Source organism: Oncorhynchus masou, chromosome 33, assembly GCF_036934945.1.
Source record: "Oncorhynchus masou masou isolate Uvic2021 chromosome 33, UVic_Omas_1.1, whole genome shotgun sequence".
Classification (NCBI taxonomy): domain Eukaryota; kingdom Metazoa; phylum Chordata; class Actinopteri; order Salmoniformes; family Salmonidae; genus Oncorhynchus; species Oncorhynchus masou.
Window position 1 is genome coordinate 7,555,739 of NC_088244.1, and position 52,500 is coordinate 7,608,238.

The 52,500-nt window shown below is 44.0% G+C and overlaps 3 protein-coding genes across 3 annotated transcripts in view; 1 reads left to right on the forward strand and 2 right to left on the reverse strand.

The window, feature by feature from the left end:
- LOC135527751 (zinc finger protein PLAGL2-like) overlaps positions 1–8,228 on the forward strand; it is a 54,152-nt gene extending 45,924 nt beyond the window's left edge. The window contains exon 3 of the mRNA XM_064956295.1: positions 1–8,228. This exon is cut by the window's left edge and continues 431 nt beyond it. Coding sequence (XP_064812367.1) covers positions 1–1,052 — 1,052 coding nt within the window. The 3' untranslated portion in view covers positions 1,053–8,228.
- Positions 8,229–16,798: 8,570 nt separating this feature from the next.
- LOC135527761 (transmembrane 9 superfamily member 4) lies at positions 16,799–30,470 on the reverse strand. The gene is made up of 17 exons (XM_064956307.1): positions 30,428–30,470; positions 28,227–28,340; positions 27,811–27,910; positions 27,441–27,597; positions 27,208–27,340; positions 25,283–25,406; positions 24,990–25,105; positions 24,374–24,556; positions 24,004–24,136; positions 23,614–23,695; positions 22,745–22,820; positions 22,546–22,629; positions 22,081–22,256; positions 21,845–21,908; positions 19,853–19,972; positions 19,574–19,663; positions 16,799–19,437 (listed from the first exon to the last, which is right to left on the reverse strand). Exons 1-17 carry the CDS (start codon positions 30,461–30,463, stop codon positions 19,288–19,290), a joined length of 1,938 nt encoding a protein of 645 aa, XP_064812379.1. The 5' UTR covers positions 30,464–30,470; the 3' UTR covers positions 16,799–19,287.
- A 1,367-nt stretch (positions 30,471–31,837) lies between these two features.
- On the reverse strand, positions 31,838–45,696 carry LOC135527762 (tyrosine-protein kinase HCK-like). Its single transcript, XM_064956308.1, has 13 exons — positions 45,443–45,696; positions 41,767–41,897; positions 40,764–40,803; positions 40,189–40,285; positions 39,912–40,007; positions 37,356–37,459; positions 37,120–37,269; positions 36,340–36,492; positions 35,754–35,936; positions 35,513–35,589; positions 33,655–33,808; positions 33,004–33,135; positions 31,838–32,857 (listed from the first exon to the last, which is right to left on the reverse strand). The coding sequence occupies exons 2-13, from the start codon at positions 41,884–41,886 to the stop codon at positions 32,655–32,657; spliced, it is 1,509 nt and encodes a 502-aa protein (XP_064812380.1). The 5' UTR covers positions 41,887–41,897; positions 45,443–45,696; the 3' UTR covers positions 31,838–32,654.
- Positions 45,697–52,500: the final 6,804 nt, after the last annotated feature.

Sequence of the window (52,500 nt, forward strand, 5' to 3'; positions counted from 1 at the left end):
AGGACCACCTGACGCGGCATGTGAAGAAGAGCCACTCTCAGGAGCTGCTGAAGATAAAGACTGAGCCTCTGGACATGCAAGGCATGCTGGGCTCTGGCTCCTCCCCCTGCACTGTCAAAGAGGAGCTCAGCCCCATGATGTGCAGCATGGGTTCCAACAAAGACCCCATGCTGGCCAAGCCGTTCCCCAGTGGCACCTCCTTCCCCATGAACATGTACAACCCCCACCACCTCCAAGCCATGTCCAACCCTGGGGTGGGCCACCACCACTCTCTGATGCCTGGCTCCTTGTCCACTGCCATGGGGATGGGCTGCCACGTGGAGCCACCCATCCATCACCCCCATCACCCGCACCACCATCACCACCACCACTACCATCACCACCACATCCAACACTCCCCCCCGCTGCCCCACTTGCAGCAGCCCCAACAGCACCAGCAGCAACAGCACGCCCAGCCTCCACCTAAGTACCAGCTGGGATCTACCTCATACCTGCTGGACAAGCCCCTCAAAGTGGAGATGGAGAGCTTTCTCATGGATCTGCAGAGTGGGCTGCCGGGCCACCACTCAGGCGATCATCATCATGCTGCTGCCTCGCCCCCCAAGGAGGGACTAGAGCACCCCTCAGGCCTGACAGACGAGCTGTGTGGTGACCCCCTCCTGTCCAAGAGCCCTGCTGTCATCGCTGAGGCTCTGTGCGCTGCTAACATGGACATCTCTCACCTACTGGGCTTCCTGCCCCTCAACCTGCCCCACAACCTGCCCCCCTACAACGCCTCCATGAGCACAGCAGGGCTTGTCATGAGCTACACCTCGTCTACCCCTGCGTCCTCCTCTTCCTCCTCTTCGTCATCCTCATCCTTGCATGCTGCCGAGCCCCACGCCGTTGCCACGGCTGCAGCAGCACCTCTTACCTCTTTGCAACCTCAACCTCAGGAGCAGCATGGCTCCAGCGAGGGCCTGGGTCTAGGGCCCCTGCACCCTCTCCCGCCAGTGTTTAGCTCCAGCCTCAGCACGACCACCCTGCCTCGCTTTCACCAGGCCTTCCAATGAGGGGTCACCAGGCCACCATGAGGGGCCACCAGGTCCCTACGCCTTCATCCTCAGCTCACTGCCTGGGCGCCCAAGGTCCATGGGGCCTGCTGGCCGCAAGGGCAGTGATAAAAACACATGAACACTTAGAAGCCTTAATCGAATCACACAAAAGCTTTTGATTGAGCCCTAGAGAAAACTGAACCCTTTATTGAAACAAAAGGGAAAAGATGAGACATTTTAAAACAATCTTTCTTTCTATCCTTTAGTTATAACATCTCCCTGATCCATGATCCCCTCTCCCACCAACCTATCTCCCTGATCCATGATCCCCTCTCCCACCAACCTATCTCCCTGATCCATGATCCCCTCTCCCACCAACCTATCTCCCTGATCCATGATCCCCTCCCCCTTTATTATGTAGGTAGTAGGCAGTAGGCCTTCAGTAGCCTTCAGTAGGCCTTCAGTAGACCTTCAGTAGGTCTTCAGTAGGTCTTCAATAGGCCTTCAGTAGGTCTTCAGTAGGTCTTCAATAGGCCTTCAGTAGGTCTTCAGTAGGTCTTCAATAGGCCTTCAGTAGGTCTTCAGTAGGCCTTCAGTAGACCTTCAGTAGGCCTTCAGTAGGTCTTCAGTAGGTCTTCAGTAGGTCGTCAGTAGGCCTTCAGTAGGTCGTCAGTAGGCCTTCAGTAGGTCTTCAGTAGGTCTTCAGTAGGCCTTCAGTAGCCTTCAGTAGGTCGTCAGTAGGTCTTCAGTAGGCCTGAAGGTACCGCTACTTTATAAAGTAATAATATAAGGAAAATAATCAAAGATTAATTTTAGAGAAGATGTTTTGAAGTGGATGAAATATAATTTTCTTGCTTTTCCAAATGTGACTGAACATGCTAGATTATCTCTCCTATGAGTGTAAAGGTCTGAACCACCTTCCCAGAAACACACCCTGCCTGTCATCATCACCGTCAGGGCGACAATACACCCTGTCTGTCATCATCACCGTCAGGGCGACAATACACCCTGTCTGTCATCATCACCGTCAGGGGGAAAACACACCCTGCCTGTCATCATCACCGTCAGGGGGAAAACACACCCTGCCTGTCATCATCACCGTCAGGACGACAATACACCCTGTCTGTCATCATCACCGTCAGGGGGAAAACACACCCTGTCTGTCATCATCACCTTCAGGGGGAAGATTAATGAAGGAATGAAGTGATAATGCCCCGCCAACATTGCCCTGCTCCAATAGGCCAACATTGCCCTGCTCCAATAGGCCAACATTGCCCTGCTCCAATAGGCCAACATTGCCCTGCTCCAATAGGCCAACATTGCCCTGCTCCAATAGGCCAACATTGCCCTGCTCCAATAGGCCGACATTGCCCTGCTCCAATAGGCCAACATTGCCCTCATCCAATAGGCCAACATTGCCCTACTCCAATAGGCCAACATTGCCCTGCTCCAATAGGCCAACATTGCCCTGCTCCAATAGGCCAACATTGCCCTGCTCCAATAGGCCAACATTGCCCTCATCCAATAGGCCAACATTGCCCTCATCCAATAGGTCAACATTGCCCTCCTCCAATAGGCCAACATTGCCCTCCTCTAATAGGCTACAACCACACTAAAAATATCTCAGAGAACGACTCGAACAACTGATTAATGTTATCCCTCATAGAGGCAGATCATTTGTCCAGAAAGTATGATAACCAACGCTGCCAAACACAGCAACCAGTGGCGCCCACATATTTAATGACAAAGATATGTGAAAACATCTGAGTTGGTAGAAAACATGCCAAGTCATGCCGGTTTTATCTTGTTTTTCTAGAGAAGCATTTATTTTATTTTTTGGGGGCAGAAGGCTCTTCCCCTTTAAGAATCCCTTTGGCTAGCTCTCAGTGATGATGGCCCTATATGGGGAAGGCTCTTCCCCTTTAAGAATCCCTTTGGCTAGCTCTCAGTGATGATGACCCTATATGGGGAAGGCTCTTCACCTTTAAGAATCCCTTTGGCTAGCTCTCAGTGATGATGAGCCTATATGGGGAAGGCTCTTCACCTTTAAGAATCCCTTTGGCTAGCTCTCAGTGATGATGGCCCTATATGGGGAAGGCTCTTCACCTTTAAGAATCCCTTTGGCTAGCTCTCAGTGATGATGACCCTATATGGGGAAGGCTCTTCACCTTTAAGAATCCCTTTGGCTAGCTCTCAGTGATGATGACCCTATATGGGGAAGGCTCTTCACCTTTAAGAATCCCTTTGGCTAGCTCTCAGTGATGATGACCCTATATGGGGAAGGCTCTTCACCTTTAAGAATCCCTTTGGCTAGCTCTCAGTGATGATGGCCCTATATGGGGAAGGCTCTTCACCTTTAAGAATCCCTTTGGCTAGCTCTCAGTGATGATGGCCCTATATGGGGAAGGCTCTTCACCTTTAAGAATCCCTTTGGCTAGCTCTCAGTGATGATGACCCTATATGGGGAAGGCTCTTCACCTTTAAGAATCCCTTTGGCTAGCTCTCAGTGATGATGGCCCTATATGGGGAAGGCTCTTCACCTTTAAGAATCCCTTTGGCTAGCTCTCAGTGATGATGACCCTATATGGGGAAGGCTCTTCACCTTTAAGAATCCCTTTGGCTAGCTCTCAGTGATGATGACCCTATATGGGGAAGGCTCTTCACCTTTAAGAATCCCTTTGGCTAGCTCTCAGTGATGATGACCCTATATGGGGAAGGCTCTTCACCTTTAAGAATCCCTTTGGCTAGCTCTCAGTGATGATGACCCTATATGGGGAAGGCTCTTCACCTTTAAGAATCCCTTTGGCTAGCTCTCAGTGATGATGACCCTATATGGGGAAGGCTCTTCACCTTTAAGAATCCCTTTGGCTAGCTCTCAGTGATGATGACCCTATATGGGGAAGGCTCTTCACCTTTAAGAATCCCTTTGGCTAGCTCTCAGTGATGATGACCCTATATGGGGAAGGCTCTTCACCTTTAAGAATCCCTTTGGCTAGCTCTCAGTGATGATGACCCTATATGGGGAAGGCTCTTCACCTTTAAGAATCCCTTTGGCTAGCTCTCAGTGATGATGACCCTATATGGGGGAAAAACCCAACTGTAAAAGCTGCTCTTGAAAACAGGTCATTACCAGTATTTGACTCATGATGATTTTCCTTCCTTCAACTGTCTTCCTTCCAGTATTTGTTTTAAGAAGTCTCCATGGTAACAATATGCCACACATTACTGATATGTATTTTTTTGTTGTTGTTGAAGAAAACCAATATATTTTCTCTCTGTTAGAGATGCATGGTAATAACCACCCTGACATATGTGAATAGCAAACAAAAATGACAACGACGACATTGAGGAAAACGTGTAAGAGAGTGTTATTGCAGTGTACAAAATATCTCATCAAAAATGAATATTATTATTGCTGTTATCCCAGTAAGGTGTACAAAGTGATGATGTTTAATGTCTGGCAGGTTTACATTTGTGTGTATCTGACATTTTATTGCTCAAAAAAGGATGAATTATTAGCTTTGCCCTGTAGCTTTTCTCCTCTGTATTCATTCTTGATCTTGATCTTTACCTTGATCTTTACCTACTTGAGTTAGTAGCAGAAACTTGGATTGTGGATTTTGACAAATGTTTTAGTAGGCTGTTAGTGGAATAATAATGAAATAGCAGTCAACATAGATAACATTGATAGACTCTCCAGTTTCAATTCATTCTCTAGTGTCTCAGTATGAAACCCAACCTGACCCTAAGTAAACGAAGCGATCCGATTTTACATGTCCTTTTCCCTTCATATTCACTAGCCTTTTGAAAACTTAAGCCCAAAGTTATAAAACTATAACAGGTTCTCTTATTTGTGTCTCGTGAGTTATGTTTGTAGGATGGACAACGTTAAAAAATAGATTCTGCCCGGAGATACAAGGACTAAACTTTACGGTATGAAGATCATCCTCTTGGTTTGCAACTTGTCTCAAAACCCCTTGACTTTTGTCTGTTTGAGTACTGAGCCCAGTCCACAGGCATCTATTAGTGTATACGTAGTTTCAAGTATAAGTCAAGTAGAAATTTAAAAAATACAGAAATAAAACATATGGCTGCTTTTAGCTACGGTTGCCCAGCAACTGTAGAGCACTAGAACATTTCAGTAGTAGCGATTTGAAGTGTTTCCCTTCCTCGCCTGTACTCCTCCTCACTCAGCTGCTTCCTAGATTCAAGACAAAAGGGTCTAACTAAAAATGACAATATCCAGAACAGACAAGTCACCAGCCTGCTCTTTGACATTCAAAGCATGGGACGCCTGACTGGGATATTTCTTTGTCGTTTTTTATTTTGATGTTGTCATATGCTATATATTCTTTCTGTTTGTTAAAACAGGACCTCGAAACAACACAACACATCACCTCATTTTTTTTTTCAATTTTTCTTACCAAAACCCAGAGAGAGGAAACTAAATCTTGCACAATTGCTCATTAAAATCCATGTTGTATCACTTGGATTTAAGTTCATGTTTGTTTGGTTGTTACAGATAGTGCCACTGCCAACCAATGCTTGTGAGGTAATAAGTGCAGGTGTGTTCGAGTTGACACTAAGCCGTCTATTCCTGGAAAATCATCCTCTAGACTGATACATTGTCTAAACTATGAACATGTAATGATTGATCATGATACATGCGATTCTTACATTTGAAAGAGTTTGACTGTTTCTTACAGAGGAAGTTGGATATAAATATTGGTATAAATGTAAAAAAAAAAAGAAAAACAAAAGAAGGTTATGTCTTAAACATAGCCTTTTTATATCAAGTATACATTTTAAAAGACTGTGGCTATGTTCAATTCCAGACACAAATGTAGCATTTATCTTTTTATTCATTTATTGATAAAACAAATGAAAAGTTATTAGTATTGAGTTTTGTCCTCTCTGGGTTTCTGTGAGCTAATCTGAATTCTAGCACTTTCAACCTTTTAAAAAAAGTTATTTTTTCTTTTAACATTTCAGCTTTATATGTTGATATGTTTTTTTCATTTGTATTTGATCCTGTATATGTATGTGCCATTAGTTTTATGTGTAGATTTGATCAACCTTTGTGTATTTTTCTCCAAAAGAATAACAGTATTTTTGCTAAGACTTTTCACTAATACCTTCTTTCATGTGCCCCCACTCCCCTCTCAGCCCGTTGGGTAACCAGCGTTCATGTGTCCCCCCTCCCCTCTCAGCCCGTTGGGTAACCAGCGTTCATGTGTCCCCACCCCCCTCTCAGTAACCAGCGTTGCCTTCTCTATTGAAATTGTATCTAACCCAACAACAAATATATTCTACAACCAAGTATCTGTAACAGAGAGCATGGTGAACATTATACGTCGTCGTCCCTAGGACATCACATTCACAATCTGGAATAGAAGGACGACCAGATCGACCTCTTCTTCAAGGTAAAAAAACAAACAAAGAGCAGGTCCTGTTCTCCGACAGATGTGACACAGTTCCATCCAACAGCACATTATCTGGGGAACCCAGTTCTAAAGCACTTTTATCTTTTATTCAGCCCTCATGTTCATAACCACTGACTGATACATGACTGAAAAGGGTTGTACTACTGCCTAGTAGCTAGAAAACACATGTTGCTTCTAGACAGATTCAGGCAGTCTTTGAAATTAATATTGTACAACACTCTATATTAACATGATGTGCCAAGACAGGGCTTGTTATAGAGAAGGTAAGTAAGTCTCCATCTGCCCCAGTTTACAGTAGACTTCACCTCACACATAATTTACAGTAGACTTCACCCCACACATAACAGTTTACAGTAGGCTTCACCTCACACATAACCGTTTACAGTAGACTTCACCCCACACATAACAGTTTACAGTAGGCTTCACCTCACACATAACTGTTTACAGTAGACTTCACCTCACACATAACCGTTTACAGTAGACTTCACCTCACACATAACCGTTTACAGTAGACTTCACCTCACACATAACCGTTTACAGTAGACTTCACCTCACACATAACCGTTTACAGTAGACTTCACCTCACACATAACCGTTTACAGTAGACTTCACCTCACACATAACCGTTTACAGTAGACTTCACCTCACACATAAGTTTACAGTAGACTTCACCTCACACATAACCGTTTACAGTAGACTTCACCTCACACATAAGTTTACAGTAGACTTCACCTCACACATAACCGTTTACAGTAGACTTCACCTCACACATAACCGTTTACAGTAACAGGTGATAGAAATGCTAATAATTAATTAGCGGAAGAAAACTAAAACTAAAGTACTTGTTGGAGGCAGCTTTAAATGCTACGTTTTGCAGAGCTAACCTTGGGAAGTGGCCTTTTCAGGAGTAATTTAGCAGTACTTCAGTATCATCAGGATGACCTAATCATGAGTCCATCCCACTCGTTTTTGGAGAGATACCTCTGCTCTACCCCTGAGAAGGCCTACCTCTGACAGTGGTGTTATGATTCAAAGCATCAGATAGGTCTTTGGCATTGTTAATGAAAGGTTGTGGAAGTAATATATCGCCTTCAGTTCTGACTGAGTGCGGAGCGGATGTTTTCGCTACAATGCCTTGTTGGTTCATTACCTCGCCTGCACCTACTAGAGATGCACTTGTCCTCACCGTTCCTCTGTTAGTAGGTGAACAACACAGAATTTAAGGGAATTATTTGATCAATTTTAAGTCAGAAAACCGATTTGGATTTCATGAATGCTTTTTTTTTTTTTTGTTCTAGTGAGAAACTGGTTACTGTCTGGTGAAATGACAGAATCCACATGTAGTTTTATATATATATATTTTTAGCTTAATGTAAGTCTTGCATTCTAAGCTTTTTGTGTATCTTGTTTAGTGACATAGACATTCATTTTTAGTACTTGCTTATTACAGCCAACTCTGGAAAAAAAAGGTGAACAAAACAAAAATGGAATATTTACTTTCATCCTTACACTATTTTACATTTTATCAACTATATTCTTCAGAGAAAAAAAAAAACTTAGCTTTTTTTTGTTTTGTTTGTTACATATCTCACATGCAATCAGTTGCTGCAATGTAAAGTGACAGATTTGTATATTGGTTGATCCAAAGAGATGACATAAACAGCAAACCTCTTTTACTTATTGTACAGTACATTGTATCTTTGACTTGTCATGTGTTATGTTGAAATTATTAAAAGACAAAATCACGGTTTCATACGTTTTTGATTTGATTTGACTCCTTTTGAAAGGAGCTTATAGGAGGAGGAGGTTATAACACCGAAAAGTAGGAAATGGACTTAAACAGACTGGAAAAGGCAGTTGTACACGGCAACCGTCAGAAAGTATTCAGACCCTTTGATCCTTTTTTTTTACACATTTTGTTGTGTTTACAGCCTGAATTTAAAATAGATTTTTGTGCCGACACAATTCAAATCAAATCAAATTTATTTATATAGCCCTTCGTACATCAGCTGATATCTCAAAGTGCTGTACAGAAACCCAGACGAAAAACCCAAACAGCAAGCAATGCAGGTGTAGAAGCACGGTGGCTAGGAAAAACTCCCTAGAAAGGCCATAACCTAGGAAGAAACCTAGAGAGGAACCACACATAATACCAATAATGTCAAAGTGGAATTATATCATTTAGAATGTTTTTTTTTTTACACATGAATTCAAAAAGGAAAATCATAACGTGACTTCGTAAAGCACATTTTTACTCCTGAACTAATTTAGGCCATAACACAGGGGTTGAATACTTATGGCACTCAAGACATTTCAGAATTGAATTCATTTGTAAAAATGCATATGTGCAATAATAGGGTTTAACATTATTTTTTAAAATTTGATTTATTATGGATCGCCATTAGCTGCTAACAAGACAGCAGCTACTCTTCCCGGGATCCAGCAAAATTAAGGCAGTTATACAATTTTAAAAACATTACAATACATTCATAACAGATTTCACAACACACTAAGTGTATGCCCTCAGGGCCCTACTCAACTATCGCATATCTACAAAACAAAATCTGTGTGTGTGTGTGTGTGTGTATAAGGTGCAGTTTTACCTGATTTGCTAATCTGATTATACTGCTTGTATCAGTTACCTGATGTGGAATAGAGTTCCATGTAGTCATGGCTCTATGTAGTACTGTGGAATAGAGTTCCATGTAGCCATGGCTCTATGTAGTACTGTGGAATAGAGTTCCATGTAGTCATGGCTCTATGTAGTACTGTGGAATAGAGTTCCATGTAGTCATGGCTCTGTGTAGTACTGTGGAATAGAGTTCCATGTAGTCATGGCTCTGTGTAGTACTGTGGAATAGAGTTCCATGTAGTCATGGCTCTGTGTAGTACTGTGGAATAGAGTTCCATGTAGTCATGGCTCTGTGTAGTACTGTGGAATAGAGTTCCATGTAGTCATGGCTCTATGTAGTACTGTGGAATAGAGTTCCATGTAGTCATGGCTCTATGTAGTACTGTGGAATAGAGTTCCATGTAGTCATGGCTCTATGTAGTACTGTGGAATAGAGTTCCATGTAGTCATGGCTCTATGTAGTACTGTGGAATAGAGTTCCATGTAGTCATGGCTCTATGTAGTACTGTGCACCTCCCATAGTCTGTTCTGAACTTGGGGACTGTGTAGAGACCTCTGGTGGCATGTCTTGTGGGGTATGCATTGGTGTCTGAGCTGTGTGCTAGTCATTTAAACAGACGGCTCGGTGCATTCAACATGTCAATACCTCTCATAAATGCAAGTAGTGATGAAGTCAATCTCTACTCTACTTTGAGCCGGGAGAGATTTACATGTATATTATTATTGTTAGCTCTCTGTGTAGATCCAAGGGCCAGCCGTGCTGCCCTGTTCTGAGCCAATTGCAATTGTCCCTCTTTGTGACACCTGACCAGACAAAACTAGAGCCTGTAGGACCTGTCTTGTTGCTGTTAAGAAGGTAGAGCAGCGCTTTATTATAGACAGACTTCTAGCTACTGTTGTATGAATATGTGTTGACCAGGACAGTTTACAATCCAGGGTTACTCCAAGCAGTTTAGTCACCTCAACTTGCTCAAATTCCACATTATTTATTACAAGATTTAGTTGAGGTTTAGGTATTAATTAGTGAATGATTTGTCCCAAATACGATGTTTTTTGTTTTTGAAATATTTTGGACTAACTTATTCCTTGCCCCCCATTATGAAACTAACTGCGGCTCTTTGTTAGGCGTTGCAGTAGTAATTGAATGACTACCTCATCTCTGTGTCCCACACATACAATTGTCTGTAAGGTCCCTCAGTCGAGCAGTGAATTTCAAACACAGATTCAACCACAAAGACCAAAATCAAATCAAATCAAATTTATTTGTCACATACACATGGTTAGCAGATGTTAATGCAAGTGTAGCGAAATGCTTGTGCTTCTAGTTCCGACAATGCAGTAATAACCAACAAGTAATCTAACTAACAATTCCTAACCTACTGTCTTATACACAGTGTAAGGGGATAAAGAATATGTACATAAGGATATATGAATGAGTGATGGTACAGAGCAGCATAGGCAAGATACAGTAGATGGTATCGAGTACAGTATATACATATGAGATGAGTATGTAAACAAAGTGGCATAGTTAAAGTGGCTAGTGATACATGTATTACATAAGGATGCAGTCGATGATATAGAGTACAGTATATACGTATGCATATGAGATGAATAATGTAGGGTAAGTAACATTATATAAGGTAGCATTGTTTAAAGTGGCTAGTGATATATTTACATAATTTCCCATCAATTCCCATTATTAAAGTGGCTGGAGTTGAGTCAGTGTCAGTGTGTTGGCAGCAGCCACTCAATGTTAGTGGTGGCTGTTTAACAGTCTGATGGCCTTGAGATAGAAGCTGTTTTTCAGTCTCTCGGTCCCAGCTTTGATGCACCTGTACTGACCTTGCCTTCTGGATGATAGCGGGGTGAACAGGCAGTGGCTCGGGTGGTTGATGTCCTTGATGATCTTTATGGCCTTCCTGTAACATCGGGTGGTGTAGGTGTCCTGGAGGGCAGGTAGTTTGCCCCCGGTGATGCGTTGTGCAGACCTCACTACCCTCTGGAGAGCCTTACGGTTGAGGGCGGAGCAGTTGCCGTACCAGGCGGTGATACAGCCCGTCAGGATGCTCTCGATTGTGCATCTGTAGAAGTTTGTGTGTGCTTTTGGTGACAAGCCGAATTTCTTCAGCCTCCTGAGGTTGAAGAGGCGCTGCTGCGCCTTCTTCACGATGCTGTCTGTGTGAGTGGACCAATTCAGTTTGTCTGTGATGTGTATGCCGAGGAACTTAAAACTTGCTACTCTCTCCACTACTGTTCCATCGATGTGGATAGGGGGGTGTTCCCTCTGCTGTTTCCTGAAGTCCACAATCATCTCCTTAGTTTTGTTGACGTTGAGTGTGAGGTTATTTTCCTGACACCACACTCCGAGGGCCCTCACCTCCTCCCTGTAGGCCGTCTCGTCGTTGTTGGTAATCAAGCCTACCACTGTTGTGTCGTCCGCAACCTTGATGATTGAGTTGGAGGCGTGCGTGGCCACACAGTCGTGGGTGAACAGGGAGTAAAGGAGAGGGCTCAGAACGCACCCTTGTGGGGCCCCAGTGTTGAGGATCAGCGGGGAGGAGATGTTGTTACCTACCCTCACCACCTGGGGGCGGCCCGTCAGGAAGTCCAGTACCCAGTTGCACAGGGCGGGGTCGAGACCCAGAGTGGTTTTCCAATGCCTCGCAAAAAGGGCACCTATTGGTAGATGGGTAAAAACAAAAAAGCAGACATTGAACATCACCTTTGAGCCTGGTGATGTTATACATTACACTTTGGATCGTATATCAATAAACCCAGTCACTACAAAGATACAGGCGTCCGTCCTATATCTTCCAGTTGCCGGAGAGGAAGGAAACCGCTCAGGGATTTCATCATGAGGCCAATAGTGACTTTAAAACAGGTAGAGTTTAATGGTTGTGATAGAAAACTGAGGAATACTAACCTAAATGACAGAGTGAAAAGAAGGAAGCCTGTACAGAATACAAATATTCCAAAACATGTATCTTGTTTGCAACAAGGCACTAAAATAACTGCAAAAAATGTGGTAAAGAAATGAACAATATCCTGAATACAAAGCGTTATGTTTGGGGAAAATCCAAACACAACACGCCACTGAGTACCACTCTTCATATTTTCAAGTATGGTGGTGGCTGCATCATGTTATGAGTTTGCTTGTCACCGTCAAGGACTCTCTTTCTTTAGGGTAAATAGAAAAGGAATAGAGCTAAGCACAGGCAAAATCCTAGAGGAAACCCTGGTTCAGTCTGCTTTCCAACAGACACTGGGAGACAAATTCAGCTTTCAGCAGGACAATAACATAAAACACATGTCCAAATATACATTGGAGTTGCTTTCAAGATGACATTGAGTGGGGTAGTTTGTTTTTGACTTAAATTGTCTGGAAAATCTATGGCAAGACATGAAAATGGCTGTCTAGCAATGATCTACAACCAACTCGACAAAACTGTAAAGAATTTTTTCAAGAATAATGTGCAAATATTGTACAATCCATCTGTGCAAAGCTCTTGGAGACTTACCCAGAAAGACTCACAGCTGTAATCACTGGCAAAGGTGCTTCTACAAGGTATTGACTCAGGAGTGTGAATACTTTATGTAAATGAGATATTTCTGTATTTACATTTGCAAACATTTCTAAATACATGTTTTCAGTTTGTCATTATGGGGTATATTGAGAAAAAATATATTTGATCAATTTTCAATTCAGGCTGTGACACAATGTGGAACAATGGATATGAACACTTTCTGAAGGTCCTGTACATTCCTAGAGATCACTACACCACACTGCTCTACACAGGTGATTTGACAGACTGGACACCGCTATGGGTCTTGTTACTTGAGTTAAGCCATTGTACACCCTAATTACAGTATGATGTCATACAGGTATATGCAGCTAACCTACACGTTAACTCAGCAAAAAAGAAACAGACCTTTTTTTTCAGGACCCTGTCTTTCAAAGATAATTTGTAAAAATCCAAATAACTTCACAAGATCTTCATTGTAAAGGGTTTAAACACTGTTTCCCATGCTTGTTCAATGAACCATAAACAATGAATGAACATGCACCTGTGGAACGGTCGTTAAGACACTAACAGCTTACAGACGGTAGGCAATTAAGGTCACAGTTATGAAAACTTAGGACACTAAAGAGGCTTTCTACTGACTCTGAAAAACACCAAAAGAAAGATGCCCTGGGTCCCTGTTCATCTGTGTGAACGTGCCTTAGGTATGCTGCAAGGAAGCATGAGGACTGCAGATGTGGTCAGGGCAATGCCCATACTGTGAGACGCCTAGGACAGCGCTACAGGGAGACAGGACAGACAGCTGATCGTCCTCGCAGTGGTAGACCACGTTTAACAGCACCTGCACAGGATCGGTACATCCGAACATCAGGTACAGGTACAGGATGGCAACAACAACTGCCCGAGTTACACCAGGAACGCACAATCCCTCCATCAGTGCTCAGACTGTCCGCAATAGGCTGAGAGAGGCTGGACCGAGGGCTTGTAGGCCTGTTGTAAGGCAGGTCCTCACCAAACATCACCGGCAACAACGTCGCCTATGGGCACAAACCGTCACTGGACCAGACAGGACTGGCAAAAAGTGCTCTTCACTGACGAGTCACGGTTTTGTATCACCAGTGGTGATGGTCGGATTCACGTTTATTGTCGAAGGGACGAGCGTTACACCGAGGCCTGTACTCTGGAGCGAGAACGATTTGGAGGTGAAGAGTCCATCATGGTCTGGGGCGGTGTGCCACAGCATCATCGGACTGAGCTTGTTGTCATTGCATGCGATCTCAATGCTGTGCGTCACAGGGAAGACATCCTCCTCCCTCATGTGGTACCCTTCCTGCAGGCTCATCCTGACATGACCCTCCAGCATGACAATGCCACCAGTCATACTGCTCGTTCTGTGTGTGATTTCCTGCAAGACAGGAATGTCATTGTTCTGCCATGGCCAGCGAAGACCCTGGATCTCAGTCCCATTGAGCACGTCTGGGACCTGTTGGATCGGAGGGTGAGGGCTAGGGCCATTCCCCCAATAAATGTCCGGAAACTTGCAGGTGCCTTGGTGGAAGTGTGGGGTAACATCTCACAGCAAGAACCGGCAAATCTGGTGCAGTCCATGAGGAGGAGGTGCACCGCAGTACTTAATGCAGCTGGTGGCCACACCAGATACTGACTATTACTTTTGATAATGACCCCCCTTTGTTCAGGGACACATTTCTGTTAGTCACATGTGTGGGACTTGTTCAGTTTATGTCTCAGTTGTTCAATCTGATGTTCATATGATATTTACACATGTTAAGTTAGCTGAAAATAAAACGCAGTTGACAGTGAGATGACATTTGTTTTTGCTGAGTTTATGTATACCTACACTAATAGGAACACTCTCTCCTACATTTACAGGATACAGACTGCTATAGATAAAATAAAACTCAAATATGGTGTTAATACACAATGTGTAATCTGATACCAACCCTCAAGACACACAGCATAGAGACAACACGGCAATGGCACTTCAGCATTACTCTGGCTTTATCTAGTGAATGTAAAGTGAACACGCACAAAATCCCAGCAGACAACCATTTATGGCATAAATGAATAGATAAAAGGAGACTTATTCAAATTCCAACGAATCAGCACTTTATTTGTTTCATACATTATATAACTGGACATTCTGTAAAGAGAACGTGGGAAAAAAAGAAAAAAAAAGTTTCTTAAAAACCATGCTTTTGGCTAAAACAATGACATGATCTTTATACACAGTCAGAGCCCCACAACAGGAGAAAAAAAAAAACAATACAACGCTTTGCATTTACATACATAGTAGACTGTCATTCACACACATCTCATGTCAATCAAAAGAACATCTGTAGAAATTATCTCCTGAAATGTTGTTTGTTGGGCCCAGGTGAGGAAAAGGCTGAAGGGATAATGTAGAGGAGAATGTGAGAGAGATGGCCGATGGGATAATGTAGAGGAATGTGAGAGAGATGGCCGATGGGATAATGTAGAGGAATGTGAGAGAGATGGCCGATGGGATAATGTAGAGGAGAATGTGAGAGAGATGGCCGATGGGATAATGTAGAGGAGAAAGTGAGAGAGATGGCCGATGGGATAATGTAGAGGTGAATGCGAGAGAGATGGCCGATGGGATAATGTAGAGGTGAATGCGAGAGAGATGGCCAATGGGATAATGTAGAGGTGAATGTGAGAGAGATGCACAGATAAGCTGTTAAGGGAGAGTGGAGACAGGAGGCAGAGGTATGATTCATTCAGTGGTTCACTGTATTATCATTCACCCAGAATGGAGTAATTCCCTCTCAGCACTGGTTCCCTCCCTTTCCCTCTCAGCACCGGTTCCCTCCCAGCACCGGTTCCCCCCCCCCTTTCCCTCTCAGCACCGGTTCCCCCCCTTTCCCTCTCAGCACCGGTTCCCTCCCAGCACCGGTTCCCCCCCTTTCCCTCTCAGCACCGGTTCCCCCCCTTTCCCTCTCAGCACCGGTTCCCCCTTTCCCTCTCAGCACCGGTTCCCCCCTTTCCCTCTCAGCACCGGTTCCCCCCCTTTCCCTCTCAGCACCGGTTCCCCCCCCCTTTCCCTCTCAGCACCGGTTCCCCCTTTCCCTCTCAGCACCGGTTCCCTCCCAGCACCGGTTCCCCCCCTTTCCCTCTCAGCACCGGTTCCCCCCCCCTTTCCCTCTCAGCACCGGTTCCCCCCCTTTCCCTCTCAGCACCGGTTCCCCCCTTTCCCTCTCAGCACCGGTTCCCCCCCTTTCCCTCTCAGCACCGGTTCCCCCCCTTTCCCTCTCAGCACCGGTTCCCCCCCTTTCCCTCTCAGCACCGGTTCCCCCTTTCCCTCTCAGCACCGGTTCCTCCCAGCACCGGTTCCCCCCCTTTCCCTCTCAGCACCGGTTCCCCCCCTTTCCCTCTCAGCACCGGTTCCCCCCCTTTCCCTCTCAGCACCGGTTCCCCCCTTTCCCTCTCAGCACCGGTTCCCCCCCCTTTCCCTCTCAGCACCGGTTCCCCCCCTTTCCCTCTCAGCACCGGTTCCCCCCCTTTCCCTCTCAGCACCGGTTCCCCCCCTTTCCCTCTCAGCACCGGTTCCCCCCCTTTCCCTCTCAGCACCGGTTCCCCCTTTCCCCTCTCAGCACCGGTTCCCTCCCAGCACCGGTTCCCCCCCTTTCCCTCTCAGCACCGGTTCCCCCCCTTTCCCTCTCAGCACCGGTTCCCCCTTTCCCTCTCAGCACCGGTTCCCCCCTTTCCCTCTCAGCACCGGTTCCCCCCCTTTCCCTCTCAGCACCGGTTCCCCCTTTCCCTCTCAGCACCGGTTCCCTCTCAGCACCGGTTCCCCCTTTCCCTCTCAGCACTGGTTCCCCCTTTCCCTCTCAGCACCGGTTCCCCCCCTTTCCCTCTCAGCACCGGTTCCCCCCCTTTCCCTCTCAGCACCGGTTCCCCCTTTCCCTCTCAGCACCGGTTCCCTCCCCCTTTCCCTCTCAGCACCGGTTCCCTCCCCCTTTCCCTCTCAGCACCGGTCCCCCCCCCCCCCCCCTTTCCCTCTCAGCACCGGTTCCCCCCTTTCCCTCTCAGCACCGGTTCCCTCTCAGCACCGGTTCCCTCCCTTTCTCTTCCAGTGCACTTCTATCCCAACACCCTCTGCTGTGTGAAAATCACACCTCTACAAGACTGTTTCTATGCTCTTTAATCAACAACAAAAAAACAGGTGAAGAATCTAGTGGGGTAGTAATGTTGACCTCAAGGTTATGTTCCTGAAAGCTCAGCTCTCAATTTTATTTAAACCTTTTCCTGGACTTAAAAAAAGTCCATGGATCATCATTTTTGGTGCAGGACTTGGCTTAATCTGGGCCTGGGAAACTGGCACTGTGAATAAAGTTTTATAGCCTTCGTTTACACAGGCAGCTCAATACTGATATATTTTTCTTCTTCTCTTTTGACCAATCAGATCATCTTAGATAAAAAAAAAAAAAGAGACAAAAAAAAAGAAGAGTTGGGCTGCCGGTGTAATCAGAGACATAGAGTAAAATATACCCAAGATAGAAAGGTCTTTAAATGTTTTTAGTCCCCAACACCCCAAAAGGAACATTCCATCTGTTATGTCGGGCCAGTGTTTCAACATGCAGAATGTTCAGCATTTCAGTCTCGACCTTCAGAGGAACTCCAGCTACAAGACGGTGTGAAGCCCCGGTGGGAATCTGGGTAACAGAGCCGGTGTTTACACAGGCAGACCAATTCAGCTCTTTTGCCAACAATTGGCATTTTGACCAATCAGATCAGCTCTTTTGCCAACAATTGGCATTTTGACCAATCAGATCAGCTCTTTTGCCAACAATTGGCATTTTGACCAATCAGATCAGCTCTTTTGCCAACAATTGGCATTTTGACCAATCAGATCAGCTCTTTTGCCAACAATTGGCATTTTGACCAATCAGATCAGCTCTTTTGCCAACAATTGGCATTTTGACCAATCAGATCAGCTCTTTTGCCAATAATTGGCATTTTGACCAATCAGATCAGCTCTTTTGCCAACAATTGGCATTTTGACCAATCAGATCAGCTCTTTTGCCAACAATTGGCATTTTGACCAATCAGATCAGCTCTTTTGCCAATAATTGGCATTTTGACCAATCAGATCAGCTCTTTTGCCAACAATTGGCATTTTGACCAATCAGCTCTTTTGCCAACAATTGGCATTTTGACCAATCAGATCAGCTCTTTTGCCAACAATTGGCATTTTGACCAATCAGATCAGCTCTTTTGCCAATAATTGGCATTTTGACCAATCAGATAAGCTCTTTTGCCAATAATTGGGGAAAATATCAGAAGTGGGCTACTTGTGTAAAGACAGCCAGATAGAGTAAACCCAGTGAAGGACCAGCTCATTCCTATCCACTGAATCTAAAACACATTGGCAACCTTGTACAGCACTGATTGGGCCTGTTGTTTATGGGAAACACAACCGTCCTTAATTTAGAGGTTGTTTATGGGAAACAACTGTGCTCCATTCAGAGGCTCATTGACAGAACTCTGTGTTGCTAAGGCGATCCTAGTAGAGACATTGATGCTCAGGGATAACCGACACCTTCAGTTAGAATAGCAGGTATGTCTCACTGAACTAGGTGTTCAAAACAAAAGATCACTCAAATGCATAGTTTAGTGAGACCACGGAGCTGTTTACATTGACTCGTAATGTAATGGTGTCCAACTGTTTTAAAACAAGTCATTTTTCCCCCTAGGCTAAAAGCTCATAAACTAGAAAGGTGATTTGAAGATGAGAAATACTACTTTTCCATCAACATTTACTTTTTTTGTTCCATAACATTTAATATTTCAACCACCTTAAGCCTCGACTTCCCTAGCAACATCAGATTGATCACAGAGGAGAATTTAATTTTACACAATCGGTTACCTCAACGTGAGAGATTCTCTCTCTCCAGGAAAAACATTTAGAGTCTGATTTTCAGTTGTGGTTGAAATGGTCACATCAGGACATGGGAACCGCAATAAAAACAGAATATTGTAATATCCTTGTTCCAATGTTAGATTTCCATTTCCAAGCTAAACTAAATAATTTTTAGTGCCATTACCACCATGTGACCTCGCAACCATCTGGAATAAAGATTATAAACTCAAATAAACTAACCTTACTAACTAACACACAGAGAGATACACACAAAGAGACCGACAGACACAGACAGACCGAAAGACAGAGAGAGCGAGAAAGAAACAGAGACAAAGGTCAGACTAAAATATCTTTACAGAGAACTGATTTTAAAACAAAGTGAAGTTCTGAACCACTTCATTGATTGTCCAACTTCCAAAAAAGCAGACAATAAAACACAGAGAGACTTTCAATTGGCCCATGTTGTGTCCAAGGTGAACCACAGGAAAAACATGGACTGTCCCAAAGGAACTCTGTCTCTGTGGACACCAATAACGGAGGGAGGGAGGGGGGGGGGGGGCGTCGAGCTAGCAGGCAGCGTCATCTTGCTGTTCTCTCCCTATGCCTGTGGGTGGCACTGTTCCACAAAACCCACCTCATGCTTCCTTCCTTCCATACACAGAAGTCAGTGTTTGCTGGACACGAACATGACAAAAATTAAAAACCGAACAAGAAAATGTGGCAAAAAAAAAAAAAAAAAGCAGCAGAAACCAAGTCAGTCGATTTTGACGGCAGCATAGATCTTCCGTATGAACATGTACGCTGCGTAAAAGCCGATTGTCCCTGTAAGGAGCCAGAAGGACAGGACCATGAGAGCCGTGTAGCCAAAGTACAACAGGGAAGGAATAAACTCCACGATGTCCAGCTGGAAGAGAGGAACACAACGTCAACTTGTTAGACAGCTACCAGCCAAATCTAAACAGCTACCAGCCAATCTAAGCATGCTTAAAAAAATAATAATTTGCTTTCAAACCTCATCTCAATACGTCTTTGACGTTTACCTTGTTGACAAAGTAGAAAATGGCGTAAACAAGGACGTAGAAGGCCGAGCCCCCTGATACCAGGAAGGTCCTCCACCACCAGCGGTAGTCCTGCAGGAGACAAGACAGTTGGCAACTCTGTGACGTCACAACTAGTGGAGCGACCCACTCATCATACTACTATACCACACGTCTCCTCTATCCAGTTCCACTGTCTCTGAACTTCTCTTCACACACACACAGGGTTTTTACTATGCAAAAGCCCCATCTATACACCCACACAGCAGGGCCCCGTCTCACCTCCGCACAGAGCTGGAAGTAGACCATGACGATACTAATCTGGGAGCAGGACACCACCAGGATGATGAACACCAGGAAGAGGAAACCAAACAGGTAGTAGAACTGGTTCTCCCAGATGGCCTGCAGAGGGAGAACAGCTTACAGTCAGACAAACACCTCGTAGACCAGGGCCACGTACAGATCTGATTGGTTATTCGTCTGCTACAGCCCATCAATGTGGATGGAGGTGTTTCCTGTGGTCCACGATCAACTCCTTGGTCTTTCTTGCTTAACGGGAGAGGTTGTTGTCCTGGCACTACACCGCCAAGTCTCCAACCTCTTCCCTATAGGCTGTCTCGTCGCCGTTGGTGATCAGGCCTACCACCGCAGTGTCGTCAGCAAAGTTGGGAGTTGGTGGCCAAGCACCACTCCAAGGGAGGATGGGGCTAAGCACAAAAGCCTGAAGGGCCCACGTGTTGAGGGTCAGCGTGGCAGAAGTGTCGTTGCCTACTTTCACCACCTGGCCATGACGAAGTCCAGGATCCAGTTGTAGAGGGAGGTGCTCAGTCCCTGGGTCTTGAGCTTAGTGATGAACTTGAGAAGACATTATGGTGTTTAATTAAACGCTGAGCTGTAGTCGATGAACAGCATTCTCACATAGGTGTTCCTTTTGCCCAGGTAGTAGAGCGCAGTGGAGATGGCATCATCGGTTGGGTGGCTGGAGTTGACGTGCCATAACCCACCTCTTAAAGCACTTCATGATTACAGAGGAGTGCTACAGGGTGCTAGTCATTGTGGCAGGTAGCCTTAGAGTTCTTGGGGACAGGAATGATGGTGGTCAACTTGTGGGGAAAATCACAGACTGGAACAAGGAGAGGTTGAAAATGACTAGAGATGCCTGCCAGCTGGCCTGAGCATGCTCTGAAAACACACCCTGGAATACCATCCGGTCCCGTGGTCTTGTGTTGACCAGATATATGAAAAAATATATAGATATAATTTCGCAGACAATGTCACCCAGAGGGATTTACAGGCGCAATTAGGATTAAGTGCCTTGCTCAAGGGCATCTGATGCTCCAGATACTAGTCTAAAGAAGGTCAGTTTTATTGCTTCTTCAATCAGAACAACAGTTTTCAGCTTTGCTAACATACTTGCAAAAAGGGTTTTCTAATGATCAGTTAGCCTTTTAAAATGATAAACTTTGATTAGCTAACACCACGTGCCATTGGAACTTGGGATGGCTGGAGCCTTTGACATTTTTTTTAGGGCCTTCCTCTTACACCGCCTGGTACAGAGCTCCTGGATGGCAGGGAGCTAAGCCCCAGTGATGGACTGTGCCGTACGCACTACCCTCTGTAGCGCCTTGCAGACTGACGCCAAGCAGTTGCCGTACCAAGTGGTGATGCAGCCAATCGAGATGCTCTCGATGGTGCAGCTGTAGAACACACCATCTGTTGTTGAAAAGACTTCCCCCTCTGGATTTCTCGGAATGCAATCTCCTGTCTGCTCGGTGAATGGAGAACCCATCGACTTGGATACCCCTCCAGGGCTATCTTCAGAAAAACATATTGCTGTTGTGAGAGTCCTGTTAGCAAATCCACGATCGGAGGTTATCCGTTTTTATTTATCAAGTGACTGAACACAGCGGAGGCCTGTTTTCCTTCGCCTTACGTCTCAACAGCACACCCCTCTCCTGCCCTTTTCCCCGCCCATTTCTCCTCTTGGGTGGCCCAAAGATTGGGTCAGCGGTACACAAAGAACCCTGGGAAGATGAGTCAAAGTCGAAGCCGGAATTGAGGTTAGTAATTGCTGACGTGATGTTCAAAAGTTATTGTCGGTCATAAGAAACGATAGAAGATGCATTTTGTTTCTACAGCGAAAACAGCTCGGAGCCAATCACCATACAGTGACACCTTTATATAATAAACTGCAATGAATTCTGATTAACTCGCTTGTTTGTTCACCTGGAAATTCCTATTCCAACAGGCTAATAGGAGAGGACTTCTACTCACACTGAAAATGAAGAAGAGTTCAATGAACATGGCACCAAACGGTAGAATCCCAGCCATCAGAATTCTTCGGGAAGGGAAAAAGAGAAAATGTGTTAAACAAAAACACACAAATAAAACCCCCCCCCCACTGTGTTTAACGAACTTCTACGACTGAATATAAGAGGACGTTTTACACGAAAAGAAGAGTATACATGGATTGCTGCAGAGCAGTAGGCAGGATGGACAAGGACACTCACCCCACAAACTTGTTCATGTACCAGCGCTGCTCAGGCACCTGGCGAGGGATCTGATTGGTGCGGACGGGGTTATCGTACGGCTGCTTGCGGAAGCCAAAGTAGTAGCCCAAGTAGACCAGCGGCATGGAGATACCGAACCACATGCAGAGGAGAGCCAGCATGGTGGTGAAGGGGACCTGAGGAGGGAAGACGACGTCACAGGTTGATATGGTCCACAACACCCGTCCTTGTTCTGAGGGCGGTCGACTGAATGTGTGGATGATAGTCAGTGTATTCCGGGTCACTGTGGAGAATTGTAAAGCATGTGGATTTGACATTATCTATGTCTCGTGTGAAAAACCAATGGCCCTCTGGGTCAAATATAGTGGTCCTACAGACAGACAGTGGTCCTACAGACAGTGGTCCTACAGACAGTGAATGTGTTGATATACAGTGGGCCTGTATGTAGCAGACTAGCGAGCTCACAGCTCCAGACGAGTGCTCTCCCCAGATGAAACAGTTGAGGACGAAGCAGATGGAGAAGACCACGGCAGGGTACAGCGTGGCCGTCTGCAGGCACAGCAGAAACACGCAGTCACACATGAATAGTAGGCAACCGGACACGAAGTTTGATTCGAAATAATGTGTCATTAGTCATTGATAGTTGTTCATTTGAAATACTCACACAGAAAGCACCCTTCTTCCACCGATGTCCTTTCAGCGTGCGGTAGAGTCTGCCAGCGAAGTATCCACCGAACACACTGGAAGCAAAAATAGTCCTACTGATGCCTCTGCCAGTGTATAGACAGCAGACAGAGGACAGCCAGAGGCCCAATCAGAGAGAGAGTCACCCCCCTTATGTCTCAGACCCATTCCCAGAGAGAGAGAGTCACCCTCCTTATGTCTCAGGCCCATTCCCAAACAGAGAGAGAGAGTCACCCTCCTTATGTCTCAGGCCCAATCAGAGAGAGAGTCACCCTCCTTATGTCTCAGGCCCAATCCCAAACAGAGAGAGAGAGAGTCACCCTCCTTATGTCTCAGGCCCAATCCCAAACAGAGAGAGTCGCCCTCCTTATGTCTCAGGCCCATTCCCAAACAGAGAGAGTCACCCTCCTTATATCTCAGGCCCAATCCCAAACAGAGAGAGTCACCCTCCTTATGTCTCAGGCCCAATCCCAAACAGAGAGAGTCACCCTCCTTATGTCTCAGGCCCGATCCCAAACAGAGAGAGTCACCCTCCTTATGTCTCAGGCCCATTCCCAAACAGAGAGAGTCACCATCCTTATGTCTCAGGCCCATTCCCAAACAGACAGAGAGAGTCACCCTCCTTATATCTCAGGCCCAATCCCAAAATGGACCCCTATGCACGTGAAGATTTGATTGGTATAAGTAATATGGTGAAAATTCCAACTAGCCTATCAGAGATGCGGCATAGCTGAGCGATTTACAGTATCGTTTACACCCAACACATCCTCTCAGATCTCCACAAGTGCGTAGGGGTCCATTTTGGGATTGGGTCTGAGACATAAGGAGGGCGACTCTCTCTCGTCTTACCCCATGAACATGAACAGAAAGCAGGAAGTGGTCATCAGGGCCCCTCTACTGGAAGGAGACAGCATCCCCAACATGGCCACGACTACAGGACAGATAAAACACAACAGCTCCATGTCAGAGACACACAGGCGACCAGGCTTTCGTCTCCAGCTGTAGTGGCTGAACCAAATCCAGAGATTACAATTCCTTGTCCAAACGTTTGACTCGTTGTGTGTGTGTGTGTGTGTGTGTAACTAATATATATACATTCATCATGTCATCGCTTACATGTATGCATAAATAAGACCTTATAGATGCCAAGTCTTGGTCATGATATGGTTTCAGTTTTCTTGGTAAATAAGAGTGCTTTTGAAACGAGGTTCTCAAAGTCTGTTTACAGATCACACTCACAGATGACGATGAGAATCATGCAGAAGAGCTGTATGCCTGAGCCCAGCAGAGAGCTGAGGATCATGGGATACTGTGGAGGTCTGAACACGTCACCATGGACATTCTTCCAGCCCGACTCCTCCATGGTGTCCTCCTATCGAAGATAGGCATTGGTCAAGATATCTTAGAGACACACTACCCACAACAGGAAGTAAATACTCACCTCGAGAGGGTGGACATATGGCACATTTTTAAAATCCTAATCTCTTCAGTCTCACAATTATTTAACTGAGACTCTCCCTGCAGCTGCAGCCATACCCACACACGCACACAAAGTGCTGTCAAATGCCAAAGCCATGTCATGTCTAGCAGAGTGAGTGGGGTCTCTTACTATGTCATCCTCTCTGTTGTAGTTGGCGATATCCTTCCTCAGGGTCCTGATGATGATCATACTGAGGATCCCAGAGAGGAAGAAGACCACCACCACTGAGTTGACGATGGAGAACCAGTGGATCTGCACGTCGCTCATGGTCAGGTAGGTGTCCCAGCGAGATGCCCACTTCACCTGGCTCTCCTACAGGGAGGAGGGAGAGACAAACAGGGGGTCAAGTCAGGCCACTGATAATTCTTTAGGCAGAGTCCCAACGAGACCAAGGAATCTTTGTCTAGAGGACCTTCCATTAGAAGACAAGCAATTACATAATCAAGGCAGGAGCCTAGAAAACACAAAAGAACCATCATAAATAAGCACATTCCTCAGTGTTGAGGACCCCTACCAACAACGTAGCTAGCCAAGTCAAGTCCCATTTTATTTCAAGTGTATCCCAACATCTCAAAACTTTACAGATAACAATTCTAAATCTTTACTGTTGCTCAGACTCTGGGACCTAAAGAAGGGCCCACACAGAGAAGGGCCCACACAGAGAAGGGCCCACACAGAGAAGGGCCCACACAGAGAAGGGCCCACACAGAGAAGGGCCCACACAGAGAAGGACCGTGCCACTTACCTCCCAGCGGACAGAGTAGGTGAAGAGAACCTCATTCTCCTTGGAGGGGTCAATCTCCTGAGGGGCTGAGTTAGTGGCCTCAGGCAGGGTACACAACCCCTTATCGGCCTTCAGGTCTGCAGAAGGATCCAGACAGAGACAATTAACAAATAGGAAGGGAAGGCTAGAAACACAGGCTGTATTATCTAACGCTTGTCTGTGTTTATTGGGCTGGAATAAACCGTTCGTACCTCAGACTGGACAGGGTGCTGTGTAACTTCACCTGTACACTGTGGAGAACCAGCTCAACTTACCCTCCACCTTGACACTCTGGGGAACCACCTCAAAACGTACAACTCTGTAGTTGTGCTCTTCCTCCTCCTCCAGCTTCTCCTTGTGGTAGTAGATGATGAAAGACAGGTGGTTGTGAAGGTAGAACTATAGTAGAGAGAACAGAATGAAGGACAAGTGGTTAGTTGAAGTCGGGAAGTTTAAATACATTTAAACTCAGTTTTACAATTCCTAATATTTAATCCTAATAAAAATTCCCTGTCTTCGGTCAGTTAGGATCACCACTTTACTTTAAGAATGTGAAACGTCAGAATAATAGTAGAGAAAATTCTCAGCTTTTATTTCTTTCATCACATTCCCAGTGGGTCAGAAGTTAACATACAATTAGTATTCGGTAGCATTGCCTTTAAATAGTTTAACTTGGGTCAATCGCTTTGGGTGGCCTTCCACAAGCTTCCCACAATAAGTCGGGTGAATCTTGGCCCATTCCTCCTGAAAGAGCTGGTCTAACTGAGTCAGGTGTGTAGGCCTCCTTGCTCACACACGCTTTTTCAGTTCTGCCCACAACGTTTCTATAGGATTGAGTTCAGGGCTTTGTGATGGCCACTCCAATACCTTGACTTTGTTGTCCTTAAGCCATTTTGCCACAACTTTGGAAGTAGGCTTGGGGTCATTGTCCATTTGGAAGACCCATTTGCGACCAAGCTTTAACTTCCTGACTGATATATGATAGATGTTGCCTCAATATATCCACATAATATATCCATCCTCATGATGCCATCTATTGTGTGAAGTGCACCAGTCCCTCCTGCAGCAAAGCACCCCCACATCATGCCGCCACCCCCGTGCTTCACGGTTGGGATGGTGTTCTTCGGTTTGCAAGCCTCCCCATTTTTCCTCCAAACATAACGGTGGTTTTTATGACCAAACAGTTCTATTTTTGTTTCATCAGACCAGAGGACATTTCTCCAAAAAGTACGATCTTTGTCCCCATGTGCAGTTGCAAACCGTAGTCTGTCTTTTTTATGGCGGTTTTGGAGCAGTGGCTTCTTCCTTGCTGAGCGGCCTTTCAGGTTATGTCGATATAGGACTCGTTTTACTGTGGATATAGATACTTTTGTACATGTTTCCTCCAGCATCTTCACAAGGTCCTTTGCTGTTGTTCTGGGATTGATTTGCACTTTTCACACCACAGTATGTTCATCTCTAGGAGACAGAACGCGTCTCCTTCCTGAGCGGTATGACGGCTCTGTGATCCCATGGTGTTTATACTTGCGTACTATTGTTTGTACAGATGAACGTGGTACCTTCAGGCGTTTGGAAATTGCTCCCAAGGATGAACCAGACTTGGAGGTCTACAATTTTATTTCTGAGGCCTTGGCTGATTTCTTTTTATTTTCCCATGATGTCAAGCAATGAGGTACTGAGTTTGAAGGTAGGCCTTGAAATACATCCACAGGTACACCTCCAATTGACTCAAATGATGTCAATTAGCCTATCAGAAGCTTCTAAAGCCATGACATCATTTTCTGGAATTCACGCTGTTTAAAAGGCACAGTCAACTTAGTGTATGTAAACTTCTGACCCACTGGAATTGTGATACAGTGATTGATGAAATAATATGTCTGTAAACAATTGTTGGAAAAATAACTTGTCGTGCACAAAGTAGATGTTCTAACAGACTTGCCAAAACTATAGTCTTAACAAGAAATGTGTGGTTGAAAAACAAGTTACCGACTCTGACCTAAGTGTTTGTAAACTTCCGACTTCAACTGTATGTAGGTAGAACTATAGTAGAGAGACTACAGAACGCAAAGGTTTATACACTAAACATAACTACTGGACAACAAGAGCTGTTCTGTAATAGACAAGCAAAATTCAGAGTTCCCACTCCCCTAATCTCATACGGATGAGTCTATACTCTCTAACTAGCAAGCAGGTTCTGTACCTTGCTGCTCTCAGTGAAGCCCAGTCTGTAGCCGTGTTCAAACTGAACATCCTTCACCACATCCTTCTCCTCCTCTGCCTCTTTGTTGGGGTAGAACTCCAGTCGCGTGGCCACTGGGAGGTTGTCTGCGATGCTGAGTTTATAGACAGGATTACCATGGAGTCTACAGCAGCATCTTACTTACACAGGTACCTGACTACTGGACAGAGTAATGAGGAAGGAAGGGTACTCACAGGTGAACATAGTACTCTTCCTGGATGCGCTCAGCCACCAGCTTGCTCTGCTGCACGTTGAGTTTCAGCTTGGCACAAACCACCTTACACTTCCTGTCCTGGGTCATGAGTACCGAGTAGGGGGTGTTCACAATACGATCCCCGCGTAACACCTCCCCTGTGCACGCACACACACAAACAAACACACCGTTAGCAGGAGCTCATGGTGTGGGTATTTATGCGTAACAGATTATTCTGAATCCCATACAAAGACAACACAAATCAATGCTTTAGAACACTGTACACAACACAGTAAACCTTCCAAACGATGACAAGATGCATAGAATGACACTTCTACATGTGAGGAGAACAGAGAGAGCTGCTTACTTACCCAGGTTCTCTGCTTTGTAGACCACTTTATCAGGATGACAGAAGGGCAGGGAGTAGTATTCATAAGGAAGCTGAGTCCGGGAGCTGGTCAGCTTCACAGCCTGTGGGGGGGGGGTCATTGTGCCACTTTCAATTGAGTGACTGACTGCGTGACCTGCCAAACGCATGCCAATAGGCTACAGAACCAATACTAGTATCCACCCCAGTCTGCCTTGGAGCTAACAAGCTTTAGTCCATCTATCAAGCTTAGACAATAACACAGTTCATCATACCTAGAAACCCCCCCCCAAAAAACAAAAAACTATGCTAACTAACTTAGTGAAACCACAACAAGCCAAGGCAGAATAGAGTATTATATACCCGATGAAGCATAAGAGGGCTCGAACTAGGCTAAAAAGGTTTGGTTGTTTAACTTACCTTAATCTCGACAGCACTGTTCTGGTGGAAGTTCATAGGAGCAACTCCAGGCACGTAAAAGGGCTGGACCCCTCCAGGCAACATGGACAACAGCAGCAGGGCCAACCACGTCTCCTTCAACACAACAAACAGTCAATGGACTAGTTGGCAAATCTATACGAAGAAGCTTTTGATTAGAACTAAAATGTTTGCCCCTGGCAAAAGGAGGTCAGAAGGTGACTTTTTGGACCTGAATACCAAAACACTCGGTAGATAAGAGTTGCTCAGAGTTGATGCATTTGAATTGATATTGAACGACCCTGTTGCCACATAGCTGCTTAGACATTAAGAAATCAAATGAATGGAGATGCCTTTGGAATATGTAAAGGTGGGACTAATGTTTCACACACACAGAGACAGAGAGAGATGCTTAACTAATGTTAACACATGTTTCCCATGCCAATAAAACCCTTGAATTGAGAGAGGCCGTGATCTTAATCAAATCCAAATTTACTAGCTTTCTGGGCACACACACAGTACAATCCAAGGTGGCTTGATGACTGAGACACAACTTTGAGACTGTACTTTACATAGGACTAACATCTAACCAGTCACAAATGAAAGACTGTCTACACATCCCAATGATTGTATAGGGACACTCCTAATGTTTGAACAGGATCTTCTGGTTTACTTGCAGTTTTGTTACTGTAACAGTATGTCAAATATTAGTACAGAGTGAGAGATGGATATCACCCTTTCACTTAAACTAATATCACACCAGTCAAGCCTGATTTTCCTTTCCTGTGTGGAGTGCTTGTTTACACAACCACTAGCCATGAATGTATGACCAAAACCATACATATTGCACTGGTCTGGGAGGGGTGAGGATGAGCATTTATGTGATAGACAGGGAAACATTAACACAGTGAAAAGGTAAATGTAGATTTTTTTTTTTAATGTAACTTTTATTTAACTAGACAAGTCAGTTAAGAACAAATTATTATTTACAATGACGGCCTACAACGGCCAAACCGGGTCGACGCTGGGCCAATTGTGGACTCCCAATCACAGCCGGTTGTGATTTTGCCTGGATTCGAACCAGGGTGTCTGTAGTGACGCCTCTTAATTTTTGTTTATTTAACTAGGCAAGTCAGGTAAGAACAAAATCGTATTTACAATGACAGCCTACCAGGGAACAGTGGGTTAACTGCCTTGTTCAGGGGCAGAATGACAGATTTTGTCAGCTCAGGGATTTGATCTGGCAACCTTTTGGTTACTAGTCCAACACAGATGGAGTGCCTTAGACCTCTGCGCCACTCGGTAGTCCGTTGGTGATGAAAACAATAACAAAAACTTAAAAACCCAATGCATCATATCAATCTATTCCCAAATGAATAATGAGTGACATAACTCTGTATACGAATGAGTGCATGAAAACATCTCCACACTGATAATAGCTAGCAGTTATATAAAATATATGGTTGAGACATGTCGACTAAGCAACAGCAGCTAGATTGCCATTTCTTAGAGTAACTTACTCTTTGGTTAAGCTTATAGAATACATACATCAACCCGGAAATGCACAGCTAACGAGTTGCCAGCCACATACTAGTTAGCATTAACCATCTAACATTACCTAGTTAAACTGACCCCTTTTGTCTGGCTCTGGTCCTCGAACTAACTAGCTGCCACATAAAAAAGAACTAGCAAGCTACCTATGTTTCGCATTTCCAGTACAACTTTTAGCAAGCGTGTACGTAGCTAGGCAAGTTAGAGAACGATGGTTGTGTTGTTGGCAAAGCCAGCTAACGTTAGTAGCCCTTTGGCGTAGCTAGGCTAACGCTGTCACAACGAGATTATTAATGAACTGTGTCTAACTGCAATTGAAATACATGTCATGTTTGTTCCATATACAAAATACGAACTAGGTAACTAGCTAGTTAGGTACATTGTATTTTTTGGGCTGAGCTGACATTAACTAGTTAGCAGTAGCTGACAAGTTGTCTTGGCTGGCTAGCATCGTCAACATCCCCTGCTTGCTGCACCGTTGACAAATCAATGTAGAAAGACAGCTGATATAAATGTCGTTAAATCATGACTCTAAATTTCACGTGGTAAAAAGTACAGTCGCATATTAACACAACCATATGCTTCTATTTGAAGGTAGATAGTGGAACAGATGTTGGAAGAACAATATATATATATTTTTCCTGTTCACTTACCATCGCCGCGGCCGCCATCTTGAATACACGTGTCATTCGTGACGTCACGTGATCCCCATTAGCAGCAAAATGTGTTGATAATGCTAGCTCGTTAGCTAGTGTCATCTAGTGACAGCAATTTATACTGAACAAAATATAAGCAAATCATACAACAATTTCAAATATTTTACTGAGTTACAGTTCATATATGGAAATAAGTCAATTGAAATACATTCATTAGGCACTAATCTATGTGTTTCACATTGGACTGGGAATACAGATATGCATCTGTTGGTCACAGATACCTTTATTTTAAAAAAAGGTAGGGGAGTGGATCAGAAAACCAGTCAGTACCTTGTGTGACCACCATTTGCCTCATGCAGCACGACACATCTCCTTCGCATTGAGTAGATCAGACTGTGGAATGTTGTCCCACTCCTCTTAAATTTGCTGGATATTGGCTGGAACACGCGGGTCATACATGTTAATCCAGAGCATTCCAAACATGCTCAATGGGCGACATGTCTGGTGAGTATGCAGGCCATGGAAGAACTGGGACATTTTTATCTTCCAGGAAATGTGTCCAGACCCTTTCATTATCATGGTGGAGCATGAGGTTATGGTGGCAGATGAATGGCATGACAGTTTTATTTGATTTATTTAACTAGGAAATTCAGTTAAGAAATTTTTTTTTATTTACAATGACAGCCTAGGAACAGTGGGTTAACTGCCTTGTTCAGGGGCAGAACTACAGATTTTTACCTTGTCGGCTCAGGGATTCAATCTAGCAACCTTTCGGTTACTGGCCAAATGATCTAACCATTAGGCGACCTGCCACCTCTAACCACTCGGCTACAATGGGCCTCAGGATCTTGTCACATTATCTCTGTGTATTCAAATTGCCATTGTTAAATGTAATTGTGTTCGCTTTCTGTAGTGTATTCCTGCCCATACCATTATATTGGCAAAGGAGAAATGCTCACTAACAGGGATGTAAACACATTTTTATTTTAGAGAAATAAGCTTTTTATGCATATGGATCATTTCTGGGATCTTTTATTTCAGCTCATGAAACATGGGACCAACACTTTACATGTTGCGTTTATATTTATGTTCAGTGTACATCTGTTCAAAATATGTTTGTATGTAGATTTTTTTGTAAAAAAATAAATACAAATTTAAGTCATTGCTTGTTTGACTTCAAGCAGGTTGTTAAAAAAATCGGACAAAATATCCTTCATATTGTCATTCATACAGTGAAAAATCTGATCAAATCTCCTTCATATCATCATTCATACAGTGAAAAATCTGATCAAATCTCCTTCATATCATCATTCATACATTGAAAAATCTGACATATTTTGTCTTTACTCTTACAAGAAATTGCAGATCATCATGTTAAATTTGATGTAGGCTAGAATGACAATATGATAAGCACAATATGATTTTATTCATTCATTTTATTCAACACAACCTTTCAGTCATTACACTTACAAGCATCTATAAGAAAATATCAAAAAAGCATTTGGTTAAGAAATGCATTATTCATATGAAAACACATATCCCGTATTCAACATTCAATGTCTGTGCAGTCAACTGTTACCTCAGTGCACAAATTATTCAGCCATGTTAGACAAATGATGACAGTGGCCTACATAGAAGAAAAAAAACCCACATAAAAACATGCAAGCAACATCTAATTTTACTTGTGTAAAAATGTCACATCACATCGCATTATTCCCTTGTGTTGCCTACATATAGATATAGTATAGAGGATTGACAAACAAGTAGGATACTCTCCGATAAAATAAATTAAGACCCTTACCACATAGGCAAAAAATAGTTTTATAAGTGAATTATTCTAGACGATACTGTTGCACTCCAGTGCTAATTCAGTGAATTATAGTTTCAATGGTCTATGGTAGAATATAAATGGCCTTTTCCAATATATGAACTGGGCATAGACATAGGATATTCACAATAAAAAAGGCTAAACTTTGGCTAGTTTTTTTATTTTATTTCTGGCCACTCATATATTTAAATAAAGTAAAATTCTGAAACCCATCACAGGCAGCCATGTCATGAATCGCTGTAATTAATTTGTTAGGTCATCATTCATAAAGCTACAGTAAATGCCATATTTCATAAGGAACCATCTAAAAACATGTTTTTCTCTGTAGGCTACTCTATACAGGTACATGGAAGTATGAGAGGATGCTATGTATCCACCTGGATCTTTCTGACTGGCTCAAGGCTGTTGCTGGTACTGGCTCTCTGTTGCAGTGTAGAAATCCTCCAGGACACTCTGAAGATACTCAAAGGTGGGCCGGTCCTCGGGCTTGTTCTTCCAGCACTCCAACATGACGTCATAGAGCTCCTGGGGACAGCTGTCGGTGCGCTGCATTCGGTAGCCTCTCTCCAGGGAGCGGATCACTTCTGGATTCGTCATCCCTATAGATGACAGAGCCAGCACAGAAGCACATCATTATAGGGCGGGACTGTGAACTTTACACTTTATTCATTTCATTCATCATTCAATGAACATACAGTACAGTACAAGTACAAGTACAGCAGAGTTCTCATTTAGGTCCTCAGACCTGGATATGGTGTGCGTCCATAGCTGATGATCTCTGTCAGTAGGATGCCAAAGGACCAGACGTCTGATTTGATGGTGAAGGAGCCGTAGTTGATTGCCTCTGGGGCCGTCCACTTGATGGGGAACTTCGCTCCTGTTAGGGAACAAGGGTAGCCTAGTGGTTAGAGTGTTGGACTAGTAACCGGAAGTTGCATGTTCAAACCCCCGAGCTGACAAGGTACAAATCTGTCATTCTGCCCCTGAACAAGGTATTTAACCCACTGTTCCTAGGCTGTCATAGAAAATAAGAATTTGTTCTTAACTGACTTGCCTAGTTAAATAAAGGTAAAATAAAAAAACATCAGTGCTTTCTTACTGTATGTCTGCTGCCCCCTGCTGTCACTGAAAAGATATTACAGCAGCTTGTCTCAACATTGTGTTTTCTATTCAAACCATGTCACTCATTCACACTTCCCTCTGATGCAGTATCCCACAGTTCCTTGTTCCAACTCTGACTTCCCTCGTTCTCTAATTCTAATTCCAAACCACTGTACTCTACCGTACTATTATTGGTTAACTCAGCTGTCATGTCACAGTCAGTTGAACCCCCCCCACCCTTTATGTAACACGGATACTTGTTCACCAAGGGGATACTGCTAGATGCTGATCTTACCCTCCCTGGCTGTGTACTCATTGTCCTCAATGATTCGGGCGAGGCCAAAGTCTGCGATCTTGCACACCAGAGCCTTGGACACCAGTATGTTGGCGGCTCGCAGGTCCCGGTGGATATAGTTCCTCTGCTCAATGTAGGCCATACCTTCTGCAATCTGTGGACAAAGACATGGTTGGATGTCCTCAGACAATAGGAAAGCAGAAGCAGGAGAATGGGTGCTTCAATTAATTCATGTCCAAGTGCTCTCAATGATTTATTGTGAAATATATCTATTGTTTTCAAGTATAGTTTCTAAAGTCTCCCTTTAGGTTCTGCTACGGGACAATAAAATAATCAGCCATTAAAACTTAAAATAATGATACTGATAGCTATAGTAATAAAGATAAAGGACTTTAAATTTGCCAATCGTGTTATTTACGACCACTGATTACTCTGATATCAACTCAACTGGGATAATATTTCCCTTCCATACTGGGACCATTTGGGCCCATTTTAAACTTACAACTACCATCAGACTTTACCTTTCACCTCTCACCCTCTCTCTCTCTCTGCCCCGCCCCCCCCCTCTCTCTCTCTCTGCCCCCCCTCTCTCTCTCTCTCTCTCTCTCTCTCTCTCTCTCTCTCTCTCTCTCTGCCCCCCCTCTCCCTCTCACTCTCTCTCTCTCTCTCTCTCTGCCCCCCCCCTCTCTCTGCCCCTCCCCCCCTCTCTCCCCCTTTCTCAGATTCTCTCTCTCTCTGCCCCCCTCTCTCTCTCTGCCCCCCCTCTCTCTCTCTGCCCCCCCTCTCTCTCTCTGTCTCTCTCTCTCTCTGCCCCCCCCCCTCTCTCTCTCCCTCTCTCTGCGCGCCCCCCTCTCTCTCTCTCTCTCTCCCCTCTCTCTCTCTGCCCCCCCTCCCCCTCTCTCTCTCTCTCTGCCCCTCCCCCCTCTCTCTTTCTCTCTTTTCTATCTCTCTCACACATGTATATAGACACAAACTGACTGACGTATTCAATCCACATCGCTAAAGTTCATCTCTATAAAGCTATTGAAATTTAAAGGCAATGTTTTGGCATTCATGGAGACTGCATTCATGGTAAACACTGGATATATGTCAGCTCAATCTCAAATGACCTTTACATTTCTATCGCAACTAGATAAGCCTTATCTGTGTACCAATCTCAGTGGAATAATTGAACATAACTAAATCTCTCATAGTAGATTTAAATCTGAGCAGACCAATCTGTCTTCCTGTTCCCTTCTCTTGTAAGGATCCTCTCTCTCTCTCTTTTTGTAATTTGACTCCTCATATTCCATTTCAATATCTTTTCATTTTGTTTCATTCTCACACCTCACCTCACCTCACTGACATACAGCAGATGGCATAAACATGCCCATGCGTTCATAAGTTCTGCTTTTTTGTTCATAAGTTCCTCATTGCCTCTCGATATCTGTAGCAACAGGTGTACAACTGGAAATACTGTATGATCAGGTTTCAAACTGAAATGTTCCATTGGGTTGAGTCTAATACTGTCAAAAATAATTTCACATCACAATATTGTAGAACAGCAAACATTGGCATGAAGAATTTGGTTTACAAACACATTCTGCCACACACCTTCTTCTGCCAAGCTAAAGACAGGATTTGAATATTGAAATGCTGCCCACAATAGGAAAAACATGTACTCCAGAACAAAGGGCATGAAACAGAAGAGTATTCAAATGAGTGGCTTGATATTGTCAGTCACTGGGTATAACAAGATCAGAGCATCCTCCCTTTTCTTTGGTTCTCTTTTCCCTTCTAGAAGAGAATATAAAACCATACAATTCGGAGAGAAAAAAATCCAGACTGACAGTTTAAGTTTGACATAACTGAGTCTCACCTGCGCTGAGAAATCAATGAGTTTGGGGAGCTGAACACGGTTCCCTTCATCACTCTTCAAGAAGTCCAGCAAACTACCTAAACACACACACACACACACACACACACACACACACACACAAACACACAAACACACACACAAACACAGAAATGCACACCCAAAAAAACAGTCAGTGACAGAAATACACTGACGTGTGGTTATGTAAATGTAAACAAAATGTCAAACTGTGGTGTACACACACCCTTTTCCATGTATTCTGTGATGATGTAGATTGGTTCCTCTTTGGTCACCACAGCGTTCAGACGGACCAGTTTGTCGTGCTGTAGGGCCTTCATCAGGTTGGCCTCGTCCAGGAAAGCCTCCACCGACATGGTGCCAGGCTTCATGGTCTTCACTGCCACCTTGGTGTGCTTGTTGTATGTAGCTACAGCAAAAGACACAAAGACAAAACCACATGACCTATGTTACCTCAGTGCAATGATCCACAAAGCAAGAACGTTTTCAGACTACATATACAACTCCTGAGTGGCACAGTGGTCTAAGGCACTGCATCTCCGTGCAAGAGGTGTCACTACAGTCCCTGGTTTGAATCCAGGCTATATCACATCTGGCTGTGATAGGGAGTCCCAAAGGGCGGTGCACAATTGGCCCAGCGTTGTCCCGGGTAGGCCGTCATTGTAAATAAGAATATGTTCTTAACGGACTTGCATAGTAAAAAAAATGTTTTAAAAAAACAACATAAAACCTCATACTGATCTTCCAGTATTAGTCCAAACATAACCTTCTCAGAATGACAGAATAGAAGCTTTAAATGACATGGAGCTCACCCATCCAGACTTCTCCGAACTGGCCAGCCCCGAGCCTCCTGTCCAGTTTGAGTGACTCCCGAGGAATCTCCCAGGCATCCTTCTCCCAGGGCTTCTGGGGCTTGGGACTGAGACAGGGGCTGGTCAAGGCCTGGCACAGACCATCTCCCAGCTCTGTTGTAATAACAAACACATCCAGTATGACATCCACACACAAAGCTCTGAATCATACAGGACATGAAATACATTCAGTATTATTGAACTGTACATAACACACATGAATAAACCCATAGGAAGTCAGTACTGCTGGAGGCCAAATAAACAATGCGTCCATTTTCAGAACAGGCAGCCAGCAGAAGGGGCTGTTATCTCCAACATCCACTATCAACATTAGTAGCAGTTGACACTAGTGCCTTCAAATTCAAGTCTGGACCTCAGAGCAAGTTTCACTCTTCTGTCTCTAATCCGAGACTGATTTAGACCTGGGACACCAGGTGCAAGTAATGATTCATGTAGAGCAGAAACCCAGCAATACTCCAGACCTTGTAGGGCAGTGTTTATTCATCCGGGTCCTGGGGACCTTAAGGGGTGAACCGTTTGGAAGTTTTCCCGAGCATTACACGCCCGATTCAAATAATCAAAGCTTGATGATTTGTTGATTATTTGAATCAGCTGTGTAGGGCAAAAACTCAAATGTGCACCCCTTGGGGTCCCCAGGACCAGGATTGGGAAACACTGTCTTAGGTTAATAAGATTGAAATAGCCCTTCTCTAGTGTGTTGTGGAAGGCCGTGACACTCACTCTTATAGTGGCTGACCAGTTCCTGCAGAGTGGTGAAGGTGATGCGCGGAGAGATGTAGAAGCCACCGTTGTCCAGCGTACGGATCTTGTAATGCTTGACTGTGTCTCCTGATTGGGAATCACTGTCCCTCACGGATAGGGAGTAACTACCTATAGCAGGAAGGAGACACGGCTTGCTAAGGTCTAAAAGGGCGCATGTATAATGTACATGTACAAGAGCTTTTGAACTTGCTCACCCTTAGTGGTCTCACTGTCACGGATCATAAACGATCCCATTTTGTTTCCTGAGGCCAGCAGCTGCCTCTCTGCATCTTTCCTGCTCACTCCTTTGAAGAACCACCTGAAGGGGGGGATATCAGTCATATCAGACTGATTCCTTTGAGCAGCACTACTCACAAACTACTCACACAGTACACTGGAGAACATTTTATGTGCCCCCTACCGATTGTGTTTTTATTGTTTGTTTATTTGCGTTGTTTGTAACTTATTTATTTTTTTACTTATTTTGTACATAATGTTGCCGCTACCGTCTCTTATGACCGAAAATAACTTCTGGACATCAGGACCGTGATAACTCTCCACGGACTAGCAGAATCCATTTTTTCCTTTAACGAGTCTGACGAGGCCGACCCGAACGATATACTGCTTTTTCAGGACCAGGCCCAGATCCCCGTGATTTGTGTGAAGAAGAGGTGGAGAAAAAGGGTCCGGAGGGCAGGCTGCCTTCTGAGAATTAGTAGGCGATCGAATAAACCCCCACTTCCTTCCATTCTGCTAGCAAACGTGCAATCTTGGGACAATAAAATAGATGACCTACACGGTAGATTAAACTACGAACGGGACATTCAAAACTGTAACATCTTATGCTTCACGGAGTCGTGGCTGAACGACGACACTGTCAACATACAGCTGGCTGGTTATAGATGCACCGACAGGATAGAACAGTGGCGTCTGGTAAGACAAGGGGCGGCGGACTATGTAGTTCTGTAAATATCAGCTGGTCCACGATATCTAAGGAAGTCTCGAGCTATTGCTCGCCTGAGGTAGAGTATCTCATAATAAACTGTAGACCACACTACCTACCTAGAGAGTTTTCATCTGTATTTTTAGCTATTTTACGTGGCAGTCAGAGGCTTAAACAGGTCAACATTCACAAGGCCGCAGGGCCAGATGGATAACCAGGATGTGTACTGCGAGCATTCGCTGACCAACTGGCAAGTGTCACTGACATTTTCAACCTCTCTCTGTCTGAGTCTGTAATACCAACATTTTTTAAGCAGACCACCATAATGCCTGTGCCCATGAACACTAAGGTAACGTGTCTAAATGACTACCGACCCGTAGCACTCACATCTGTAGCCATGAAATGCTTCGAATGGCTGGTCATGGCTCACATCAACACCATTATCCCACAAACCGCCCCAACACATCCACAGATGATGAAATCTCTATTGCACTCTATTGCATGCCCTTTCCCACCTGGACAAAAGGAACACTTATGTGAGAATGTTATTCATTGACTACAGCTCAGAGTTCAACACAATAGTGCCCTCAAAGCTCGTCACTAAGCTAAGGACCCTGGGACTAAACACCTCCCTGTGCAACTGGATCCTGGACTTCCTGACGTGCCGCCCCCAGTTGGTAAGGGTAGGTAACAACACATCCGCCACACTGATCCTCAACACAGGGGCTCCTCAGGGGTGTGTGCTCAGTCCCCCCCTGAACTCCCTGTTCACTCATGACTGCACAGCCAGGCACGACTCCAACACCATCATTAAGTTTGCAGATAAGACAACAGTGGTAGGCCTGATCACCGGCAACGATGAGACAGCCTATAGGGGGGAGGTTAGAGACCTGGTCGTGTGGTGCTAGGACAACAACCTCTCCCTCAACGTGATCAAGACAAAGGAGATGATTGTGGACTACAGGAAAAAGAGGACCAAGCACGTCCCCATTCTCATTGATGGGGCTGCAGTGGAGCAGGTTGAGAGCTTCAAGTTCCTTCGTATCCACATCACCAACAAACTAACATGGTCCAAGCACACCAAGACAGTTGTGAAGAGGGCACGACAAAACCTATTCCCCCTCAGGAGAATAGGTTTTGGCATGGGTCCTCAGACCCTCAAAAGGTTCTACAGCTGCACCATCGAGAGCATCCTGACTGGTTGCATCACTGCCTGGTATGACAACTGCTTGGCCTCCGACCGCAAGGCGCTACAGAGGGTAGTGCGACCGGCCCAGTACATCACTGGGGCCAAGGTTCCTGCCTTCCAGGACCTCTATACCAGGCGGTGTCAGAGGAAGGCCCTAAAAATTGTCAAAGACTCCAACCACCCTAGTCATAGACTGTTCTCTCTGCTACCGCACGGCAAGCAGTACGGGGGCGCCGTCTAGGTCCAAGAGGCTTCTAAACAGCGTCTACCCCCAAGCCATAAGACTCCTGAACACCTTGTCAAATGGCTACCCAGACTATTTGCGTGACTTCCCCCCCTCCTCTTTTACACCCCTACTACTCTCTTCTGTTATCATCATCTGCATAGTCACTTTAATAACTCTACCTACATGTACATATCACCTCAACTAACCGGTTCCACTGCACATTGACTCTGTAAATAGTCTCGCTATTTTTATTTTACTGCTGCTCTTTAATTACTTTTATATCTTCTTTTTTTTTAACTGCATTGTTGGTTAAGGGCTTGTTCGTAAGTAAGCATTTCACTGTAAGGTCTACACCTGCTGTATTCGGCGCATTGTGAAGTTTGATTTAATTTGCCTGATTTGAACATACTTACTCTTCGGTTTCAAGGCTGTCTATGGCTACATAGTTACTGGGGATGAAGCCTTCCTGGCCTGTGCTGATTGACTGGGCTCTCCACCATTCTCCAGACCTACAGAAAGAGAGAGAGAAGGAGATAGAGGGAGAGACAGACAGACAGACAGACAGACAGACAGACAGACAGACAGACAGATTGTGAGAGGTGGGGGAATATGTATTATATGTATTGTATACAGTGCTCTGTATGGGGTATGAATGCATCATGTTTATGTATAATTTTCAGAGACACTCACTCCTGTAAGATTTTAAGCTTGTCTCCCTTCTTGAAGCCCAGGTCTCCATCATTTATACCCTCATAGTCATACAGTGCGATAGCAATGCTCTCAGGACCTTGAGGGGGAGGGGCAGAGAATGTAAGCGTGTGTGTGTGTGTGTGTGTGTGTGTGTGTGTGTGTGTGTGTGTGTGTGTGTAAAAATACAAATAAATGAAATGCATGCACACATATGACAAAGAGAGACTTTGTGTTTGTGGGTGCCATCAAGTGCAATTCTTACATGTTTAAAAACAACAATAGGCCACTTCCTGTCTGGCTGCTTTACTGGTATAGCAGTGGAGAGATCATCTGCTGTCTTGTGTGGTGAAACTCTGAGTGGGGGCTATCTCAAACTACACGCTCTCCCCCTCTTTCACTTTCATACGTGGTCTCAGCCATACGTCTAGAACTACATGACAACAAACAGTTTGCCGGTTTACGCTGACAGTGTGTCGTGTCACTGCTGGAAATACAGTGTGATAAGCTGAGCACTGTGATAGTTCCTACATCACAAATTCCAGTGAGCAACTGTAACTTTGCTGTGTCGTACTCACCGTCAGAGGGGACTGTAGGGCCAGTGGAGATGGTTCTATTCTGTGAAAGACAGAAAGAGATTGAAGTCGAGGAGAACCATAGGAAATGTAGTATAGAAGCTGGATAGAAAGTGAACAAAACGGAGAAGATAATGACTGGTCAAATGACAGATGAAGTAAAAGTGAGATAGACAGACAGAAAACAGAAAGAGAGGAGAGACACCTCCCCCCCCCCCTGAAAATATTTTAATAATATTTTTAAAAAACATCCTTGCCTTTGTTGCACTAACGCTCACACTTGTCTTTTCTCACGAGCACTGACTTTGCTGAGAGTTGCTTTATCGAGGAAAACATTTCCTTACTATGACCTGTGATATGTGGTTGTCCTCACCTAGCTATGGACTCATTAACCGTAAGTCGCTCTGGATCAGAGGGACTCTGCAAATGACTAAAATGTACATGCAAATTCAATGTCTGTTCAAACAATGATCACAAAATGAATTTCTGCATTCATTGGTTGTTACTTCCCCTTCCTCATTCAGAATTTCAGCGTTTACAGTCACTTTACTGTAAACACACAGGAAGCATTGACCACCCTAGACACTCAAGGAAACCGACTTACAGATCAGTCACTTACTGTGCATTTGGCAACAGATGAGAGTCTCGCAGTTATGCAGTGCAACAACTAGTTAGAACATGAGCTATATGGGTAATGCACCTCACATATCGATACTCTGTGCATAGTCATAATGTAGGGAGGCTAACACGTTACTTCTCACTATGTTGTCTCAGTGACAATGATAAATATAGCTCATTAGAATTTCCCTTTTCAATGACCATGTCCCCTACGGATCTTTCATCGATTTCTCGTCACCATCCTTATCGTCATCATCACCACCATCATCACCATCATCAACACCACCATCATCAACATCATCACCACCACCATCATCAACATCATCATCATCACCATCATCATCATCATCATCATCATCACCATCATCACGCCCAGGTTTTTACTCACAGCCTTGGTCCCAGTGGTGGGGTCTTTGACATAGTGGGCTGGCTGAGTCCGGCTCAGAGTGTCATCATTCACTCCTTTGCTGCTGGGATCCTGCTGCTCCTTGGACCCCACGCAGCCCATGGTGGAAGAACCTAACAATTTGTTATTTCAGAAAATATCAGTCAGAATACAATGTCATTTACTGTAAGCTACTGTTTACATCCTAAGAGCAACTGTTTCCCACACAAGTCTACATGTTACACAGCTTTTTGGAAACAAAACAATTCTAGAAGTCTTCCGAATCACCAGAGCGACACCAAACTAGCAACACCCCAGCCACACCTTTGGGACAGCAGAGGTGGCATGAAGAACTCTTTGTTTTTCAAATAAAACAGTAACTTAGTAGCATTGTAGGTGGAGTCATAGGCTCTGTGGGTGGAATCAATATGGTCTGTGTAAAATATTTTTAAAAGGGACATTAGAGAGAGGGGGAATTCTTCTGATTGAACAGAGCTTTGTCTGTGTGAGAGATACAGGACTGTCATTTTCTGGTTCGTCTGTGTTAACATAAACAGAGGAACTGGAGTATTCAAAAAGTGAGAGTAGGAGAGAGAGGCAGAGAGATTGAGAGCAAGAGAGACCTTTAAGTTACAGTGGGAATAGACCTTCACCACAGCGTGAGTGTAACCGGTGAGAAAAGGCTAGTGGTGGGCGCTAGTAGCGTTTCAAGCCGTGATGTCAATCACTCTAAGACCTTGAAGTAGCTTGAGGCTTTTGTGGAGCGATAGGTAGCGATGCTATGTTGGAAGGAAGTTATTAATGTGTTTAGAGGGTTGCTGGTTCAATCCCAGGTTTGGGCAAGGAGAGGGATGGAAACAACACTGTGATATTAGCATGGATGAGTGAGTGTATGTTGTTGACACCTTATAGGATAAATCTGGCATGAATTAATTCACTGTGACTAAGGCAAACTACTAACACAAATGTTCATTGAACACTTTCAAAATTCTACTTTTAAAACTGATGAGAGGAGGAAGTGATGTTTATCAGAGAGAGAGAGCGAGAGAGAGAGACAGAGAGAGAGAGAGACAGAGAGAGAGAGACAGAGAGAGAGAAAGCATCTGAGAGCTATTACTGTAACCTAACAGAAGAAAATGTGACTGAAGTCATCATATAGGTTATTTTCTCGTAGAGAGCTGATCTACGATCACGTCTCCCCGTGTCCATATAATCATATTCATTATGATCTAAAAGGGAAAACTGACCCTAGATCAGTACTCTGAGACACTTTGTGAATATGGGCTCTGAACACATTTTACTGCACTCAGTCTTTTAGGATGTGGAGGATTGCTGCTGGATGACAGCCATATATCTCATGACATAGTCATGGAGAATGTTTCTCTTTAAACAGACACGCAAAGCTACCAATTGGCTAATTCATCCGCCTCTCCTCTCCCTTGGTAACTATTCCTCAGGGTGTTGGCTGTAAATGAGCACGTGTTCTTCGTCAACTTAACTGGTCAAATAAACATGGATGTATCTATCTGCATACAACCACTTGATCAAAAATAATGGTGTAAATATTCACTTCCCTTTTCCATTTAAATGGTGTTCCTCTTCGCTTGATCTGTTAGCTTTTACAGGGAGGATAAGTTCAAGTTTAACTTCCAGCAAACCTGTTTATGCTGACACAGTTTTCATTTCCACAGTTCATAGGCAGATAATGCAAATTCCCAAAAAACTGATTCGTGAAGATGCTGGAGACAAAATGAAAACTGATTTCCTATTTTCAAAAATGTTTCACTTACATAGTACACTCAAACACCACCACCACTAAAAAATAATAAAAAATACAAATAAAACACAGAATGTGTATGGTTATTGTGAATGGAAAAGGTTCAGATTATCCTTATGCCAATGTTCCCAATGTTCCCAATGTTCCCAATGTTCCCAAATTACAGGTAGCCTATAGGAAGCCACACCCCTGAATCTCAGGAGAAGACATTTCTTCTTGAGTGTCAGCCCGCCCAGCAGTCCAAGGATTCTCATCCGTTTACAAACCTCCTCAGACTCATATTGATCAATTTGTCCTCCATTAATCTAATAAAGCCATGACACACATGGCATGCACTTCCTGTACAGAGGACGTTAACTGGAGGTGAAGTCCAGAACGTACAAGCTTATCCTTGTCCTCTCCATCCATCTCTCCTGCAGTCTCTTGAACAAATCAGGCCCTAATAGCACCTCCAACCATCCTCCTCGGGTCTCTGGGAGTGTCTGTCTGTTTGCCTGTCTGTCTCCAATACCCCATATTGCCCACGGATGTAAATCTAGTGAGCTGTGGAAGCCCTGCATCATGTGTGCCTCTGGCCCTAACTGCTATCATGGCATCTGACGCAGGGCAGGCGGCGGGCGTTTGAAACTGGGACTGGACACCATGTGAAAAGGAAAAACTGCACTGCTAAACCTCCCCTGCTCACCTCGCACGCACACACACTGTAACGCCATGTCCCCAAGCACCATACACACAGGACGCTTTGCATTGGGAGGATTTGTCTCTGCAATTAGGAGTGTGGCAGTATGGCATGAGGTTCTCTGATAGGCTTCTCCAACATTAAGTATTGACTTCCTGTTTCCTGAAGTAGAAACTAGAGACACACTTGACCTGATGAAACACTGATATAACTATAGGAACTATTGTCAGCATAAATGTGAGGAAATGTGAGGCTTTCCAGCACAAGTTGATGCAATCATAATGTGCTATAAAGCAAATTGGGTCTTAAATATAGAGTAGATTGACTCATCAGATATCCATGCAAGATTAGCATTGATAAAAAATAGTAGGTTAATCAATTATTATGGTGTTTACTTATTTTTTTTTTAAATGCACCATTACTACACTCGTAGAAAAAAATATCCTAAAGGGGTTCTTCCGCTGTTCCCATAGGAGAACCCTTTGAGGAACCACTTTTGGTTCCAAGTAAAACCGGTTTGTTTCCAGGCAGAATTTTTTTTGAGTTCCATGTAGAACCCTTTACACAAAGGGTTCTACATGGAAACAAAAAGAGTTCTTCCTGGAACCAAAAAGGGTTCTACGTGGAACCAAAAGGGTTCTCCTATGGGGGAGAGCCGAATAACCCTTTTCAAACCCATTTTTTCTAAGATTGTGTTTTCCCTCAATAAATAGATTTTCAAGCCATGAATATGTGTTGCACCTGTGATATACAATGTGAATATCGTATTCGGTGTTGAGTCCGTAGGATAAGCAATAACTTTTGGTTCCCCTTTACATTAGCCTAGGCAAAAAGAAGCGAAAGACAGAGGGCTCAGCAAAATGGAAAAGAAATAAACTACTACGTTTTTAAAAATTAAGAAACAGTTAAAACACATTTCACCTTTACCACCATTTATGTGAACATCATAATTCTGTAGTTTCTCAACTATCATCAGTGTAGGAATTACATACACAAACCAATAGCAAACACCGTAATACAGTCTACATAATAACACGGTCATAAATCCCTTTAATGCGCAATTTTCATAATACCACGGAATGACCCAGATGGGAACCGTTTAAGAAAACATCCATCTGTTCGTCGTCTTATTTAAGAAATGCATATTGTCTATGAAAATATCAGTGAGTAGGTTATACATATTCACCTTCGTGGTCTAGAAGAAAAAAATGAGAGGGAATTACCTCGTTCCAACCAGCTGTATAATCCTTGGCCGCTATATGGCCAAGTGGTCTTCTAACCTTGAATTACTTGTATTCTTTAGAAAGCACTTATTTGTATTTAATTTTATGTCCGCTCCTCCATCCCGACTCGTGATAACAATTCCGATAGAAAGTCCTGTTTTAGTTGTATACGAGGAAGTTGTTGCGTCGGCTCGCATCTAACTGTAGATGAGGAACTTTCTCTCTGACTCTTGGCACTGGCACTGTTACATCAATGAAGACACGGATGTCTTTGAGGGCAGTTTTTTTTTTTTACTCTTCCGGAAAGTAGCGGAGTTAGCCTAGAGATGGTCTGAATATGCACAGTTAAACATACAAATACACTCTATCTTTCTTGAAAATAAATTCAATTGAAAATATACTGTAGCCTATAGCTTATCTCTGTCTATGAAACTATTTATGTGCTTTGAATTGTAAAAATTGTCTTGATTATTAAAGTGACTCATACATTTCTGCAGCTTGGTTTGGTACACGCTGTAAGAAAGTGGACATAAACTGCTGTATCAATTCTCAATAACCTTAATCTTTGTAAACAAAAAAAAGGGATATATATGCTGAAATGAGATCCCGAATTATATGTGGACAGCGTTCTGTTAGCCTTTTGCCCTAACAGCATGCTTAACTGGAGTCTCACAGACAACATCCCACAGTCATTGAGGGCATGGATGGAGCAGGGTGGTGTGGGCCCATCCGGTGAGGTCAGGATATAAAAATAAAATAAAATAAAAAATCCTCTGGCTCTTGAACTAATCCTTAATCAAATGTCAGGATTAAAGACCAAGGTCCTCTGATCCACAGCTTGATAAAGAGAGGGAAAAGGAGGGTCTTAGATGGGGCTCTGGGCTCAGACATGTAGGAGTGAATGATCATCCTCATCAACTCATCAACACTTCCTGCAGTCTCAATGCTATCAGATCTGCTTCAACTCCCTGATCACACACCATCTCTTCCACTACCCTTTAATGGACTGATTTGTTGTTCTTTATACTTTATACCATAAAACAGCTTTATACAGCTTTTAGCTGACAAAATACAACTGAACCTTAACTAAATGTTGGCATTGCTAAAGGGCCTGGACAGGTTGTTCTGCTTGAGTAAGTCTGGTCAATGTTTAAACGATATCCCTTTCTAACCTGACAAAGACCTACACTACTAACTGTTCTCGCTTCACTTTTATCTCAAAGACCTACACTACTAACTGTTCTCGCTTCAATTTTATCTCAAAGACCTACACTACTAACTGTTCTCGCTTCAATTTTATCTCAAAGACCTACACTACTAACTGTTCTCGCTTCAATTTTATCTCTTCTATCTTTCACTCACATCATATCAAATGTTATTTGTCACATGCTGCCGAATACAACAGGTTGTAGAACTTACCGTGAAATGCTGAATACAACAGGTTGTAGACCTTACCATGAAATGCTGAATACAACAGGTTGTAGACCTTACAGTGAAATGCTGAATACAACACGTTGTAGACCTTACCATGAAATGCTGAATACAACAGGTTGTAGACCTTACCATGAAATGCTGAATACAACAGGTTGTAGACCTTACAGTGAAATGCTGAATACAACACGTTGTAGACCTTACAGTGAAATGCTGAATACAACAGGTTGTAGACCTTACAGTGAAATGCTGAATACAACACGTTGTAGACCTTACCGTGAAATGCTGAATACAACAGGTTGTAGACCTTACAGTGAAATGCTGAATACAACACGTTGTAGACCTTACCGTGAAATGCTGAATACAACAGGTTGTAGACCTTACAGTGAAATGCTGAATACAACACGTTGTAGACCTTACCGTGAAATGCTGAATACAACACGTTGTAGACCTTACCGTGAAATGCTGAATACAACAGGTTGTAGACCTTACCGTGAAATGTTGAATACAACAGGTTGTAGACCTTACCGTGAAATGCTGAATACAACACGTTGTAGACCTTACAGTGAAATGCTGAATACAACACGTTGTAGACCTTACAGTGAAATGCTGAATACAACACGTTGTAGACCTTACAGTGAAATGCTGAATACAACACGTTGTAGACCTTACCATGAAATGCTGAATACAACACGTTGTAGACCTTACCGTGAAATGCTGAATACAACAGGTTGTAGACCTTACCGTGAAATGCTGAATACAACACGTTGTAGACCTTACAGTGAAATGCTGAATACAACAGGTTGTAGACCTTACAGTGAAATGCTGAATACAACACGTTGTAGACCTTACAGTGAAATGCTGAATACAACAGGTTGTAGACCTTACCGTGAAATGCTGAATACAACAGGTTGTAGACCTTACCGTGAAATGCTGAATACAACAGGTTGTAGACCTTACCGTGAAATGCTGAATACAACAGGTTGTAGACCTTACCGTGAAATGCTTACTTACAAGCCCTTAAACAACAATGCAGTTCAAGAAATAGAGTTAAGAAAATATTTACTAAATAAACTAAGGTAAAAAAAATGAAAAAAACGTAACACAATAAAATAACAATAACAAGGCTCTATTCAGGGGGTACTTGTCCCCAGTCAGTGTTCGGGGGTACAGTACTCTGTACATATAGGAAGGGATAAAGTGACAATGCATAGATAACAATGAGTAGCAGCAGTGTAAAAACAAGAGGGGGGGGGGGGCATTCGATTAATCATTCGGGTGGCCATTTGATTAATTGTTCAGCAGTCTTATGGCTTGGGGGTAGAAGCTGTTGAGGAGTCTTTGAACTCAGACTTGGTGCTCCGGTACCGCTTGCCGTGCAGTAGCAGAGAGAACAGTCTATGACTTGGGTAAGTGGAGTCTTTGACAATTTGGGCCTTCCTCTGACACCGCCTAGTATATAGGTTCTGGATGGCAGGAAGCTTGGCCACTGTGATGTACTCTGCCATTCCCACTAAACTCTGTAGTGCCTTGCAGTCAGATTCCAAGCAGTTGTAGCCGGTCAGGATGCTCTCAATGGTGCAGCTGTAGAACTTTTTGAGGATCTGGGGACCCATGCCAAATAATGTTAGAGCCAAGACAGTCAACACTGTCTTGGTGTGTTTGGACCATGATGTGTGTGATATGTGTAGGTGATATGTGGACACCAAGGAACTTGAAACTCTCGACCCGTTCCACTACAACCCTGTCCATGTGAATGTGGGTGTGTTCGTCCCTCCTTTTCCTGTAGTCCACGATCAGCTCCTTTGTCTTGCTCACTGCCAGGTCTCTGATCTCGTTTAGCCACGACTCGGTGAAACATAAAATATTATAGTTCTTAATCTCCAGTTGGTAGGATAGTCTCGGACGGAGATCATCCAGTTTATTCTCCAGTGATTGCACATTGGCCAATAGTACGGATGGTAGAGGTGTGTTACCCACTCACCGACGAATTCTCACAAGGCACCCCGATCTCCACCCACCGTATTTCCATCTTTTCTTCAAGCGAATGATGGGGATTTGTGCCTGGTCCCAGAGAATGATGGGGATTTGTGCCTGGTCCCAGAGAATGATGGGGATTTGTGCCTGGTCCCAGAGAATGATGGGGATTTGTGCCTGGTCCCAGAGAATGATGGGGATTTGGGCCAGGTCCCAGAGAATGATGGGGATTTGGGCCTGGTCCCAGAGAATGATGGGGATTTGTGCCTGGTCCCAGAGAATGATGGGGATTTGTGCCTGGTCCCAGAGAATGATGGGGATATGTGCCTGGTCTCAGAGAATGATGGGGATTTGTGCCTGGTCTCAGAGAATGATGGGGATTTGGGCCTGGTCCCAGAGAATGATGGGGATTTGTGCCTGGTCTCAGAGAATGATGGGGATTTGTGCCTGGTCCCAGAGAATGATGGGGATTTGTGCCTGGTCCCAGAGAATGATGGGGATTTGTGCCTGGTCCCAGAGAATGATGGGGATTTGGGCCTGGTCCCAGGGAATGATGGGGATTTGGGCCTGGTCTCAGAGAAGCAGTATATCCTTCTCTCCAGAATCCTTAAAGAAAAATCTTCATCCAGTTCGAGGTGAGCAATCGCTGTTCTGATATCCAGAAACTAATTTCGGTCATAAGAGACCAGCAGCAATGTTATGTATAAAATGATTTACAAACAATGCGAAAAAACACTTTCTCTCTCCTATAGCTTTCTCTTCTTGATCTTCATCTCCCTCCCCCTTCCTCTTGACTCTTTATAGTCTCAGTATAACACATCTACTTACAGATATTCCTGCTAGGATGAAGATGGTAACAGAGAGATTTAAAACGGGTCAGTACTGTCCACGTGATAGTAAGACAACGGCTCTGCACTGTCCACTTGACAGTAACACAATGACTCTTTTCTTCCAATACAGAAGCTGCTAGCCAGCGTGGGCCCTCCATATGCAAATCAGACTGGAGAATGAGGAACTTCACCTGTGTGATACAGATATACCTTTAATAGTTACTCACGCAATTATGTGTGCGGCTGCCTGTATACAAATCAAGTAACGCCAAAGGTGACCTTTGGGATCACAGAGGAACGCGGGCTGGTTGAGAAACACCAGGGGTAATCTTGGATGTCTAGGATCTCTGATCTCCTTGTTTATGGGGTATAGTAAAGCCCTTCAGTTGTGTATATATAATTCTACGGTAGCAGTCAAAAGTTTGGACACATCTACTCATTCAAAGGTTTTTCATGATTTTTACTATTTTCTACATTGTAGAATAATAGTGAAGACATCAAAATATGAAATAACACATATGGAATCATGTAGTAACCAAAAACGTGTTAAACAAATCAAAATATATTTTATATTTTGGATTCTTCAAAGTAGCCTTAGCCTTGATGACAGTTTTTCACACATTCTCTCAACCAGCTTCATGAGGAAGTCATCTGGAATGTATTTCAATTAACAGGTGTGTCTTGTTAAAAGTGAATTTGTGGAATTTCTTTCCTTCTTAATGCATTTGAGCCAATCAGTTGTGTTGTGATGAGGTAGGGGTGGTGTATAGAAGATGAGTCCAAATTTTTGATTTTTGGTTCTAACCGCCGTGTCTATGTGAGACGCAAAGTAGGTGAACGGATGATCTCTGCATGTGTGGTTCCTACCGTGAAGCATGGAGGAGGAGGTGTGATGGTGCTTTGCTGGTGACAGTGTTGGTGATTTATTCAGATCTCAAGGCACACTTAACCAGCATGGCAATATGCCATCCCATCTGGTTTGCGCTTAGTGGGAGAATCATTTGTTGTTCAACTGGACAATGACCTAACACACCTCCAGGCTGTGGAATGGCTATATTACCAAGAAGGAAAATGATGGAGTGCTGCATCAGATGACCTGGCCTCCACAATCAGCACCTCAACCCAATTGAGATGGTTATTTTTACCTTTATTTAATCAGGCAAGTCAGTTAAGAACAAATTCTTATTTTCAATGACGGCCTATTCAGGGGCAGAATGACTTGTACCTTGTCAGCTCAGGGGTTTGAACTTGCAACCTTCCGGTTACTAGTCCAACACTCTAACCACCAGGCTACCCTGCTGCCGGTTTGGGATGAGTTGGAATGCAGAGTGAAGGAAAAGTGAAGGAAAAGCAACCAACAAGTGTTCAGCATATGTGGCAACTCCTTCAAGATTGTAGGAAAAGCATTCCAGTTGAAGCTGGTTGAGAGAATGCCAAGAGTGTGCAAAGCTGTCATCAAGGCAAAGGATGGCTACTTTGAAGAATCTAAAATATAAATACATTTTTATTTGTTTAACACTTTTTTTGGTTACTACATGATTCCATATGTGTTATTTCATAGTTGTAATGTCTTCACTATTATTCTACAATGAAGAAAATAGTAGAAATAAAGAAAAACCCTTGAATGAGTAGGTGTGTCCAGAGCACTCAGGACCTCCAAAAGGGGCGAAGGTTCACCTTCCAACAGGAACCTATGCACACAAATCAAACCAAATCAATTTATATTGGTCCCATACACATGGTTAGCAGATGTTAATGTGAGTGTAGCAAAATGCGTGTGCTTCTCGTTCCGACCATGCAGTAATATCTAACAAGTAATCTAACAATTTCACAACAACTCCCTTATACACACAAGTGTAAAGGAATGAGTAAGAATATGTACATGTAAATATATGGATGAGCGATGGCCGAACGGCATAGGCAATATGCAGTAGATGGTATAGAGTACAGTCTATACATATGAGAAGAGTAATGTAGAGTGTGTAAACATTATATAAAGTGACATTGTTTAAAGTGACTAGTGATACATTTATTAGATTCAACTTTTAATAATTAAAGTGGCTAGAGATTTGAGTCAGTATGTTGGCAGCAGCCACTCAATGTTAGTGATCGCTGTTTAACAGTCTGATGGCCTTGAGATAGAAGCTGTTTTTCAGTCTCTCGGTCCCTGCTTTGATGCATCTGTACTGACTTCGCCTTCTGGATGATAGCGGGGTGAACAGGCAGTGGCTCGGGTGGTTGTTGTCAATCACCCAGAGCTAAGACAATGCAGGAGTGGCTTCGGGACAAGTCTCTGAATGTCCTTGAGTGGTCCAGCCAGAGCCCGGACTTGAACCCGATCGAACATCTCTGGAGAGACGTGAAAATAGCTGTGCAGCAACGCTCGCCATCCAACCTGACAGAGCTTGAGAGGATCTGCAGAGAAGAATGGGAGAAACTCCCCAAATACTGGTGTGCCAAGCTTGTAGCCTCATACCCAAGATGAATTGAGGCTGTAATCGCTGCCAAGGTGCTTCAACAAGGTATTGAGGCTCTAAATACTATCTGCCAAGGTGCTTCAACAAGGTATTGAGGCTCTAAATACTATCTGCCAAGGTGCTTCAACAAGGTATTGAGGCTCTAAATACTATCTGCCAAGGTGCTACAACAAGGTATTGAGGCTCTAAATACTATCTGCCAAGGTGCTTCAACAAGGTATTGAGGCTCTAAATACTATCTGCCAAGGTGCTTCAACAAGGTATTGAGGCTCTAAATACTATCTGCCAAGGTGCTTCAACAAGGTATTGAGGCTCTAAATACTATCTACCAAGGTGCTTCAAC

Coding starts and splice junctions, on each gene's coding strand:
- LOC135527761 (XM_064956307.1), bottom strand. CDS start 30,463: ATGACACGTGTATTCAAGATGGCGGCCGCGGCGATG. Junction 27,598..27,810: donor CTACAAAGCAGAGAACCTGG/GTAAGTAAGCAG, acceptor GTGCGTGCACAG/GGGAGGTGTTACGCGGGGAT. Junction 19,438..19,573: donor TTTTCTACTTTGTCAACAAG/GTAAACGTCAAA, acceptor CCTCTCTTCCAG/CTGGACATCGTGGAGTTTAT.
- LOC135527762 (XM_064956308.1), bottom strand. CDS start 41,886: ATGGGCTGCGTGGGGTCCAAGGAGCAGCAGGATCCCAGCAGCAAAGGA. Junction 40,804..41,766: donor CCACCACTGGGACCAAGGCT/GTGAGTAAAAAC, acceptor TGTCTTTCACAG/AATAGAACCATCTCCACTGG. Junction 35,590..35,753: donor CACAGAATACATGGAAAAGG/GTGTGTGTACAC, acceptor GTGTGTGTTTAG/GTAGTTTGCTGGACTTCTTG.